Raw genomic sequence first — 72,089 nt, 5'->3', positions numbered from 1 at the left:
TATTAATAAATAATAATGTAATAATATACTATATATGTACAGGCCTTGTTAAAGATTTAAATTAAATCCAAGAGATTCCAAGTCGTTTTCTTTCCAACAACCATTGACCGATAATCTCATCACCGCCGATACGAACATCACAATTATATTCAACGGTCATCACAAGTTATATATTATACCAATATTAAGTCAAAAACACTCAGATATACGTATGTTTATAAAAGTATATTCAAAACAATAAAACGCTCATCTCTCCGAGATGTGACACGATGGCGACCTGATCCATGCCTTCGTTACTAACCTTCAGTATCTTGGTAGCGATGGAAGACCCTTTGGACAGTTGGTTTGGGAATATTAAGCATCCAGGCACATACACTTGACTTCTTCCATCTACCAATAATGCTACGATTATCGCCTAATCATTAAAACCACCATTCAAAACAATTTCAAACTTCATATTCCAACAATCATTATTCAAACCGAATCTGTTTTACTTAAAACCATCACTAAAACAAATTTGAAATGAGATAGCTTAAAAAATTCAAGCCACCGGAACGTTAGAAAGACTCTTTACAGAAAAACCAACAAAGAAGAGATTTTCTATTCGAAGATTTATTTACAAAATCCATTTGTTGAGTTAGACACAGTAAACTTATGATGGAACAACCCTCACCAAGACTGGCAAAATCGCTGCTGCAACTGGAGACGGCTGAACTCAGAGTAGACACTGGCATCGAGAAAATATCTACACAGCATGGGCATATACAACAATGATCCCATCTGCAGATTCTGTAATAAGGAGGAGGAAACATGTCCCCATACCATCTTCGAATGCGAAGCAACAGCTCAATGGATATTTAACCTAACATACGAAAAAACTTAGGGAATCAAATTGTAGCACCGAGAGTTTCCTGATACCTCTAAGACCTGATACTTCTAAGGACAAGGATTGAGTCTATTGCACTGAACTAAGGAACTTAGGAAAAAGCCAGAAGGCTGCAGTGCCTCGGGAGCACAAACCGCTTCGTAGTATCCTTATCGCCAAACCATACCAAATCAAATCCAATAACAGTAAACAAAAGTGGGAGATTTTATATGTTTTTTTACCTCTAATCCTTCCAAATGGACCAAATATTGTTGTTACATACCCAATGGCAGATTGTCTTAGAGATAATTAAAAATATTACGGGTAGTCACTTTTTTGACTCTCGGTGGTGTAATACTGTAACTAGGGAATTAAGGCCGATCCGCCGCAAAACAAGCAAGCCATTTTTCGACGTCCGTGGGTTTTAATTGAAAAAACTTAATTGAATAACCCGGTCTGAATCGAGAGACGTTTCAATCAGGATAATGACACATCTCGGGCCTAAATCACGCCCGTTGTAGTTAAATAAAACTGGTTTTCTTCTCGAGAACAATGGGCGTTTTGATGGGAGGCAATGAAGTTATTACCGGGAGTCGCAGGTGGCCTGATTGAATTTTAAAAACAGACCCCTTCTCAACTAGTCCTTTTTGGATGGGCCCTGCCTAAATTACAGAGGCCTCCGTCCGTAACTACTACAATTAGTTTTACCTGTTCCCCTTCGGAAGAAGTAGACTTGTAAGGAAACGTTCGTATCAACTACATAACAAACACGTAATGTCATTTAAATGAAGTCGACGTAAGAACACAGTATCTTTAATAATTAAAAAAAATATAATTACTGTTTTTAAATTGAAACTAAATCAAGTCCAATAATATCAATCTTCTCATATACATAGCCATGTTTCCCAACTTGGGGCCTACGACCCACAGGGGGCAATTTTGAAAATAACTCGTTTAGATTTTTAGTCAACAATGTGCCGATTCTCATTCATCATTTAGTTGAAAAATCATCGAATATAGAAGTTTTTGTTCGCCTTGAAATAGCTGAATTTACTTGTCGGACCACGGATTATTAAGATCCTCGAGCATTTCGTGCCATTTTTCAATATCCCGTAATAATTACTGTAGGTATCTCATTTTCACGGCGTTTCATGTAAGACTTATCGTCTTCGATGCAGTAATTTAAATTATTGTTCATTAAAATCTTTGTAAAGTCTCGCTTTACCATAATTCAGTGTTTTATTAAAGTGTCAAATATATGAATGTATATTAAATTGTCAAGTTGTATTAATTTAGTTTTTAAAGGTCCTACTTCTAGAATAATGACAAACCATTTTTTTGAATCTTTGGGTAAATTTAGCATTAATATTAATATGCAGGAAGATATGAGTTTTTTATGAAAAGGAAAAAACATAAAACTAAAATTTCAATAAATATTAAATAACACCATAAAAGTAATCATAAAGGATTTATATAATTGTCTTTTGCATATCAACAACTGTACAGTTTACTCCAAATCTATAAAGCAATGAGCTGAAAATAAGATGTGACCTTTCGATTTTTATATACAAGCAATTCTGTACAATTTATAATCCATATCTTTTTATAATAATTTTAATGTTAAATAAAATTTGAGACCGAGTACCATAATTTAAGAAACAAAACTGGATAATCGGGATGAACGCAAGTGGTGATTTTCCTATTAAACAAACATCGCAATATTCACATGAAATAATGTTAACTAGTATTTTCCTATTGAGGACTAATATAACTAACTGATTTATCAGATGAAGTAAAATAAATGGAATGAAATACATTCCGAGAATCGTATTCCTTTCTAACTATATAATTTACACGAGGAAAACTGCATCTTATCTGATATTTTGTTTAATTTGAAAATTTCAACTAATTCTAAGGTATTTTTTTCCCTTTTCGAGAAAATAAGCTTTATCAGATCTACGAATTTCACTGGAATTTTTTATATTTTACTTTAGGTGGATATTAATTAATGTCCGGCAAATATTTTTCAACGATGCGCGTGTTCAAGTGCGGAAAGTCAACTGTTTTGCAATGAAGTATAAATCTAGAAGTACCAGATGGCCTTTTCAAAAGTACTTTGGACTTGAAGCCCAAGTGTCGAAAACAAAAATTCTTCCTGATGCGATTTTACCAAGTTTGATAGCAGTCTCTTTTTATTGGTGCGTTAAAAGAGTATATTATTATAAGTGGGAAATTTTCGGGCCGACAAACGTCATCGCCGGCCCTCTGCGTGTTTTCCTTTTCTTTTCTTTGGTTACTGACTCTCTGATTTCAAATATATACTTCGTTGATATTCTAGAATGCTAGTCTCTCGTTTGTACCTCAGGTTGTCAAATACAGAATAGAAACAAAACTTACAATACATATATATACATCACCACAAATATAGATTTCTGGTCACATTCACTCCCCCAGAGTACTCGATATTCCTCGGGGCGGTGTTATAAGCAACCCCTTCCTTTCACGCTAATAAATTACTTTTACTCTCCAGACGTCATACACTCACTCGAGAGTATTTGATATTCCTCGGGGCGGGGTTATAAGCAACCTCCTTTCACGCAATAAATTACATTCATCACAATAAATTAACACAAACACAACACTCAATAGAAGCATAGAAGTCTAGTCACATTCACTCCCTCAGAGAACTCGATATTCCTCGGGGCGGGGTTGGACCCTCTCCACTCTCGCTAATAACTTACTTTTGCTCTCCAGACGCCATACACTCACCCCAGAGTATTCGATATTCCTCGGGGCGGGGTTAAATCACCCCTTCCTTTCATACTAATAAATTACATTGATTCCAATTAATTAACATAAAGTCAAACACAGACACAACACAAACACATAAAGCTATATATATATATATGTAAAAAAAATATATATATATATGTATGTAAAGTGGAAAGTTTATGGGCCGGCAAACAGCTGAGGTCATCGCCGGCCCTCCGCGTGTATTCCTTCTCTTTCCTGTATTTCTCGCGTATTTTGTATTGAACTGCAGCAATTTGAGCATCTCGATCTGGTTACTGACTCTCTGCTTTTCCTTGTATATTACGTCGTTATTTTAAAATGCTAGCCTCTTGTTAGCATCTCAGCTTGTCAATTTAAGAATAGTAGATGATTCTTCTCCTGAGCTTCTGGACCGCACTGAGCGAGATACTAGTAGAGTATACTAGTAGTAGTAGAGTATACTACAAATGATTCTTGACGCTGACTTTTTATTATGCTCAGTGCGAGGGAAATGGCATATAGTTCCGTCGTGTACACGCTCGCGGCGGGAGGGAGTGACATTTTTTTGTTTCACCCTCCGTGTACACGGCACACCCCACGCTCTATGCCGTTTTTGATCCGTCTGTGAAGACGGGTGTGGCATCTCTATATTCAGGATAGCTCAAGTTCAGAGTTGCACCGTATTTCGTTCGTGTATGTTCGTGTAGAGTTCGTGTAGTTTTGTTAAAATTTGGTCAAAATATCTACAAAACCTTTATAAAACTAAGGAAATATCAAAAGTCTAAAAAAACATTTGAAAAGTATCTTTTTTTTCGATTTTTCGAATTTGAACCACCGGTTGAGTCGAGAGTTGCGAGTTAGCGAATTTGGCCTGTCGACTACTTCAACTTGATTTCGTGTATCAATCTTGTTGAGATTTGGTTAAAATATCTACAAAAACTTTATAAAACTAAGGAAATATCAAAAGTCTAAAAAAACATTTGAAAAGTATCTTTTTTTTTCGATTTTTCGAATTTGAACGATCCCGATCGTGACGGTTTCCATCTCAACCAAAACTTTGGATAAAACGTATTATTAATTGAAATAATTAAATAGGTAAATTATGACCTCTAAACATATATGAATTAATTTACTTCTAACGCCCTAGGCGCGGAACATGGTTTTCGGGGTTTTAAAAGAATTTGCTTACTGTGTTTTAGCAATTATTCTTAGTGATTTTCCCAATAATTTTTAACTTTATTCAGCGAGCATTTTACTATTACAGATTATGTACGTTGGGGTTGAGGTGTGGGGCAGAAGGGATTTGAAAAAGTCTAAGAGGCACTTGGCACAAAAAAGCTTGGGAAACATTGCAGTACAGTATCGAGTACCTTATGAAGTCTTAATATTAATTTGATTGTTTTATTATTAATCCGTTGAGTATAGGATCACCCACAGATTAAAGATTAGAAGAAAATCAGGTATACAATTATACTGCACCTAATTTATTAAGTATCTCCTTTTCATGGTTTGAACTACTGTTGCCGTAATTTTATTATCTCTGATTCCAATTAGCGATGATAAGGTGCTGAATGTGCATGTCTTAATGCCTAAGTAGCCCCAATTATTAGTTTATAATCGCAATGTTTTTATTATTTAACAAACGAATTACATTCTCTGACGTTATCTAAACAAATGTAGTGTCGTCATGTTGAGGACGTAGAGCGGAATTCGAACGGGGAGGGGTCCGTGGGAACCCGTGTGATGGATCCGGATTGAGACGTAACAAGCTTCGATGATGAACGCCCGGTAATTAACCAGCAATTGTTTATTAATAACCGTCTATAAAATATTCATGTGGCAATTTACTCTGCGACCTCCTTCGGCCTCACGGCTCGCCCATCGGCCACCCGCCCCCTCTCTTAAGCGCCCACGTTCAAAAACTGTCGAACAGGCTGACCCTAAGAACGAATTTAGTTTTTCCAAACTCTAAACTGATCACTGAATCTTTGATATCAAAGTGAAATTAGAACTGAGGCCTGTTAACAATACATAATAAAAATAAGTCTCCTTGTTCTTTATTAATACGACACTCATACTACAGACTTTCCTTTTTCTTTTTTGTTATGCCATTGAACATGAAACCATAAAGAATGGAAACATCTATCAACTAGATCTGAGGAAACGTAAAACATATATCACAACAACCACAGTTTTAACACAAAATCAATGAAATTGAAAGAATTAAATATTTTCTATTAGAATCACGCTGAAACGTAGATGAGATTAATTTGAATTGAAGAAAAAAGAAGTATTTTGACAAAGGGTACAAGAAAGCTTATAGAAATCTAAAAGCCAAGATAAATGATTTTGTAGAGTAGTGGTTTCCAATTTTGATCTACCCATCCTCGTTGTTTTTGTCCATCAGACGTATTTTGGCTTTACGACGTTTACAGCCATGCGGTATCTGGAAACGAGTGCGCATATAAATTGGTTTTTATTTCGACAATTTGGAAAATAGAATTACATCTGCTTTTTTGCTTTAGTAAGTACAACTATTTGTCCTTTTATTTTGTTCGGCTATTCTTTGTCTATTTATTTATTGAGTGTGCTAATTTATATATTTGCCAAAATATTTAATATCTTTAATACCGTACAGTATATATATAAATTTTTAGGAAAATTAAAAACGATTAATTAAGGTTTTTAGTTGAGATAAAAAAGTCAATGGCACGAGCGGGATTCGAACCCACGATCTTCGGCTAGATACGCCACGAGGTCACGATAGCTCAAGTGGTAGAGCAGCGGCGTATCTAGCCAAAGATCGTGGGTTCGAATCCCGCTCGTGCCATTGACTTTTTTATCTCAACTAAAAACCTTAATTAATTGTAACATATTAATTGGTCGAGCGGACCACGAAATTAGGGAATTAAAAACTATGTTTTCAATTTTTTTTCTCTCCGCAATCACTAAAAAACATGATAACTTTAAAAAGACAACCCATGGATGGACACGACTTTTCAAAAGCAAGAGATATTAAATAAAACGTTTAAAAACATTTGGTTGATTTCATCCTCTCTCTCTTTTTTTTTTTTTTTTTTTTTTTTAAATTTATAATTACATAAAATGTAGACGTTGTTGACATAATCTGTAAGAAGAAAAATGTCTATCTTTCAACCGATTATAATAACTTTGGATGTGGATAAAATTCAGAAGTGTTATGAATTTTTAAAACAAAAACCGGAAACCGGAGAAAAGAATTACCCTCCGTGAATCCATCCAAAAATGTCTAATTTGGCATTGTTATGAAAATTCGTATTAATTTGCTCTAAAGGATGTTTGAAACAATTTTTTTACTATTTAGCTGGAAGCTTCTTTTATTTTAGTAACTTTTTATATACCTAGTCTTCATTTAATACAATATAATTTATTAAAAAACGCACATTTTATGTTAATTTAACGAAAATCTATTTTATTATCTGAATCCGAACAAAGAATGAATGTAAAAAATTAATTTTTCATTATTATTAATATTATTATAGAATAAAGGTGTATAATAGAAAAAATTGGACATTTCTATAAGGATTTCTCGCCAGCCATTTTACCATTCGGCTGTCAATAGCGATGAAAGATAAACAAATCAGTTTTTTCTTCAGGTTATTCCAAGTATAGATGCAATTTTTACTCTCTCGAGCATAGTACGCCTAAAACTCGTGAACGTCGAGGAATGGTCAATGCTTTTTTTTGTTGACCTGAAGGCTGGATTCAATACAATTTCAGAAAATTATCGAGGGTCGGTATCATGGATACATCGAGTTAACATTGGAATGAAAAGGGTCTGACTCAAATGATAGAGGTGAGCTGAGGAATAAAGCAACACTGCCCACTTAGTCCTCTTCTGTTCTCCCTGTACAACAATGCCTTAGAGGAAGAGCTGCCATGTGGAATCAACGGTGCATGCACTAATATTAAATTGTTAATGTATGCCGATGATACATGAACATGTCACTTTCACCTTTCAGGCAATTAACACTTCCATCTACTGCAACAGTATCCCTCCACCTCCAGCAAATAGCCCTCTATATTGGGCATGGAAATGACAAAAGATTCAAAAGAAGAAAGAACTAAACAGACGCTTCAGACTAAGTAAAAGATTTCCGAACAAACAACCAAACTGACTACAAAACAGATTACTTATTTATATTACCAACTTCAGAACCATTTGGACATCGAACTTGGTGGTTCTACAAAACATTCCAACCTCGAACGTATTTAATCCCTACAATCCAAAATACTTCGAACTATGTTGAATGCTCCTTTGATGTATCCAATATGACCTTTCACAATGGCCTTAATATCCAATTTATCCATGAAGTAGCGAAAAACCGCTTCAAAGTTTCACAAGCAATTATCCAGTGAAACCTTCATTTCAGAAACTTTCATCCCGCACTCTACCAAGTAATCCTCCCGACAGCTGAAGCCTCACTGGCCTCGCGACCTGCTAAGTGACAGTGAACAACGATGAAAGTAATTAATGCTAATGTATAGGAGTATTAATCAGTAATTGCTCTTTTTTCTTATTATGATTTCTAGTAATTACTAATTAATAATTCCTTTATCTTCCTCATTGATTTAACTTTTATAATTTTCGTGTTCATTTTGCTTTGTCTCTATTCTAAAATCTTATCAAATTTACATAAGCGCAGCAATTGGCGCAAGGGTAAATAAATAAATAAATTACAAAAAAAAGTGTTCGTTTGATAAGGTTAAAATAGCTATAAGGAAAAGAACGATTGATATCATGTTTTTTTATTTGTATTATTAACTGAAAAATGTTGATTGCGGATGTCCTTTTATAAAATATACGAGTCTGCAGGTAATTCCGCAATCAACAACTGGCAGAAACAACACCGAAAAACCAGAGAGCCCAACATAAATAAAGCTGGACTCAATTTATTTCCATCTAATATAATTAAGGACAATATCAGAGTCTGGAGTAATTAAGATTTCGTTTCTGAGATCGGACTGATAAATAAATGAAAATCTTAAATCTTTGGATTTATTGCGGAGGCGGTTCGTGTTTCGGCAAATTGCCGATTGAATGATCATAAGCACACCTGGACTGGCTGTCTGGCTTTTTTTTCTCCCCGCGCCTCGCACTCCGGCTCATAAATTTACGGAGCCGGCTCTGATTAGGTAGCGGCCGCGGGGCTAATCTCGTTCCCCGGATGTTTACTACTCCCCCCCACGCAAACAGAAAAGGAGGCGATTTCTTCATAAACCCAGGGCCGGGCTTTATTAATTAGCATAAATCGCATAAATCGTTACGCCCTCGTTTATCAAGGGACGTGGTGTGCGAGTGCGCCGGTTCGTGCTGCGCGACCCCCAGGGAAAAGCGATGTCACGCGAATTTCGTTCCATCTTTTTCATTACTTTCCGATCTAACATGTTTTCTCTAATAGACTGGGACAGCATGAATTATAGCACTTTGTCCGACCGTACAAGTCTGGACGTACGGATTTGTTTTGCAAACAAAACAGTTTTTCTCGCTCTTGGAAGTAAATTCAAAATGCTGTCCTATAAATATGAAAATATGCTCGAAAGGTTTACAATGATAAAAATAAAAAAAATAAAAAATGCAAATAGATAATAATTTTTTAAATAAAAACGGGGTATACAACAGCAAAAGTCATATATTTACATATACAGGATGAAAGACTAATTTACTAAAATACATAACGTACAGATAAATAATCTCTCGGATGATTTTAACCCATGAGGAACGTCTTTTTTATTTTTGTTCTTTACTCAATAATTGTTTTTTAAGTAAAGTACATTTTATTTTTGTCTTATTTTCACAACCAAACCTATTTTTAGTATGGAAAATATGAATAAACCTAAATGCAGTACAATTTAAGGGTGGTACGTTTATTTTGTCCATAGTGTACGCAGGGTGAATGTATCAACTTCTATAGTCCACCCATTCCATTCGGAAACGATTAACTTTAGGTATTATGGTCTTATACAAACCCCAAGTTAATTTTGGCTAGAAAATAAGAATCCCATTATTTTATTGTACAATCGATTATAGAGCTTATTTTATCCCTTTTTACTGAAAGGAAAATTTTGATCGGATCGACCGTTTCTGAGTTATGACCGATGTAAGAAGCGTGAAGGAGTTATGCTTTTGGTAACAACAAAATGGCCTACCCCGTTTATTTCGAAAACGATTAATTTTAGCAAAGAATGGTCTTATACAAACCCCAAGTTAATTTTTTGTTACTAAAAGCATAACCATCTCACGCGTCTTCCGTCGTGCATAACTCAGAAATGGTCGATCCTATCAAAATTTTCTTTTCAATAAAAAAGGCATAAAATAAGTTCTAGAAACGAAATATGGAATTTTTATTACTTATTTTAAAATAAAAGTAAAATAAAGTTAGTGTCATTTCCCAGCTAGATGAGTAAGTGATGTTAAATCGATTACCACTAAGCTTTGCTAGCCAAAATTTAATTGGGGTTTGTATAAGACCATACTTTGCTTATGTTAATCGTTTCCGAATTAAATGGATGGACTATAGAAGTTGATACACCCTGTATAAACAGAGGCAAATTAATTTACAATATTATAATCCATTTTTTAGTGTCTTAAACATTTTAACTTTTTTGATGATGATAATAAATTGATAACGATAAATTACGAATTTGTATTTAGGGACATTGAACCCTAGGAATGTAACTCTAGGAAACTGTGGAATCAATTATTGGAATAAACAATACAAGAACCTTCTAGCAAATTTTGAAAGGAAAGAAACTACAGAAGCAGGACAAGAAAGGTACATATGTGGGGATTCCACGTCAAGCGTTGGCGATATACAGACTTAGATTCACCACCTTTTCCGCAGTTGGGGCAGGGATATTATTGAAATTCACTCGCACAGGGGATTTTTTAAGAAGTTATGTGGGAGGATTTTCACGACTTTTCATACTAAGACTCCAGTAGGGTGAGATGTTGAAGGTTTCGAGTTGAAATGACTGGATCAGAGTTACTTGAGAGGATCGCTGTATCTTTTGCAAAGGAAAGGATGAGAGGTCAGTTTTATACGCCTACAATGTAGGCCAGAACACTGTCTGAGCTACAACAGCAAGAATCAGGTTTTTTGACTTTGACGCTGACCCTTCCATGACTCGGAAGTACCAGTCAGTGAGGGAGCTGTAAAGGTTTTTTTTTTAATAAGAATGTTATTGAGAAAAAAAAAGCTTATCCGGGTGCCAAATACGATCGAAGCCTGGGCAACATTGAGATAGGCCCACATGCAATACTGGATATTGCATTACATTTTAATAATGGTCTAATGTTATTCAATTATCTAAGTTTACACTTGGGCATGAGATTTAATTAAATTGAAGATAAAACCGTACATTATTTTTTTTATTTTCATGTGTAAGAAAAATTAATACTAAAATGGGACTTTAATTGGTAGATCTATTATTATGTGGATGAACACTTTTTTTAAATGTTAGTATGTGTGATCATGACGAATAGTATAATGGACATCTTAATTTAACAGATAACGGAAATGACTGCCATTAATATAGATTTATCTATACTTCCTTTTTTTATTTTAAAATTAAAAGCTAAAGCTAATTTAAAATTTAAAACAGGAAAATTTCCAGTCCATTGTCATCAAAAGGATGCAATCTGTTTTTTAACACTTCTAAACAGTGCTTTTAAAAGGTCTTTCGTTATAATTCGTGTATAAACTAAATTAGCCGGTAATCATATACAATTTGTTAACATTATAGTAGCGGGTTAAGTGAATGCGGCGAGGTGTGCCTCCGGGGCGCTGTCCTAGACGAAATAATGTTCCATCCTAGTCTCTAATCGGCCAGGATGTCCGATTTTTTTACATCACACTGGGCTTTTGTGTCAGCCCACGGTGTTTTTTTTTTTTTTTCAAAAAGCAGAATCACAACGGCTCTGCCTTCGGAAAACGGCACCCGAGACCGCGACGGTCGCTCTCATTTTTGATTTATCGCTCCTAATTATAGTTGCGAGGATAACAAATGGACTTCTCGCCCCGACGCTAACAGGGATGTCGATAAATAATCCGTGCCAAGCCAACAATACCAATTCTCTTTTATCACACCCGAGGATAAGGCCATTGAAACGACAAAGATTATGCGTTCTCCGGCTGGGTGTGAATTGAATTAATTGAGAGATGGGATCCTTCGATAAACGCCGACTGGGCTGCCGGGTTCAGAGGGAATTACCAGGAATGATTTAGTGGAAAGGCGGGTCCGGCCATCTCGATAAGCCCCACTACCAATCTCTTGACTTCTGTTTTCAAACACAGTCTACAACTTCATTAATTGACTCGAACCTCGAGAAGAGCCGAAGAAACTTTTCCTCTAGCTTGTCCACTGAGCGTCTTATAGAATGGACCATGGACACACAAACCACCGTTTCCTCCAACGGAACCATTCCAAACAGATATAAATCATACATTCAGATAAAATATCAGGTCTAAATTAATGCGGAATTATGTAAGTTTCCAGGTTCATTGTTAACTCTTCCAACGTTGCCTCAGGGTTCCAAATATAGCGAATTTACTAAAGCTTAGTTAATACCATGAGTTTAGTGATTCTTCAGGCCCTTTTATTAGCAACACTGATTTTTTCTTCTTTTTTTTTACGCCAATCCAAACTCCCAATTTCCGGCTACAATTTAACAAAATTGCTAAACTTTGACTTTTCCTAAGATGGCATTAGGTCAAAAGGGATAATTACTAACATTAGCATTAAATTAATCCAAAGTTTACTACTCTAAACATCAAGGACGAATCAGACTCGTTGTGGTTGTACTCTTAATATCTCTGATTGATGTTTATGTGTGGCCTTTCAAATTTACTTCAAGTACTAACTGTTAAAATTCAATAAAAAAGAAGGAATGATAACATACAGAAGTGGTAATAAAAATATGGTTTCAAATTTTTCTGTATAAATTTCCATATCTCAGCAGCTTCTAAACTATCTTTCCAAAATCGAGGTATATTTTAAATAAAGTTGGACCTAGGCTGCAACATTGTCTCAACCCTTTTGTCACCGCAACGCTTTCACAGTACAACTTTCATCCATCTTTTGTAATGGAGCTATTTTCGGTATACTTTTCGAATTAGTTTTATAGGATTTCAAAAAAGTATTTGCTAATAATAATACCCTTTACTTTAGGCCGTCCACACCGTTTCTTGATTCATATACATTTAAGAGTACAAAGTTAATGATTATTTCTTGTATTATATATATATATATANATATATATATACGAGTAAAAACATTGCAATGTTTAATAAATAATGTGGTGACAATGCTAGGATGCAGGTGTTGCTACTAGAATTGTCATCAGCACTCTCTCCCACTCTAGAAATTTTATAATGATTTTCATTTAACAAACAAGTTAGTCTTAGGTTAGATTTCCCGAAAGCATATCGACGAGATTTGATTTAGATTCATAAAGTTCTGAATGTATATCAGTACTTATTTGTAATTTTTTTAAATAAAAGTTTTAAAAACACATTCGACAAAAGAAATTATTTAACTTATATATACATACGTTTTTTGTTACAAATAATCTGTGCCTGTTAATACATAAATCAGGAAATGAGAGAAAATATAAATTAAAAAAACGCTATGATTTCAATTAACAAATAAGAGTCTTTCTTTGTACTTTTTAATAATTGCTTATTTTTAATTTTTACTTCACAAAAATGTAAGGTGAGGTTTATGTATACATAATTTTAAAAATCAAATGTATTTTAATTTATTTGAACAAATGTGTCTACGCAGTATTCCGCAATTGTAAAAAAAAAATTTATTCAAAATATTATAAAAAGGCTTATTACCAAATACCTCGTGGACTAACAAGTACTTCAAGTAGTTACTCTATCCTAGAGTACTCGATATTCCTCGAGTCATTTAGGAATGCGCCCCTTCATCCGTAATTAATAAAGAACATTCACTCTTTATTAGCAAGAAGGGGCTCATTCCTAAACACGCGAGGAATATCGAGTAAATTGGAGTAGTGTGAATGAAATCTGGTGTGTGAATGTAATTTATTAGCGCGAATGTGGGGCTTGCGTCCAATTATCCCGAGGAATATCGAGTACTCTGGACCAGAGTGAAGACTAACCAGACTATTACGTTTTATTTATTATATGTTGATGTCTTATATGTGTAGTTGTTTTTTGTGTTATTTTATCCGCAATTACCCCACTGAGGTACAGAGAGGCAAGCAATAGTATAAACAAAAGTAAGAGTCGGTTACCGATGTATCAGATAACATTACAAATTGACTTCAGAAATATTAAAAGAAATCGGAAAGCTTAATAGGGAAAAAAGGCATGAAAAGAATTGAGGGCTGGCAAAAAAAAATTAATTTTTAGTTTATATTTGATAACAAGATCAAAATTGACAAGCGGAGCTCATATTATCGATTAATATAGAATTATTGAATTTGTACAGCACGCGTGTTAATAAATCTCCATAACTCTTTGTCAGAAAGGAATTGGATTAAATTAGTTGAACTGAAAACAGGTTTATGGTATTATCAATTTATTTTAAATAAATTAAAACGTCACTTCACCGGGGAACAGATTGTGAAACATGTAAAAACGTGAATACGGGAGTAATATCATTTTTGAAAAAGCCAGGAAAATCGGTCTGGACTTGTTCGTGAATAAATTGTCTTAGGATCGGGTTTATAACTTCATTACCTTTTGATTAATATCTACCAGACTTAATTTATCTTCATAATCAAACGGTCGACCCGCCCTTTCTTCCTTCGGGCCAATTAGCCCCAATGAGAAAATTGTGAAAAAGGGAAAATAAAACATTTAATTTAATTTCTAAGACGGATAATGAGAGTCTAATGATGGCAGATGTTCCTTGCTGCTCTGCGTCTCCATTAGAGTCAGTTTCCCTGAGAATAATAACAGCTTTGCAGCCCCGGGCGATCTTTTTATCTTCGCGTTTCGATCTTCCTAACATTAAAAAAAAGTCAGTATAATGGCTGGCGACTGGAATTTTTCTCCTTTTGTCGCGTGATGTTAATTCGTTTTTAAAAACACTCTCTTGTTTTTATTTGTTGCACGTTGTCACCATTTGTTTAAAATTCTTGACATTATAATTTCCGTTGGGCTAGCCCTTATTGAATAGCAGTGCCACATAGACGCCATAAATCTCTCCCTAGTTGAACGTCATTCTATATCTAGAGGGAGAGAATTGTTTAAAAATCGCCCGCTGTGTATACACGAATTAAGTAAACACGCAAGAGTGAAATTTGCAGTTTAATCATTGTAATTTGAAAATTACTTATTTTGCCTTTCTTTAAATTATTAAAGTAATACAAGTTCTTGCTGTGCAAAAGCTTTACTCGCTTGTCAACATAACAGAAGATAAAAAGAATTATCGACCTTCAAGAAAATGTAATGAACTTATGAGAAATATGCTTCCAAAAACAACAAAAGTTCATACATAAAATAACAGAGCATTCCTCGATTAAGAATGAGTAGAAAAGATATAGTATGAGGTCACCAAAAAACAATAATAAAACATTTAAATCTAGATTAATTTTGAATATATCGTTTTCATAACCAAAACAAGTGCCAAAAATGATCGTAGAAATTAGAATAAAATAAAAGGAAATAATAAAAGTTTAATATATTTTTTTTCAATTTGAATATTTGATTAAAATCCGCTATTTTTAGTTACAATATGCAATTTGCTGATATGTAGATTTTACAACTATTTATTATAATATTATTTCATTGAGGAAGGCAAATAATCAATATTATTCTCCCACTTCAACTGCCTACTCTTCAGACAGGAGGTCCTATTTCCTCTTGAGTCATAGGATTGTAGGACCATATTTGTCGGGCAATCTTGGCCGAGAGTATTACAGTGATGGGAGAGATTAATGTGGAAATAATTTTTGGATAATTTGAATTTTTAGGCCGTTGTGGAGGGTAGTACTGAAGGCATAATATGGTGCAGTTTTCTGAGGGCTTTAGACTGAAAGGATTGGGGACTTTGGATATTGGAAGGTTTTGTAAACTGTAAGTTTGTGTTCGACGATAGCATTGAGAGAGTAAACCGTAGCGTCTGTTTAGCTGTTGTCGTTTCGGTCGTGTATGTTGATTCCACGTTAAGCGTGAGTCTAGGTGGAACCAAAGGTAACGAGAGTAGAGAAAATTTGCACCTGAGTACAAATATGACAAAGACTACCAATCTGCCAAACAAGTGATATGTCTCAGCAGATCTTCCGAAGCAACTACTGTGTCAACAGCAGATCTTTAGAGGATTTTTACGGGCATGTAAAACAATAAACAAGAAGAATAAGAATTTCAAGGAGTACTACAGCCGCTCAACTTGTTTGGTAGTAGAAGAGACTCGTGAGTTGGGCAACATTTTCGGAAACAAAATCCAAATTGACTCGGAGTGTGACCTTTGTGCTATAGGCCACATCATATTATTTTAATTTATTATTATTTATTTCTATTTCGAAATTATATTTAAGTTTCAATACATTTCAACCTCTCAGTTACATAACTTCCAACATATAAGCCTACTGGTCATATCCTAAACCCACGAAAGATTTTATTAAAACGCTAAATCGCCCTTTCTAGTTTTACATAAAATCTCTCTACTGGACAAATAACAATAAGATGTAGTTGTCGATTAGAGAGGGGAAAACTGCTCTTTTTAAGGATCCGCTCTACACGGCTCACTCCGTGAAATAAATCAGCTCTTTTTCGTGGCTCACCGCCCGCGCTCACGTATTTTGTCTTACCCATAAAAATCCATGGGTCCATCTGTAAACATTGTAATTTCTTGTAACTGAGTATAACTTATAAACATGAGCTAGAATAATGCTCAAAGCTGGGAAGTGGGATCGAGGAGCGTTGAAAATTAAACGGGCGAGAACACCGGAGAAAGGTAAATCAGGAAAGCGGAGACGGGCGGACTCCAGGAGGCCTGGAGAAGGGAATCAAGATAGGAAGACAGCTGGAGCGGAAAATAGCTGAAGGGACAACAGGGCGAAGTCACTTGTAAAGTTACTGAGTGGTGGTGAAGGCAAATTCAAAATTCAGCGGCAATCACTGAAGGGTCTGCTTTTAATCACTTGCTCAATAAAATGAGTTAACTCTTTTGATCAGCTCGGGACCGAAGCCCCATCTCTACAGCTAGATGTCAAAGAGATGAAAGAACCTGGGGGCGTTATTTCCAACATAAGTACTTACAAATTGGCTTTCTTCGAAAATAGGGGGACCACGGGGGTTGATATGACCTCTGCTGTTACGAACCTACGATTTTTTTGTCTTAGGAGCTTTCAGTAATTAACGGTAGCACTGGTTTAGTTTTCTAAAGACAAAATTATAGCTTTTTGTTTCTAAGTAACAAAATATACATTGTTCTTCCTTTCACACAGATTTTCTGTTTATTTCGTAATATTTAATGATCATACCAGAGTCTGAAGAGCTGATAATTTCTCAATCGTCTCTAGAAAACCCGAATTTACAGTTTAAGAAAGACATTAAAAACTGGCCACGATCGAGGTCCGTGCGGCCACGCAGCTTTGGCTCCTGGGCTGTCGTGACGGCCGACCGGACAAATCACCGTTTTCACTAACCGGGCCCCGGCTGGCCCTGGCGTGTCAACCTGGCAGCATATTTTATTTAATTACACCGATTATTTATTTATTCCCGGCCGACGAGCGAGATCCCATCGGCCAACAATTGATTACAGAACCAGACCACTTCTCGCCTCTGGCCCGACGCTTTTCATTATGAAAAACACACGTTGGGCCATTTATAATTTATGTACTTCCCTCTTTCCTCTCCCTCTCACTCGTTCTCTCTCTCTCTCTCTCTCTCTCTCTCTCTCTCTCTCTCTCTCTTTCACTCTCACCAAGTTTTCACCAAGAAAAGAAATATAGAAATACAAGGATTACGTTTCTATAACAAAATGCTGCAACTAAAAAATGTGGTCAAATACCTAGGAATAATCTTTCATAAGAAATTAACCTGGAATCCTCACCTGCAACATTCTATAGCAAAAAGTAAAATATCGCTAATGACCACAAGAAGGACCTTAGGCAAATCTTGGCGATTAAAACTGAAAATGGCCTATTGGCTATACACCACAGTAATAAGATATAGAATAATCTATGGATCACTAATCTGGTGGAACAAAGCTCAACAAAAAGTAGCTCCCCAAATATTTGGCAGCATACAAAGACTAGCAAACCTATGTATCACAGGGGGGCAATGAGAACAACCCCTACAAATGCATTAGAAACTTCGCTAAACCTACCTCCACTGGAAATATTCATACAAGGAGAGGCTAGGAAAAGCTCACTTAAGTTTCAGAAACAATTAAATTGGAAAGGAACTAAACAATTCGGGCATATAACCATAATCAACAAAATCAGACACCCATTATTAGAAATGGGGACTAATTATATGATCCCGGAAACAATCTTCACAACTTCCTATAAAGTCTCAACGGACTATAAAAGAGAGGAAGAACACAGGAGAGCATCAGATACAATGATATGGTACACAGATGGCTCCAAAACAAACGAATGAACCGGATCAGGCGTTTTCTGTGCAAAACATGAGCAATCAAACTCATTACAAGTAGGAAGTATACTTCGGTCTTTCAAGCAGAAATACATGCCATCAATGCTTGTCCCCTGGAAAATCTTAAAAGAGGTTACATTGACAAAAAATCCTCATAAGATCAGATAGCCAAGCAGCCATTAAACCATTAGCATGTAAAAGAATCACATCAAAATTCGTCAGTGAATGCGTCCAAAATCTTCAAAACCTGGGGAAACACAACAACCTGATGATATCTTGGGTGCCAGGGCACAGGGGAATTTTAGGTAACGAGAAAGCAGACAGACAGGCCATAGGAGGATCTGCAAGACCATACAAAGGCCCCGAACCTATTCTTGGGATAACAAAAACAAATATAACATCCTCCATCGCAGAATGGATCCAAACAAAACAAAAGGAGAAGTGGATAAACTCTAGCGGTGCTAGACATAGTAAACTTATGATGAAACAACCCTCACCAAGACTGGCAAAAGCACTGCTGCATTTGGAGGGCCAAACTCAGAGGAGTGGTAGGACTACTAACCGGTCACTGGCATCTGAGAAAACATCTACACAACATGGGTATATACAGCGATGATCCCATTTGCAGATTATGTAATGATGAGGAGGAAACAGCCACTCATATCATCTTCGAATGCGAAGCAACAGCTCAATGGAAATTTAACCTTACTACGGAAAAAAACTTAGGGAATCAAATTACAGCAGCGACAGTCAATGACCTGATACTTCTAAGAAGAAGAATTGAGTCTATTGCACTGAACTAAGGAACTAGGAAGGTACAATAAGATAGAAGGCTTCAGTATCTGGGGAATGCAAACCCCGCTTCCTAGTATCCTTCTTCACCATACCATACCATACCAAGAAAGGTCATGACTTAAATCTGCGAGTATTACAAATAAAGCGTTTCAATTCAAATCTCTTTCTTTTTTCCTGCTTCTATTTGTGTGAGTCTGTTTATCCATATCTAACTCACCCTTGCCTCTCTCTTTCTTCCTACCTATCTTTATGACAGTCTGTCTTTCTGTCGTCTCTCACCCATTCTCTGCCTCTCTGTCTGTTTCCCTCTCCGTTGTCCCATAAATAATTTATTAAGGGCTGTAATAATAGGTCGATCCAATTTAAATTGGAAATTTCATTTTCATTTTTTACCAATTCTTTTTCGGTTTCACTTGTACCATATTGTTTTCCAATAATTAATAATAAAATAATTATATCAATTAAAATATGTCAGTGAATTTGTCTGACGATTTAAAAACGCTTGCAATACTAAAAGGATGTCTGCCATCTGCTAAATGATTCAGTTTAAATATCGTTTGACAGCGATCGATAAAGAATGTTACCACATACAAATACCATTGGAAAGTGTTGAATGATAGGTACGATAAAAGGAATAATTTATTTAAACTAAATTTTAAAACGCAACATGTCGATTCTTTAAGAAAATCGATGCTTTTTTATACATGAGCTGGGCGGGGAAAATTGATGGAATTAATTAAATGTGGAAAAGTGACGGTTGGCGGTGTGAATCACTTTGCCCTGGCCGGGTTCCCGCCTTCTCTTCAATGTATGATATTAACAAGGGAAACCTGGTCACGCTAACTTAATGACTCAATTCGGCTCGGCGGCAAACACAAAACACCGCCTCGACCGATTCAATTTTATTCACCCCCAGCCTAAAGAAAGAGAAAAAAAGACCCATTTTCCCAATTACGTGTAATATTCCTGTATAAGAAGAATTTTCAGTGACATTTTTTCCCTTTGTTTGAGGTGAAAAAAATAATTCAACGTTATCTATAGTAAATTTAAAAAAATATATTTCCTGTACGAAAAAAAAGGTCCTAGATATTATAATGGTGTATTTACTAAAGCTAATGCATGATTGGAGTTGTCCAATGTCAAAACCATGTCAAAAACCAACAAATGAGTATAAAAACAAAACCAGCTATAAAGAAAAAAAAAGTGTGAGAAAGCGAGAACAGAGAAAAATATAATTAAACTTGAAGAAGGAAGGTAAAAGTAAATAGGAATAAAGATTGAGAATAAACCAACAACCACTTATTGGGGATTTTATGAGATTATAACCGATAGATGGATGTATAGAGATTTTTTTATATGTATGTATGTGTAGGTTTTAAAGGAGAGGGGTAAGGTAAAAGGATAATACTTCCATGGACTGAGCATCTTTCAAACAAATGAAAATTAAAGTGACGACATCAATTTCTGCCAAATTCCCATTGATGCAAAATGAAATTTTAAAAAACACCTATTTACATTCGGGGTACAAGAGTTGGACTAGAGAGCCGGCAGTTAATATTCAATAAAGGTACAGCTTTGTTTTACAGGCACACATTCACACACTCGGACAGATGTACAATGGAATAAGAGCGTGATCTCAGGCACTTAAGCCGTCAGCGGACACACACAGACGTACACACAGAACCACGGCGGCTACTTGTGAGCAGTAATTACAGGTGAACATGAGACTTAACTGCTTCAAAACACGACACCCACACACACTTGAATAATGAGTCCCTACAAACATTTAACATGAACATTCAAATCCATCATTTGATTTCTTAATAGTTTTATTCAATATTTTGCAAAACGAAGTTGAAGCATGTTCAATATTAATCCTGGGTCATATATCAGATAATTGTTTTGTTTTTTTCTAATTTTACATCGTAAAATTGACTTCATCTGTCAAAACTTTGGGTTTTACGCAAGGAAGTGTAGGATTTTCCGAAAAAGAGAAAAAGTTTAAGCCTTCAACGAGAACACGCGATTGTGCTTTGATTCCTTTTTCCCCCTCTTGCCCACTCAAAAACTCATCCAATTATTTGTCCGGGGCGTTTCGATTTTCCGCCCCAAACAGTGCTATGTAATGAATGGGTTTCCATCGGGTCAGCACTTTTTTCCTCGCTTCACCTGTCTCCATCCATTTTCTTCATTCAACGGCAAACATGCCATCCCTTTAACCGGTTGATGTGTTAATCATTTACTGATCTTTTTTCCTTTACCAGTTCAGTAAACCACAAAAAATCGGATTCATCGCTTAGGTTATTAGTATTAATAGTTAAAACCATTTGAATACTACTATTGAAAATTTTCATATCGATTTTTTTTATACAATCCATCTTTCTTTAAACAATTATTGACTTTTTTAACCTGTATTATTCCAAAATGTTCAAAAATAAATCATCTATATATTCTATATTTCATTTTAATTTATCTTTAGGTCTTATGAAGTAGGCATTGCCTAGTGGACATGCAGATGGAAAAACACGTTTTATACTAATTATAACAGATTAAAATCATCATTTCGAATCAAATGAAACCCTGGTTTCAAACATATCTACAAACGTTATTCAAAAGTTCAATAAAGTGATCCACAACTTCGAGACGTTTGTCTGATCTGTACCGACTCGGTCAGGGCGGTTACTGCTGTCTGTGACATGTGTCGTCGCGCTTGCTGTGCTCTTGTTGGGTACCCGAATAGACTGGTCTTGAGGGTTACGAAAAATGGGACAAGGTGGTTAAAGCCGGTACTTCTCCGGATCCTGGCCTCTGACTATAAAAATACAATTTAAAAAATTATTAAAAGAAATTGGAAGCGTGGGTGAGCCGGATCGGCAGAGAAGCTCTCGTGTATCAAGAGCACAGTCGATAGGTGGCCCTCATCTCCCTCAGCCGATTACTTATTTTTGGGCCGAAACCCGTATATATAGAAAAAGGTGGCTCGATGTGTCCCATTTAATTGGAGGATGCAATTCCTTGGGTCCACATATCGAGCGCGTAGGGATGTCATCCGACATGAGAATTACGACATGGGCAGTGTAGCGAGTATCTTGGATCTCCTGTTCCTATTCTTAGAGGGAACAGGGTTGTTTTATTGTATATAGTATTAGTAGTATTTATTGGCATGAATGTGTAATAAAAGAGGGCCGATGGTGACAATACTGAGTATACCATCGCCCTTCAGTTAGGACGAGTAATAGGTGTAGTAATAGGTGTAAAGGGTGATAGAGGAATATCGGTACCTCACTATCCCAAGGGAGTAACTGGTATGTAAATAAATAAGAATGTATTTCAGAGTGAGTGAAAGGGGGCTGAAATGACCTGCTGTTGATAGCTCCTGCAAAGCAACCTCGGTGAGGGTACGGATAAGACCGAGGTCTGACCTTGGAATGCCAACACCTGATTGGGTGATTTTCGTGGGCTTAACGACAACAGCTATGCAATGTGCATGCCAATGTAATTTGGTCGTTGGGATGGGTTTCATTATTTCATCAGACACAAACAAGGCGAAATTCCTTCCCTCTTAAGCAAGCAACATAAATGTGTATGGGAGGTATGAAGACCGTGCCTAGCCCGAGGGTCACATTGGACTATCAAAGTTTATAGAGAAGGGCTTCCACCTCCACAAGCGATAGGCTTCTGACCCCTCACCTGGGCGATTAACACACTGTATTACACCTATACCTTGCGAATGAACTACTCAGGGTGTATACTTATTGCTGATTCAACCAGCGAAGGTAACAGGCCAGAATGATTGGGAACGACCAAAATACAGATTCATCATCACTTGGACAAAGCTAAAAAACATTAATTCGCCAAAAAATTTAATTTATTATTTGAGATGCCCGTCGTTATTATGTCATTTATGGCAATGTTGTACTCAAGAGCTTTAATTTGTCAGGAAAAACACGGTTTTTGAATGTTTTTGCGCTTACCGTCCTTCTTTTACATTGTGCGGACTTAATCGTTGCAAATGTGGACTCAAGAAATTTGTCTCCATCAAAAAAATAATAATTAGAAACTAGAAGCGAATTTCCTCGTTAAGTTAGTATAGGTTTTGAACAGTAGTATATGTTTGAACAACGCGTAGACTTACAACCTAATACATTTACATAATTTTTAGGTCCTACCTACAAAATTCTACCATGTTCAAAAGCTAATTTTAAATATTCTTTGATATTTTATTACTTTACCCCAGTTGCAACGGCTTTAATCTTCTATGGCCGCATAAATATGCTATTAAATTAATGAGGGTTTTAAGAGATTCTTTGAAGAGTCTATTCATTCTTCGTTGATTGAGTCTTATGTTTTAAAGATGCTCATTGCGATTGCAATGTACCATTTAGAACCCAGTTAATAAGTACAATTTCTTCCTGTTTTTAAATGTGCAATTTTTCGTTTAGTACTTCTTGCTTAAATTCCCGTTCTAAAATCTCTCGAATATTGAATTTTACACGGTTTTGAATGTCCTGAAACCCAGTAGTGCGTGCCCTTAACTGTAAAACAAGTTTAACGCTCTGGTGGCTGTTTGAAAACATATTTCACACGATATAATTATGTTTCTATCTTCTGTGTAAATAAAACTAAGTATACATTAATTTCATGAACTTCGCTCAAAATGAAATTAAATATTAAAGACATATCGTACAAGGTCGAACATGTCCATTTATTGCAAAAATTTGTATTAGTTTTCATCCCTTATTTTTTTTAATGTGTTTTTTCGATCAACGGCTGGATTAAATGGTTTGTCTGCTTTATAAAATTACAAACCGGAACATAAGGTATTTTTTATTTAGTGTTGAATAACGGTATATATCGATTTCATAAATTATTCCATGTTCAAAACGCCTCCCATTGTAAACATTTACCGGGAATTTGAATGCGAAAGACAATGAACATGCTGTTTTTTTAAACAGGTCACGGTTCCGAAGAGGCATTTTCTATCGGCCGTATTTGTGAAAGGAATCATCTGGAAATAATTTGATGATACGGAGGCGGCGGGACGTCCACTCAGACCCCTTCACATCCTACAACGCACCCCCAACCCCGTCCCGCAAGGAGCCCTAATTAGCATACAATGCCCTCCGACCCATGGGAACGGGACAACTTGCACAACGGGCCAGATCTCACGGGACGATAAGCGGGATCGACACGGACTCGGATCGATTGTTGTGTAAACAAAAGGCAAGGTGTTTATTGGGATGGATGTGGGAGGGACATTACCGAACATAATGACTTCATTACACGTCGAGCGTCTTTTGACATTTAACTATAAGAATGATAAACCCGCTTTAAGCCATTTAAGAAGAATAAACTCTCGAATAAACTCCATTCCCATAAAACAGCTTATAAAAATCAAGTTCAAACTCTTAAATACAAATAGGTTTAAAATTCGATACAATCTTTCTTTTGTCATTTTGGTATCTTTTGGATAACAATAATAATATTTAATTTTTTAACGAAATTGCTGTAGTGTGAACACCTTGGAACTCTGTCATTTGGCACGAGCTTCAGAAAATTCGAGATGAGGGCGGCTTTGCCTACTTCATCTGCACCGTTTCTCGGAGTGCGTTTGCGGCTAAACCAGAATATTCCTTTTTTTATGGAACATACTCTTCTTCGGAACTATCCTAGCTGGCTAGGTACTATCACATGGGTTTTAATGTAAGAAAGCCTACTGGCACGGTTTTGTTTGATATCCAAAAGGCTTTTGTGATTGTTTGGAATAAACTTACGATCAGCAGATAATGGAATATAGCTTCCCTCCTTACAAAATAAAAATAGTCACCTCCTATCTCTTAAGCCTGACAATTCCGAGTTTTCTTTCGATCATCCCTTGTGGTGTTGTTTTGGTTTTGGTTTGGAAGGTTCCATATAGTTCCCACTAGGTCTTTCTTTCTTCTTGTCCTGCCCCTTGGCCCTTGAAGAGCTTTGCAGGTAACTTTCACTGCCTAGTGGTCGAAGCTCAATTCCCCCGCCGGAACTTCGCGGCTCCGGGCTGGCGCCTCCAGGATGGGCCTCGCGGAGGCGTCCGGTTGGGAACTGCGGAAAGAGCATCGTAGTGGCAGCCTGATTAATGCATACTTATCTTACTTTTCGGCTTACACATCGGGGCACTGGCCTAAGTTAGGCCGGCCAGCCTTTTTGCCTCATAATGGCCTTCCACAGCCTCTGTGTGGCCTTGTACCTGGCCGGGCTGGATATGGCACGACGCACGGTGTCCATGGAAGCCTCATCGACATCGGCTTCATACATTCATCGGGTTCGGAGGACTGTGTATATTTCGCACACAAGGCCTACGTGCTCCGGCATTCCACACTCACACAATGGGCTATCCTTCAGTTCGAAGCCGTGCAGCTTCGCCGAGAAGTCCCCCCCCCTTATAGTATAGGGTAAGCCGGCTACAACAGGGAGTCGGCCGGTTCCCTGAGGGCTCCGCCGTTTAAGACACTAATTTTTATCACCCCAGTGTTATCATCCTTCGTCGCGGTTCGTATTATAACTTGGATTAGGGTCGCCAGGCCCCCTTTTAGCCTGCCTCGATGCGCCGGTCCTTGTGGGGTACCGGCAATATCGAGGCGTTTCCCTGGAGGCACTGTGTGGAAGTCGGAGTTGGTCTTGTGCTCCCAGTACAGTAGTAAATAAACATTTATTCAAAAAGATTTATAAAAAAAGAGAGAGAGAGAGAGCGAGAAAGAGAAAAAGAAAGAAAGAGAGAGTTCAAATTAACATAATTAACGTCTGTTTGGTAAAAATATTACTGTTAATGAATTACTTAATGTCGACTAATATGCTTAAATGAGTACTTTTACAAAGAAACGTTAGAATATGCAATAAATCTAATTTGTTCGTCAAAATTAGCTTAATGAGGGCAATTTAGTTATACTGCGCCGAAAAAATTCAATCAATTCCCACCGGTTATAACCTTACTTTAATTTACTTAATTTAATCTGCAACTTCCGTCATTAGTGGATTCAATTATTATTTTTACAACTACTGAATAATCAATCCGTTATGCCGGCGTAGAGGTCAATCGATTGATTCCTTTATATACCACAATTTTAACATTTATGTTTTAATTTCACTAATTTCGTGGTCCGCTTGACCAATTAATACATTACAATTAATTAAGGTTGAGGTCACGATAGCTCAAGTGGTAGAGCAGCGGCGAATCTAGCCGAAGATCGCGGGTTCGAATCCCGCTCGTGCCATTAACTTTTTTTCATCTCAACTAAAAACCTTAATTAATTTATGTTTTAAAAAAAAGGTTCTCACCTAAGTATAAAGATCAAATTTCCCCATTGTACCTTCTGGATCAGTAAGCAAATATGAACCTCGCAAAAAAAAATTGGAGATTCAAGGGGCATGAATAACTATTAAATTTCACTCTGTAAAATTTCTAGTTTCTAATACTTGCCTGTAAAATAGGAGTAACTGCAGACAATTTGAACAATACCTAACTTACTTCCCCCAGGTACAAGTAAACTTTGCTCTGTCTCTGCTTTCAGCTTTTGGAGCAGAGTGGCAAGCAGCATAAATATCTATGAAATCTCTATGAAATATTTAATTATAAATCATGTATGTCAGTATTTTTTTTTATTATTAATGGATTATCCCGTTTTTTATGCCTGATGCTACAATCATTTTAATTTTAAAATCACCTCAAAATTTCTACTACTCTTCTAAAATAGTTATTTGTCATCATATTCGCCACCATTTAACCACATCAAATCCTCCACCGTAAATGTGCTAGGCTTCGCATCTCATTTCTCTACTGACCTCAACCATACGGCTTTGACTATTCTTTACATATCGCTTGTAAGATCAATATTGACTACTGCTTTCCTGTCTGGAATCCCAAATCTATTCACTTAATCCTCCTCTATAAAACACGGAGTAACTATTACTGACTATAGGCTATTTGAACAGTACTAAAATTACTTCATCTAAAGACATGTAGACTTCGATATGATTTGTTTACGCTCTCTCTCTTTTAAACATTTTATTTGACGGTGTTTTTCTTAGTCGAATCACCTTGTATGTAACGAGTCACTTGACCAGGGAAATACTTTCTTTTTTTTATATTCTATTAAATATAATTAAAATACTCCTGTTGACAGAATTATGCATTGCACCAACAACTGTCCTCAACATCCTATTTTTAATTGTTCACTTTCTACATCCCACAACTCGTTTGCACAACAGATTAAATTTGAATTAGCATGTATACTTTAAATAACATTCTCTTTAATAATTTTTTTATTATTTATTATCTATTATAATGTAATTTTTTACATATGAATTACCGAACTTGTAATTTTTTGATTCTACTTTTTTTAAATTCCTGATTCTAACTCAATTTGTTAATATCAGTATTTGTTGTTTTGTAATTTGTTATATGTGAACTGTACATGTATTAACTGTATAATGTGAAAAGAGCATATTCACCCGACTAACCATGCAAGGTTGGCTCAAGGGCACTTAATATATGAGCCAAAGCTCGTAAAGTCTTAGTAATTTTTTCTTCTATTTTTTAATAACTGTTTCTAAGTCAATTTGTTAATATCAGTATTTGTTATTTTGCAATTTGAAATATCGGTCTGAACTATACATGTTTTAACTGTATAATGTAAAAAGATCATATTCTAAAACTAGGTCATGTGTTAATGTGTGGGCCAAAGCTCGTGTATGAGTCTTACTTTGATTATCACTCATGTAAGTTCGTAATTAAATATTTCCAAAATGGAGTGTCTTGTTTTTAGGCATTCCGTTATATTTATTTATTATTTTAAAATTACCTTTACGCTGTAAAACCTTGAAATTTTGCCTACACAACAGTGTTTCCATCCTAAAACCCATTTCAGCTGTTGCTCCCCCATTGATCACTATTTTTTCCGATTATGTTCAGCTTTTATTTAACGTCAAAATTCAGACGTTTTTCTCACAGTAATTTACAACACGACATATTACACAATATAAAGATAAATGCCAAACAAAATTTCTTACACAAAGATCTCACATCTAAACTTGAATAACTATTTCCAAAATAATTAACCATTATATTGACAGCCCTTTACTTAGTGAATCAGCTTCTATGTTGATGGATAGGAAAGATAGAAAAATATATATAAATATGAAAAAAGTGGGAAAATCAGATTATATAATTTGTTACAGTTATAAATAAAAAAATACGCGTAAAAGTAGAATGGACTAGTAAAGATTGATTTTGTAGTTTTTGTCCGAAAAGTCATTTTTATGTTGAAACGAGGTCGGATCCTTAAACCATAGATATTTATGTTGCCCGTTTCCGGGCTGAGGTCACCGATCTGCAGATCCACCAGTTTTATGCCCATTAAATTATTTCTCCCTCCTCACAATAAAATAAAACATTCCAACTCGATCCCCCGTTGGTGGTAGACCAATTAGAGCGATCGAACGGAAACGACTGTGCGACGACGCCTGGGGCTCGTAATAAACCAATTTCATTTTATTACTTCCAATACAAATATTTTATGGGGAGAAATCATTTCAATCTGGGTAGTAGATCCTTAATGGCCCTTACCCGATTTGTCACCGGCCTCGCGTGACTGTGTCAAACATCGTTTGGGGAAGTGACGTATCAATCAGGATCTTCCACGATTTTTCAACTGTCATGCTCACAATGATCGTGATATTACCGATGCTTTTTTTCCAAGACTTGGCGTGGCTGGCGGGTATTAGAAGCATTTGACCAAAATATAACTGGCGATTGATTGAAATTTGTATAAATTATCTCCAAACAAAAACTTTCGGGCCGTTCTTATGTGTTGATATTTTTAATATGTTACGTATTACCCAAATAAGTGATTAAATTTAAATGTTAAATATAAAGAAAAAGTTAAAAAACTAATTTGCAGATATGAAGAGGAAATTAATATGTATTAGAAAACTTGGTATTATACTATGAAAATACAAGGATACTTCTGGAAATTAGAGATTAGGGAAGTGTGAGAGCGAGAGCGAGAAAGAGGGGAGATATATATACATCGAAAGTAAGATTGAAAAGTGACAAAAATAACATAACTTTAATTAATTATTTAACCTGTCCTGCGTGGCCCGTGTCTTTTTTAATCATAACAGATCATGATATAAAAAAAGGATTGTATTTGATCCCTCGTTCGCGACTCTTAACGGGTAATTCGACTGAAGTCCTCCTGCATGAGACGTGATTACATTACTTTTACTTTACACTTCTTGTAATTTTTGTAATATTGACGGTACTTTGACTCAATTTGACCCACCTTTTATACTCTTGTAACAGGGTATTCGGTATGAAATTAAACGTAAATTTACAATTATTTTACACAAGGGATTTTTTCAGATTTTCTGGTTCGCGTCGTTGGGCCTACACCTCTCCTGGTTCGTATTGGTCATACTCACAAGAGAAATTGTAAGATTGGGAAAATACCATCAGGATAAAGCCGTAAAGTAAATCCCAATGTCTATATTATCCTCCACGTCATAAAAGATTCAACTGACTATAAAAGAGAATGAGAAATCAGAATAAAATCAAATATGTGATTGGGTAACAGATGGCTCCAAAACAAGTGAAGGATGCGGCGTAGGCATATTTTGAGGTAGGCAAGCCAAAAACACGAGCAATCAAATTCATTAGGGGAGCACTCCTCGATCATTCAAGATGAAATCTAAGCTATTAATGCCATAGAAACTTTTTAAAAGCGGTTAAACTGTCAAAAAATCCTCATAAGGTCAGACAGCTAAGCAGCCCGAAATGTATAAAAAGGTCATATCCAAAATAGTCCGTAAATGCAAACAAAATCTCCAAAACTTGGGAAAGCATAACTATTTGACAATATCTTGGATGCCAGGGCACAAAGGAGTTCTGGGTAATGAACAAGTAGACAAACTAACCTGAGGAGTAAATTCAAGATTAAAGAACCATCACTAAACACGTTGCTACCCGTACACATACACACCGGTCACTGCTATCCGAGAAAACAGCAATAATGTGTAGGTAACATTGTAGGTTATGCAATCAGGATGACGAAACAGTTACCCATTCATCTTCAACCGCTCAATGATAACATAACCCAAAAAAGACCCGGAAAAAAGAATTGCAGCAATGGCATTTAATCACCAGGTTGTTCTTAAGAGTCAGATAGAGTCAATTGAACTGAACCATGGACCTAGGAAAAGAACAATATGCTAGAAGGTTGGAGTGCTTGTGGAATTGCCCAGCACTTCATTCCATTATCACCGTCAAGCGATAAATACGAAGTGTTTATAATTTTGTTCATGACTGTTGAACCAGTTTTGACTGTCTCTTTTAACCAAACGGATTTATGAATTGAATGGATACAAATTCATTCAGTAAATAAAACAAAAGTAAGATGGATTTTCAGTGCATTTCTTTTAAACGATATTTAAATGAGAAAACTTCTATTTGTTCAGAAGAAATTCACTGATATATTTTTTAAAGGAAATGCAGGACATCCGTTTGACAGATTAAACGCAGTTTTCAATGAATCATTTTGTCACTCACCATTCTTAAATTATCTGAGATAATTTGGCATAAGTTGCAAGTATTGTATTGTATATTGTACAGTACATTTTATTTTTCGTGTTACTTCATCCTTTTAAAAACATTTTCCTTGAAAGCCTGCTTATGTATAAAAATTAATCTTATTAATCCTTAAGCAGTCAAAGTACAAAATCAGTTATAACATAAACTTTAACTTAAAAGAGCATATCTAATGTTCAAGTTCCAACCTCCAAAGAACCCAGTTGTTTCAGTACAAAACGTTTTTAAAACTTTCCTAAGCCTACTATCCACCAATAATCTTCAAATTTGTTCGTGAAACCAGACGTAGTTCAATCTAATGTTTGTTTTCATAATGATAGCCCTGTCCTAATTAGGAATGAACTGGCTAATTTATAAATTTTAATTGACTACATATACAATAAGTATCTAACTGTAACTTGAATGTGAGGGTCCACCCTGGATTTTTTTTCTATGAAAAGGATCCGTTGGCTAAAAGGTATGGGACGCCCTAATATAGACATAACATAAGATTTAAAAAAATATATGTCGTATAAGAAAAAGTCTGAAAATCATATTGGCCAAATATTATATCCCATGTTCTTTTTTCTCAACTGACAACCGCTGGCAGCAGGTTCGCCAAAAATTGAAAAAGTCAAGGATCGGCTTGATTATGTTATGAGGCGTGGAGAATTTGTTGGAAGATGAAAGGCGAGCGGGACGAGAGGGAGAGAAGACGGATGGAAAAAAGGTGAGCCGAGTGAGATGTAGAGGTGGTGTTTATAATTAAAACATAATTGATGGTAGGGGCGAGGGTAATAAATTCTCCCACCTGGGAAAAAGATGTTCCGTACTTAGGCCCTCTTCGGAGATTCATCATCTCCAGTCGGCTTGTGCCCTGGAGTCACGCCCGCCGCCCCAATACTGGACAATTCACCATTCCTTCGCCATCTAGCGATCAACTATCAAAACATATAAAATGCACAAAGTATGTATCATCAATCTATAGTTTTTCACGCTCAAGAACAATTAAAATGTTAGGGAACGACCAAATTACAATAAGGAAGTTAATAATAAAAAATTAATGCACGATAAATTGCCTTTTAATATTTATATTTTACGTTCAGATTCATTCCAGACCATGGAAAGAAACGGTGTCTCTTATTATCCATAAACTTTAATGTGTTGATAGGTAACTGTATAAAGTAAAAAGATAAACTGTATCAGTGTTTAGTGAAGCCATGTTGACAGTTACGTAAGAACTGTTGGAAATTATGTATGTTATAAGTAATGATTTTTTTTAATCTTATGAACATGAGAAACATACTAACAAGCATAGGCTAGAATGTTTTCAGATTTGTGCACCCCATGCTATCTAGTGGTGTGTAAATAAACTTGCTTGAATTTCTACATTTTTTAATAAAACTAATTAAAACACACCAATTTCAAACCTACATTGGGTATTAACAATTCTTAAGAATTGATAAAACAGTTATAGAGCATAAATATACCTAACAATTGTGTTTTAGTGTTGATATTACTAATTTATTCACAAATATACCCGTTAAAGAATGTATAAACTAATAAAACAAAAACCTATGGAGAATTCTATTAACGAATTTGTAAAAAATGATATAGTAGACCTCTTAAATGTTTGCCTACTACGTAATTATAATAATAAATTTTATGAAACAAAAGTGTTACCAATGAAGTTTCCAGTATCCCCACTTTGTGCAGAAATATTCATGGTAATCCATATTTACTTAGTGGTCATTATTGACCATATTAATTATTCCAGTTAATTATTCCTTTTATTTATGGTTTTTGGTTGAGATGAAAAATTAGCATTCATGGTAAGTTTGAAAAAAGGTCTTTTCAAATCAAATAACAAAATAATTAAATCAGTCTTTTTTTGGAAACGCTTTGGAGACGATATTTTATGTATATGTTCCAGAACACTATAGAATCAAAAGAATTCCTCCAACTAATTATTTCATTTCACCATAATATAAATTTTACGTTGGAAATTAAGAGATGGTTGTTTACACTTTTCATTGTTAAAACATTCCATAATAAACAACCAAATTGAAATAGAAGTACATAGAAAACCCACAATTACACTATGATACCAGCGGATTGTTCTCACCCATGGACCCAGAAATCTGCTGATTTCATTTGGCTCATAGATCATATGCTGAAACTCCCACCAATACCTGCTAATTATAAAAAATATTTCAAACTATTAAAACCTTAAAAAAATGGATATCAAGAAATATTTATTCATGTGTTGCTACAAAAAAAAGAATAAATAAATAAAATAAACTGTAAAAAAGGCAACAATTGGACTCAGCCACCCTACCAAAACTGAATCATTAGATTTAACTATTGTATTTAACTATTGGTTTAACTATTCATTTTAATCATGAAATTTCTCCTCTCCCAGTTGTTTCGGTCATTTCTAATCCTCCAGGTATGATTTTCCTAGCCTTATAAGTGAAATGTTAAAACATGTAAGTCCCAACAGATACCACCTGATGTATTTATTTTTGTTATTAGTTCAGGTTTAAGAAAATACATTTTTATCAAGAACATGAATCAATTGGACCTGAACAATAAAAAAAAAACTGTTTACATGTAGGTCTGTGTTCAACAAAGCTGGTACTGATTTTTAAATAACTCAACAAGTAGAACATTTTTAAACACTTTCGTTTTTAAAATAGAACAACATCGAAAAACTACGATTTCCATTGGATAAAAGTTCGAAACTAGCAAAAATTTTAACACAATATAATTGATACTTTTTTAAAGAAACTTTTCATAAATTGCGGAAGTCGTGCGAAAGAAATTTAAAAGCCAAAGTTTTCCTCTTCTCATCAGCTATTACCTACTGTATTAGTAATTACCTGCCGAGAAAGAATACAAGACGACGGAAGAAGAAAGTTCTTAAATGGTTTTACGTTTCTCATGAATATTCATACCAGGAGTTTCCATAGTAGAACATTTAACAGGTTGTACTTTGTTGTAAATCTATATTGAAAAGTTTTAAAGGTTTCCATGAACCTAGTTTAGTAATATTTCATTAACCTATAAAAACAAGAAGGGTATTTACCTAACAATAAAATATTTAAAAACAAACAATTCCGTAGTGTCTTTATCAACATATGTTTTTGTACGTTGGCACTTCGACTCTAAAACCAAGAGAGGACAAAATCTCTGGAAAATCGATTCTATTGTTAGCTATCTTCCAAAACAAAGCCGAAGCCAAATTTTTTCCCAGAAATTCAAACCCACCAAAGGTAACCTTTCAGTATATGAGAGATTACCACTATATCTCGTTTCTGTATTGCGAATAATAAGTATTTTGACGCCCTCCGTTGTCCTTTCTATCATGAGCGATCCAGGCTACCAATTGTATTTGCATACTCCAAGTGGCTACGATTTTTTTTTCTGTTTATAGCAAATCTGATGACCTTATACTTTTGTTTAATTTTAAGTCATTATACCTTGATCCATTGAGAAAATCTGACGAAAAAGGTTCATGTCATCGGCTTGTTATCGAAACAAAGAGATGCGTTATAAAACCGACCCTACGTCATTGAAAAATATAACAAACAGTGATGGTCCCGAATGATGTATGACCTCAAAAGAAAATTATCTACTCCTAAACTTTCTACTTTTTAATACATAAGAGCCTATCTAAAGGTGTCAAAGGTCTACAAATCTTGGTAAGCTGAATGATTTTCCAAATGATTCATATTGATTTATTCATAAATAACAAAGTTAAATGTACTGGAGCTCCTTTCGTAAAACCATCCAGTTATAGGATAACTTGTGTAAACGAAAGGTTCAATATATCTACAATTATTGATTTTCCATATTTTTTTTAGGGTACCATTCTCTCGTCTTTGATTCAGAAAACTATTAAAATTCTACTAGTAAAATATCGGAGCGTCAGAAAAATAAGCTGATTAAGGCAAGTTCAAAATCAATACCATTAGAACACCCTCAAAATACATTACACTTTCTCTGTTTTACAAAAAAAAATCGCATTAAACCTCTATTTGAGCTAATTTTCGTTTTAGCAGGTATCAACTGGTAGCAGTAGAAATATTTTTTTAAAAATTTAATTCCATTTGGGGAGGTCCGTAGCTTCTTTGTGTATCATCGTGATGGTCGTAAAATAATTGGCATAAAATAGGGATAGGGATAAAAGAGGCTGCCACAAAGCCTTCCGCACCTCAACCTGATAGGTATAATGTGCTTCTTTAATTTTTATAACTCATTGGCCAGCTTCAGGTTATTAGTTAACCTCCATAGCCTTGCCAGCGGCTCTTTAGTGTAGTACCATGCTTGGGTATGGTACTCTTCTAGTTGCAAGAATCTACACCTACATACACGTTCTCGAAAACAGTATATGCACAGACGGTACATGAACTGTACTTCTTTCAGTATTCTTATCATGTGCATACGCCTCATTAGGCTGCAATGTCAAGATTCCAACCAGAATACCGTTGTGGTAACCTTCTATAATCCTTTTCCGGGTGCCCTTCTATGAATCGCGTGCGCTCATGTCTGAGGTGTTGCTCCACGAAGTTTTGGACTCATTAAGGATCTTTTGTGGCAAGATACTATGCCAGACTTCGGGGCATAGAGAATTCATATTGGCACCTAATCACAACAAAAACAGAAGTTATTTCTAGCCAACCGCTTTAAACCACAAGTGAAATCGAGAGAAATGTTATTGTTTTTCCATTGTGGGTATCTTGTGGCTTTTCAGTTCGACCGCAGGTCAGTGAAAATGTTTTAATGCACGGGTCCGAAATAAATTTTTATTGTATCTCTATTGATAATTTATACGGTGATATCCAGAATACGGTTCCGGTGTTTTGGAAAAAAACGCCCATTTCGAAATAATTCAGAGCCGGTGACTTTCGTCCGTACAGCGATGAGTAGATGTGTCAACGCTGTAACCAGTGCATCAAACCCCGGAGGAGTGCGTGTAGTTGCGAATCCCCGTAAAAATAAGGAAAACTTAGATAAGGTCACGATTTTTGTTGATAGGAATCATATGTCTATTTGAATCGACGTTTTTCGATAGAAACTTTGATATTTTAAATGCTCCATGTCAATACCGCAATTTTGTCCTTTAACTCGAATGCTATCCAAGCTTCCTCTTACATTTAAGAACACTTTGACCTCATGGAAGACTGGTGGAAAATGTGGAGGACAAGACTGATGTAGAAAAATGTACTCAGCGTACATTACAAATTAGTTACAATACAAAATTAGTCTTGCCTTTCATAGTACTTCAACAACAAAGAAATACCGATTTCCACACCTATAGAGCCTGCAATGTGACAGAGGATTGGACAAGATTTCTAGACGTGTTGACTTTTACTGCGACCACTGTGGACAAATGAAGAGGAACGATGGGGTTCTGTCAAGCCATCCAATATCCACCACATGTAATTCTCCCAGCCAAAACTCCTCAGATTATCAAATTGTCAAAGCAGCTTACTTTGTCACGAACCTCACTATCCACACGACCTCAACATTCCTTTTGTCAACGAACTAATCCCTTCCCGATTTCAAAAGTTTCACACTAAACTCTCGATCTTGTCTTACCCTCTGTGCGAGCCCTATTGATGCATTCCTATCCCGAGAACATGCCACGTCGCCTAAATCGAGGGTGTACTCGAGATCTCCTTAAACTCTCACACTGAGTGCTCGCTTTGAAGCATTGGCTGATTTCTCATGGCATGTGTCCTCCACACGGCTGCAATTAGTGTATGTTGTGACCGTGTGAAAAAACGTGACCTGTATTCCAATATGTACTACTATCTACAAATAAAATATATAAAAAAATTAAATGCCCCATACATTTTAAAACTGCTGGGCCTCATGGAAGTGACGATTCTCGATTAAACCTAACGGTTTTTTCCCTTTTTTTAAATTTATAACTCGAACTAACCATAACTCCTCTGGCCTGTTGGCCAAGATAGAGGCATTAAAAGTTTTTTCACTTTCAATTTCATATTTCTTATGCCCTTTGAGGAAAGTAAAATGGATAGCTACCTTATAAAAAATGCAATGGGAAGACAGGCGACTACTAGGTAATTGATACTGATGTTTTTAACCATAAAATAAAAATAATAAAAGAAATTAAATTAATTACTAATTACATAATTTAAACTAAATGACTGTATTTCTTGTAAAGGTTTTCCTGAAGATGGGCAAAAAAAAAGGAAAAACAGTCCGAAACGTAGATGTGAAATAAAATACCTAAATCAAAACCACGAGTCTCTCGGACTAACCTTGCCTAAAAATACCCTTTTTAGAAAAATAAAAAGGTAAAAATGTATTTAAGAATTTTTTTAAAATGCTCATTATGAAAACGAATCTACAAATTACATTATATTATTTTATTACCATTAAGTGAGAAAATACGGTAAAAAAATGAACTCAGATTAAAGAAACAGTTTTTATCTTTAACATTAAATATCTATCATTTTTTATTTGTGCTTTAAATTTTCCATATCTTTTTTTCTCTGTCTGAACTCAAACTTCAACCAAACCAAATCTGTGTGTCCTAGAGGTAATGGCATTTATACAGAGAATGACAACAGACGTCACCAGAACATTAATTTCTCAGTTGTTTTGAAAAGTATCTTATCCTGTTTGACTGAATGATCCTTGAATTCATAAATGATATTTAGAGAATAGAAGTTTTAAAGAAATATTTCCAAATTTAAATCGCCTTTATCAAGTTAATTAATTTTATATAAAATTCATGTTATTAATTGGGTATGATGATGCCGGATATACTCTTTGCATTCGTCCGTTACATCTCGATTGACCATTACTTTCGTTTTCCTTTTTGGAAACAACCGAACTGTAAAAACAAAGGAATGAATCGATATTAAAAACGAGACGACTAATTTTACCGGGCGTTCTCCCGGAAGGATAAGGGAATTGATGAATGCCATCCAAGTTATCGGAATTGCGTTTGGTTCAACGGCCATAGAAAATTTTGATAAACAAGTTGTTTGCCCTCTTGAATATTTCTTTCTACGTTGAGAGACAAAACGTGGAATATGTCTATTTTTTTTTCTGCCTATTTTGTACAATTGTGATGCGGAGATTCCCTATTACATATCATGGATTGAACAACTGGAACTAGCAGTCACTATTAACAAAGACACAGCAAACAACTATTAATAAAATTACGCATTCATATAAATTTTCTTGAATAAATGAAGTATACATTTTGAATACAAATGATTTAAACTTTTTAACGTAAGGCTTTGCAATTTGTTACTGGAGAGAATCGTCTTCTACAATATTAAATGAGAAAATCAGATGTGTGTACTTAAAAGAAACAATGCATTTAAGAGGGAGTGGGAGTGTGAGTGTGTTTAGATGTAAAAACTGGTGCGCTGGGGGGTGAAATAACCTACGTGAAAAACATGACAGGTCATCTTGTACGAGATAAAGTTGAGTCACAAATACTGACACGAAAACGACGGACTTGTGTTCGATGTTTCCGCCATCGATAAAGATTTTTCCCATAAAATTGGATGGGTGCGTAGGCAGTATAGTGGTAATTCTCACCGGGTTACCAAAGCATCGGTATAATGACGTGCGTGTATATCTATCCAATAACGGGTCAATACTGGATCTTAGACTAGCGTATATCCTTTCCGGACGGGGATGGAAAAGGAAGACACGTAGGCTGTTGACAGGCCCTAAAACCTTACTTCGGAGATTGAGAAATTAAGCAATAAGTAGAGATAAGGGAGGCAAAAAGATGGTACAGAGAGAGAAAGAGTGAAAAAGCGATGTAGGTAGAAAGTCAGCGAGAGAGGGAGAGAGGGGGAGGAGAACGAACGAGAGAGAGAGAGATGGGGAGAGAGGGGAGAGAGAGAGAGAGAGAGAGAGAGAGAGAAGAACTGAGATAAATGTGGAGAAAGAGAGAGAGAGAGAGAGAGAGAGAGAGAGAGAGAGAGAGAGAAACTGAGATATTTGTGGAGAAAGAAAAACTGAGATAAATGTGGAGAAAGAGAGAGAGAGAAATTTTGTTTTGGAAATTAAATTACAATTTTTTGAAAATTAAATTACAAATTTGTGTGTGTGTGTGTGTGTGTGTGAATGTTTAGTGTTCAGTGATATCTCACCCAATATCTCACTGGTACCGTCAACACGACACACAAGAATGACACATCTACACGCAAAACAAACACTGAGCCCTGAATATGATCTCAATAAAGATCGAAACGTGGCATGATAAAGAAAATGTTTTTCTAAAACCTACGTCACAACAGACCGCACCTCACGATTTCCAAATAATCATTATAAATTAGTGTTGTAAATTAAATTTTAAAATTTCAATAAAAGAGCGCAAGCGTAGAAAAAAAAGCGATAAATGGAAAGTAAAATTAGGTAAGACATTATTCAAGATACGCCAAAATACCAGGGGCTACCCGACGATAATCATCGCCTCTGAACAATGCCAGTTCACGGTCGATCGATTGCACTTTTCATCGAGCGCTCCTTTTTGTCAAAATAGGAATAGAAATTTATTTAATTGTGACTGGCCTGGCGTTAAAAAAAAAAGAAAAAACTGTCGTGGAACAACAGAAGGTGCACTGACCCAGAACCAGACCTCCGGACGGAGTCTCCCCCTGGCGGGCCTCACTACGCCACGCCACCACATCGCCTTCAGTTTCAGTCGGTGCGGGGACGCCGTGGTGCAAGTTGAATGCTCTTTACTAAACCAGCCGGCTTACAATTCTCCAACGGCTTATTGAACAAACGTAAGTAAAAATATATACATATCTGTTTTTGTATGAAATGAGTTGGATTTTGGTTCAAATCAAAAATACTCATACTTTTAAAATAAAAATATCGGATTTTCGTTGACAAAGGAATCATTACAAATTTTACCTAAATCGCGCGCGCGTGCGTGTGTGTCTGTAGGAGCGCGTGTGAAAATGATTTTTTAGTTTTGAAATGTATAATATTAGTACAATTATGCTGAAAACTTAGGTTCCGTTTATGTGCTTGTGGTCCCAATGATATACAGTGGTATCAATGATATACACACTTAATATATTTTTTAATTAAGGTATTTCAACTACGAGGTTACGAAATCTGGGGGTGCCAGTGTTTTAGTAAGTTTATTGTTATAAAATAATTCGAAAATAATACTACATTAATTAATAATTTATAATCTTTGTTACTGTCGTTACAAACTTCATGTTTAATGAAAGCAGTTTTATTGAAAAGTTATAAAAAACCACAAGAACCCTATTTTTCAAAATACAAAATAGGCAAACTATTATTTGCCATGACTTTTATCCTGCATTGAGATCCGGCATTTGAATTTTGTTATGGTAGAACATCTTAGATTACAAGGATAAAAACCGATAATAATAATAAATTTAAAAAAAAAAACTTGCGTTCTAATCTCCCATCTGCGTATTTTTTCGAATGGCCTTAATTTCAAAATTTATATTCACCGGAACGACAGTTCTATAATAAATTTGTACAATCGGCACTCGAGCAATTATGAGTATCTAATAATACACCTGGATTTGTAAGATAAGAGTGACATTTTGAAGTCTTGATTGAGGATAATAATGTACCACCGAGTTGGTGAGACCCTGGTCCTCGCACTATTGAATAATTCAGTACAATCATCATAATCGTTCAGATGAAGATGGTCTGTTCGATGCACATCATGAAGGCTGGTATTTCCAGTTGAAACATTTTATTTTTGGCGGGTTTTATTTGAAATTTACAACTGTAGAATTAAATATAACAAATTAATACAATGGCGACCAAGAAATATAATTGTCTTGTAATAAGAGTCATTCAGTTGTGACACTCCGATATAAGTGAACCTAAGCATTCACCTGTCACTTGCTATCACTTAAGATGCGATCATGGGGTTATGCGTTTCAGTCGGCGTTGGGTACTATCAGGAAATTTGGCTGAGGAAAGTCGGATTATTAATGGATTTGGAAGACCAGTGAATGAGGAGTAGAATTTGATGTATCTTTGTTGTCTTGAATGTCACTCTAAAATATGCTGTCCCGGGTCTTACCTCAGGGGTGTTAACCTACCTCGTTATGCTGCTGGGTACCTAGTATCCCCCTAAGCCAGATGCCCAAGAGATCGTCGCTTCCCAACCAAAAGGGTTAGGTGCCAAAAAGCGGAACAGGAGACCTAGAAACTCGCCGACAACCATTTTTAAATTCGGTGGCATGCCAACACTCTGTGAGGAGCCAAGGCATACCAAGCTTATATTAGCGGGCGTCAGTGGCCTCAACGGTTTAGACGTGGACACGGCACTCATCACTGTAATGTAAAGGTCCCGGGTTCGAATGCAGGGCCGCTGGATGACAATACTTTTGGCCCAGGAGGAGGTGCACAAGTGTCAACCGCGTATGACCTATTCTTAATCGAAAGAACGATTCCTCGTTTTCGGCGATGTAGATTATTAAAGTGCGATTCAGCCTAAATGCAAGTTTGCAAATGCCACTTTTCGCAATAAGCAGAATCATCTCTACTATTTCTCGTAATGAACGAGACATTTTCACGATTTACACAGTAAGTCGAATTGGAACTCACAAATGGTTTGAGAAAGACTCAAGCAATTGAGGTATGTGGCAAACTAAATGATTTATAAATCTCTTAAAAAGGAAAGCGAAGGAACTGCTCTCTCAGCAGACGGATTTGAGAAAAATTATAGGCCTCTATCAGAGACAGAACATTTCAGTAAAATTGCTTCGTATATTAAAAAGATTTCAGTAAGATAAAAAATGACTTAACTTACCGAAAGCGAATAATACATTTGAATAATTTTTTTTAAACAAATATTGTGTTGAAGTGGAAATTCTTGGTCGTGATGAAAATTAGAATGTCATCAATACAAGGTTTCGTTTAGGTTTCTGATTGATCTTCAATTATCTAACTGTATCATCAGAAAAACTCACGATCAATGGTTACAGCCAGCCAAAAGAAAACATAAAATCAACTTTTCAGCAAAAAACAATAAAATTCTAAATTACACTTTAAAAAATGGCGAAGAATCGGAACAATCTTCTATTGACTGAAGCACGTTTTGTCCCGGTCTTAATGGAGTTCGATAGTGTTCTAGTTCGCGGACACACACCTAACTGTAAACGGCGTCTCCTACAAACAAAACAACCTAACACTAAGTGCCTGCTAATATTACAACCTGCCCTCAAAAGAAATCGCATTACGCTTTTATACAAAATAGGTTTCATTATAGTTATTATAAAATAACGTTAAACAATTATATGAAATTAATGTGATATAAGTAGTTAAGAAAACTTCTTTCAGTTAGTACTTACTAACTTCTTTAGAAGAAATGAAACATAAAGAAAAACGCGAGAAGAAACTAAAAAAATATAATAAAATAAAAAGATAATATCTTAGTACAAATAAATAAATTAAATAGAGGCAAATTTTGAGTTCAACCAAATATTGGCGTGTTATGATAAAAAATAATTGAATGCTTAGTGCATACAACGATTTTAATATCTGGCTCAGTTTTCTATTTGTTTTCTTGAAAGGTTTTGTACTTCCAGTCCTATGTTTTGCGGATTCGAATATATAGGAAGTAGATATAGGAGTATAGAGGAGCAGCCGGAGAAACAGAGAGAGAGAGAGAGAGAGAGAGAGAGAGAGAGAGAGAGAGAGAAACAGAGAGAGATAGGAAAAAGAGAAAGAGGGAGAGAAGGAGGATCAGTAAATGAAAGAATGAATGAGAGAGAGTGTGTGCAAGTGAAAGTGTGTGTGTGTGTGTGTGTGTGTGTGTCTGTGTCTGTCTGTCTGTCTGTCTGTCTGTCTGTCTGTGTGTGTATGTGTGTCTGTGTGTGTGTGTATGTGTGTGCGTGCGTGCGTGCGAGAGAGAGAGAGAGAGAGAGAGAGAGAGAGAGAGAGAGAGAGAGAGAGAGCGAGAGTGTTAGGAGGTGATAAAAGTATACAGGTAAAAAATGGAAAAAGAGACGTGAAATAGAATGTTACAAAATAAGATAACTTTGATTAACTTTCCGGCTCGTATTTGCTACTCTAGCGGTTCTGGGGTCGAATCCTGACATAGCCCTCGGAATTTCACTAAAAAGTAAAATGGGTTGACCCCTCGGCTCTGTCACATAATTGACACGTTGAACTTTGTGTAGGATGGACAGATAATGTTCACAGACGTATAATTATAATGTTTTTCCTCTCGATTTACTATTTATTTACTTCTAAATAGTAGTAGCTTATTATTAAACATCTTAATAAAAATGACTGATGGTGGGTTAAATTACTTACACAGTTCACCATGTATATTTAAAGCCATTTATTTATAGGCTGGCGAAATAATCATTCGTGTGAACGAATGTCTACCCGGTTAATTTATCTCGATCAACAATCAATAATTAGTCGCACCTGTCAATTTTTAATATTTTTCTCCATTTGAGTTAACGGTTAAACAGTTAAAACAGTAACAAAGAGGCCAATAGCATTTTCCCATCTTTATTTGCTGCTTAAACTACTCGCTTGAAAATTTGTATTTCATACGATCAGATAGCAATTAGCGTAAGAACTGGTTCGCAAACAGGATAAAACTACTACCACTACTACTATGTGTCTTTATTGTTTAATATATATACAAAGTTTACAGATCGGCAGTATGTATTACAGAGCAAGAAAGACGTTCCTCATGGTTTAAAACCGTCTGAGGGAGGACAAATCTAAAGATCTTCATTTTTAAGTCGATATTTCAGCTTAAATGGATTAAATAAATCCGAGTAAACATCTATCATCGACATTTTGCAAATATGTAATTATGCTACTACTAATTATGGAGGTACATCTCATCATCTTACTAGTCCATAAACGCCTATTTTCATAAAAAGAAAACTGTTGATTCAAAATATAAGATCTGAAATAGATCGTTTTTCATCTGATCACGTACCTTTAAAGTCATAACTAACTAGAACAGTTAGACTAGAGGTTTCGTCGAAGTAGAACAGGATGGGTGACCGCAGTTTGATCGCAAATGATGCTTATGAACGATGAAAGTTTGATCATTTCGGAATTTTTAGTGATGTACAACTGATACAATTTTACAAAATAACCTTGGCTTAGTGGTGTATTATCCTATTTAGTACGACTAGTTTGCTTAGTTATGTGTTGTGCTTATAGAAATTGCATGAGACTAATCTTTAGACAGCATTAGTTAGTTGACTTATTCTTTTTATGTAATTTTTCTTTGGATTATATACTCAAACCATCCTAGTTTATCATTTCGTTTTAAACAAAGTAGAATGATAAAATCGAGAATTTAGGAGAAAAAGATAATAAATGCTAATGGAAAAGAGAACATTTATTAAATGGAAGATGCATCATGGGGAAAACAGCATCAAAATTGAGTCCAATTGGCTCAATTACTCCGAAAGTGTTTATTTTATATTACGTACATCAAATGTCAAAGCAGCTATATGAGAAAAAATTTCCAAAAATGGTAAGACAGTGTAGATGGCAGTACCGATTTCCTGATAGAAAAAAATTTATCCTGTCACATATGTAGAACTATGAATTTATCTACTCTATAACTCGACCTTGTGTCAGGTGACAGTACTATTATCCAAAAAACAAAATAACACTAGCAAGTTTCTGGAACATAGTTTCCTTTCATTGAACCTGTATCGTGGTGAAGTTGGAGAAAGATTCAGACTGGCCCACGTGCACATCTTGTAGGTTTGTGCACGGTATAGTTATTTCTCCATTGGCTTCTATTTAGCAAACATCTCCCAGCGGGGTTGGCTTTTCACAAATGAAGAATGAACTATAAAAATCTACGACCAAAAGGTCTTTTGTGCGTCTTTATCTGCTTCTTCTTTCCCTTTATTTCTCTCGCATGCCTTTACCCATGATCTCGCTATAGTGTGAGTATTGTTCATTCTAAACAGAGCTCGTCTTATTCTTTCTGCAGTTTGCGGATGAAAGAGTTTAAGACCATTCTAAAGTTAACACGGCCGTCAATTCAGATGGCAATTTTTACTAATTGGTTCACTGTATTCCAACAATCTGATAATCTGAGAACAAAAACAAACACACAATGATTCTAAAAAGTCAAAAGAAAAATGGATAAACTCTAGAAGTTCTAGATAGAATCCTCACCAAGATTGGCAAACTCGCTGATACAGTAAATGAGGGATAAACTCATTGGAATGAGCCTATGTACTGGTCACTGGTATCTGAGGAAAGAGGTTTTTCCCCATAGTAATTGCAACAGAGCATTTGTTAAGCGTGTAACATGACTTGCTTTTAAATGTTTAATATCAATTAATTTCTATAACATCGGATTACTAGTTGGAGATTATTCTTAAGCTTTTTCCCTTAAAAATTATTTCTGTACATTTGCTAGTTTTTAGATAGTTTTGTGAATAAAATAACAATGTGAAAAAAGGAAAAAAAACTGTAATCAATTTTGTATAATTTCTAAATAAAATAAAGTATGTTTTTAGTTGATCGATTGACCAAAGTAATTATTTGAATTCATTAATTATTATTTTTGCAAAATATGGTTGAGTTGAAAATTTATTGCCACGAGCAGGACTCGAACCCACGACATTCGTACCAGTACCACTTGAGCTATCGTGACTTCTGGTTCCGAACCTATTCTTGGGATAAGAAGAACAAATATAGAATCCTCCATCGCAGAATGGATCCAAGCAAAACAAAAGGAGAAGTGGATAAATCTATTGGTGCTAGAAATAGTAAACTTATCATGAAGCAACCCTCACCGAGATTGGCAAAAACACTGCTGCAATTGGAGAGGGCCAAACTCAGAGGAGTGGTAGGACTACTAACCGGTCACTGGCATCTGAGAAAACATCTACACAACATGGGTACATACAGCGATGATCCCATTTGCAGATTATATAATGAGGAGGAGGAAACAGCCGCTCATATCCTCTTCGAATGCGAAACAACAGCTTAATGGAGGTTTAACCTAACGTACGGAAAAAACTTAGGGAATCAAATTGCAGCAGCAACAGTCAATGACCTGATACTTCTAAGAAGAAGGATTGAGTCTATTGACTGAACTAAGGAACTAGGAAGGAACAATAAGCCAGAAGGCTGCAGTGCCTGGAGAGTGCAAACCCCGCAGCCTAGAATACTTTTCTACCATACCATACCACTTGAGCTATCGTGACTTCTGGTCAGGACGTCGTGGGTTCGAGTCCTGCTCGTGATGTTAATTTTTCAACTTAACCATATTTTGCATTAAAAAAATAATAAATCAATTATTACTATAATGTTGAAATTAAAACCACGCCCTTTTATTTTGTGAGCAAACCGGCTATTACAGAGATAACAGCGGGAAAACTCACCCGGTTTGTTCGCTAAAGCCTATAATAGGTTGTTCTTGTTATTACCGTTAAATTGCTTTAATTAAAGGCCAAGAAAAAAAAAGACTCTCCATTTCGTAACACTTTTGTAGCAGATAAGAAGGTGAACCGAGCCAGATCGGAATTGGAGAATTAACTGCTGAATATCGGTCCGTTACCCGCTGGCACTTAATTACTAGCACTAGTTTATTGCCGTACTAATTGATTTTTTGTCTGATAGCCTAGATCTTCGGTTCGGAACAATCTCCAGAAGTGTTCCAAGTTTAGCGACACTTCTAATTGGCACTGCGTTTCGTTTTCTTGCTACTTGAGCAGATAGCGGTCGTAAGGAGTTTCTCCAGTATAACAATTTCTAAAATATTTAGAATTTTTGAACTGATTTATTATTTTTTAAAGCCACCAAGATATATCAAAACATGGTGAAATGAAAAGAAAAGATAGCACTATTAAAACATGTCTTATTGAACGTTTTCAAATAGTCTCGTACTTCTTTTACGAACATAAACTATTACTTCCCAAGTTTTATCGCTTTTAAACAAAGGCCTCTGACCGCCGCGCCATCCAGTTGGAGGTAACAACCGAGAAACACGAGGTCAAGTTAACATTGAATACTTCCGGTTGTAGAGGTCACAGTTTCCGGATGGTTCTTTACCGGAATCGCCTTAATTAGAACCGTCAAAGTATTCCACGAATTATATGTAATACATAATTAATCATATAACTGTAATTGTTGAATATTTCAATAAGTTTACGAGGTTGCAGGGTACAACAATTACAAACAGAAAATCTCCGACTGCACTGTTTATAATCTACTTTAACCAATTTCACATTTTTTCAAGCCAAATATGTGAACATTGCATAAATAACGTTGCTCTCAGTTATCGGTGGTGGTGGTGTTTGTGACCACAAACCCGTTAAATGAGAGCTTTGATTTAGCTGGTTAATAAACTACATCGCTATAATCGTTAAAATCTAGTTATTTTACATAATTTTCAATTGTAATTTTGAGCCATTGTGTATCATAGTTTACAATAAAAGAGGCTATGCGTCTAACTATATTTGGAGTGAAAAATTGTTAGACCTACTTTGAGAATTGGACATAAAATATAATTTCTATTGACAGAAAGCAAGAATGATAAGAATGAATGTAATTTCTTAGCGTGAAAGTAAGGGTCGTTAAACCCCGCCTCTAGGAATATCACGTACTCTAGGGTGATATCTGGAAAGTAAAAGTAAGTTTTAGGGACAATGGACTGGTTCAACCCATCTCCTAGTATAAGCTAGTACATTGGGAAGTGAATGTGACCAGACTTGTTCATTTGTATCGTGTGGTGATGTATAATATATTATATGTATATTATAATATATCATGTATTATATGTCTAGTGTCTATGCTTTAGTTGACAAATTTAAGTACAAATGAAACGCTAGCATTTTAGGATATCGATTTAGTTTTGATACAAAAGCAGAGAGTAAGTAACAAATCGAGAGGCTCAAATGACTGATGGTTGAAAAAATACGCGTGAAAGACCAGGAAAAGAAGTAGAAACGTGAGAGGGCTAGCGATGGCCTCATCTGTTTGTCGGACCCTAAACGAAAATACGACACCTAAATTGATACCCTTCCATCAATTATCGTTTGTTACATAAAATACATTAAGAGATGATGTTTTTTGGTTTCTTTTCAAAAATGTTATATCTTAAAAGATAGTACAGCACAGGTTAAGCTATAGAATAATGTCGTATAATAAAGCAAAGACTGACAATAAAAAAAGACGACCTAATATATAAGGTTAAAGCAACGCAAAATTTACCAGCTCAAAAAGTTTATATCATGTGATCCATGCAGTCTTTTAAAGGTGTAATAGTAATTAATGATGTGTAACTTTCGTTAGACACAACAACCCTCCTTTATAGAAACTTAGATTCACGGCTGGTCAAACGACAAAAATATTTACATAAAATCTATTGATGATGAGGAGGAGGAGGATAGTAGGAAGCAGGGTTTGTGCTCCCCAGGCATTGCAGCCTTCTGGCTTATTGTACCTTCAAAATTCCCCAGTTCAGTGTAATCGACTTAATCCTTCTTCGCAGAAGTATTAGGTCATTGACTGTTGCTGCTACAACTTCATTCCTCAGGATTTTTCTGTGTGCTTGGTGATGTCTTCTATGAGCCGTTACTTCTCCTTCGAAGATGATATGGGTGGCTGTTTCTTCCTCCTCATTACATAACCGGCAAATGGGATTATTATTATGACCATGTTATGTAGATGTTTTCTCAGATGCCAGGGACCTGTTAATAGTCCTCCTCTTAGTCCCTCTCCAACTGCTGCAGTAAGTTTGCCAGTATTGTTGAAGGTTGTTTTAGTATAAGTTTACCGTATCTAGCGCCGCTAGAGTTTATCCATTTCTCCTTTTTTGTTTTATATGGATCCATTCTCTGATGGAGGATGTATTTGTTTTTGTTATCCCAAGTGTAGGTTCCGGGCTCATGTAGTGGTGGAGGGAGATCAATAATCTTTCTTTTCCTTTTCCGCCGAGTATGAGGTTTCTACGTCGGCATGCCAGGCAATTCGCAGTATCGGAAGAACGGGTTTTCTATTTCGAAACGAAATAGAAAAAGACAATTTTTGGAGGACGATGAGACGTGAAGAGGTTGAGATGTTAGTAATAGCCAGGGAAGGAACAGGTGGCAGGATGTCCGTCGTCCAGAAAAGTCCTTAGATTGTTGGGGAGAACAGAAATGTCAGCAGTGTATAAAGCGAATAGCAATGGAGCTAGGGGTGCCGCTTGGAAAACACCCACATTACTACAACTGGAAAAACCAATTGCCTAAGTGATGATATAACAGTGCTAATCCTTCTGATAAAATTTAGGGATTAATAAGTAATTAAAATGAAAGACGCCTCTGCTGTTCCACAGCAATCGCAAGAATAAGGATTTGAATGTACATGTACTGTTTCTAGTTTCCGTTTTATTCCTTTGAACTTCTTGTACAGACATTTATCGACCCCTGTGTGTTCGTTTTCGATGGGTTTAAGTTACACTCGCGGTTTCGTCCTCGAGGATCGATCAAGCAAGAATGAATCACCGAGTTTACCAGGTGTGCCGGGCTAATTTTCACTCTCACCGTCCTCTCATATCGGGGAATCGGTAATTGCGTAATCCCAAGTCGGCCGCCGGCTTGCGCAACTCGGGGCCGTCCAGAAATATTTTTATGGCCCGAAAAGAAAAGACGGAGCCTAAGAAGGAACGGTAGCCCCTCTTGCGTTCCCACTGATCGGCTTCGGCGGAGGGACAAAAAGCCGAAAGGAAACGCTTCACAGGCAATTTTGACAGTATCCCTAAGAAGAGTTCCGTTCCTTCTTTTGTGTCATTTAGAGGTCGAACGATGTAACCTGCCCAAAATATAGGATGTAAGCGACGCTGATAAACATCTGTAACTACTGCTAGGAGAATATTGAATAACGAATCCAAGAAATTACAGTTAAAATAAGGCAAGTTAAAATATGAAGAACGAAGTTCTAACTTCGCAATAATATTGATAACTTATGACTTAAAAACTTCCGCTGCGAAAGTAATTCAATTTAAAAAAATACAGTAATTAAAGGTAGATATTGCCTTCAGGTTAGGGAATTTAAATCTGACTCCGTTGCTTAAAATATCTCATTTCTAATAGTTTGGTCATTTCCGATCATTTCTTGACTGCCTAGGTTCAATTTTTAGTAATATAATTTAAAGAATCAGGAATTTAACCTCTTAAAAATTACGTATGGTTTGTCAGACCAAACGGAAAACAAGGAGGATAGATGCTCACTCTCAATTTAAGGCAACCACTGTGAAGTCCCAATAATATATTCTGTTTACAAAAATCCGATACTACCAATCTTCTCGCTGGAATATCAAGCAATAATAAGCGAAATCAATTGTCAAGAACTTAATTATACAGGGCTCCCAGCCAATCACGCAGAAATGCATTTCAAGGCAGACAGCTGCGAAAAATTCCCAGATCACCTCCTCATCTTGACAGACGGATCAAAACTTAATGGCTAAACGGGTTGTGCATTTTATGACAGCCTGAACAAGTATAACGAGGAACATCTACTTGCGAATCTGGTTAGCTCTTACACCGCAGAAGGTATAACCATTCTGAAAGCGCTGGAATAGGCCGCGAGGATACCAAATAAAAAAATTGGGATTAAGACGGACAGCCTCAGCACGATATGCCAGCTACGCACTTTCAATTTTCATATTAAGCATGAATACATTATAATCGAAATTGTCAGATTAACCTTCAAATTAAAGAATCAAGGCAAAAACATTGTAATATGCTGGATAAAAGGGCATGCAGGTATAGAACATAATGAGAGAGTCGACCAGTTAGCCAAGGAGGCAACCATTAAAGGTTCTCCCACGCCTGTGCAGCTAACCGTCGGAGACGTGACAAACAATATAAAAAGAGACGTGTGCAGAAAGTGGCAAATCTGGTACGATACGGGCACAGCAGGGAATTTCTACCGGTCATTATTCCCAACATTACAAAAGAAGCCGTGGTTTCAAGAAATAGAGAGAGGAAAAGCTTTCTTCTCAACAATTACACGACTCCGAACTGGCCATGGCATCTGCGGTTCATATTTATACAGGATTAACTGTAGAACATCGCCAAACTGTGCAACGTGCGATGTAGAAGAGAGCCTTGACCATATAATATTACAATGCACCGAATATGAGGCACAGCGAGAACAATTTCAGAAAGAATTGGACGCTCTGGGGCAAGTGAAAAGGCCAATGAACTTAAGCTCGCTGCTGGCAGAGGGTGACACCAAAAAAAAAAAACATGCATTGGCTAAATCTCAGCTCTTTGCCTTAAAAGTTATTTTTAATTTAAGAAAAAACATGTTTTTCTATTATCTCTAAATGTTCAATTGGCCCATTTCATCCACTATAAATGATTTCCTGAGTAAATTTCGTGAACCTTTAATTTACCTTAATATCAATCTTAATCTTAAAATTTGATTGATTTATTCATCATATATTTATATTATTTGGTGAGATTTATTCAAATTATTCAGGGTGTCCATGTTGTTCAGATTGCAAAAGAGTGAGCAATGGCAACATTAACCAAAATAATCTACTTTAAAGTTTCCTTTCTATCGTATTTTCTGTAATTACATAAGTACTATTATTCTTGGTCATTTAGGGTAAAATCGGACACCGTAGCGCATCAAATCAAGTGTAAAAAGAATATTCTTTGCCAAGCGAGTAGACAGACTTGCCGAGCATGAAAACGTTTGTGACTCCTCGGCCTTCCCTGGGGCTTAACGCACTCCTCATTGGATAGAGAAAGTTGTACAAAAATAGCTAAATAACGCATAATTATTACCACAATGGAGATAACACTCTATACTAGTCGTAAAAGGCCACATCACTTTAAAAATCTCAACACATTTGCAAAAGACCTTCTGTAAGGGGAAACTGCTCAGCAAAACAAAAGTATCTCATAATGTAAATCTGAAAAACAAAGGGGTTATGGAAGTAGTACATTGACGCAATTATTGGCCTTGTATTGTATAGTATAACATTATGTTCTTGCGGCTGTAAACACCAAAATCAGCTTTCACTGCAGTAAGAATGGCCTGTCATAAACGTTAAACATTCTGGTTGATCCGCACTTTTTCAACGTTAACCTCAATTTTTTGCAAGAGTTCACTCGCTCTTATCATGCACTATTGTGGCCGCGATATGTCTAGTATTTGAAAAAATGTATAAACCGCTAATAATAGTAATTTTGAAAAGTCGTATGCGAAGAAGTTTTACTTTCTTAAACGTCGTTAATACACTTTGAACTGAAATTGCTGCTAGCCTGAAGATTTATTTGAGTTTTAAATTAATCCAGAAATCTATTTAGTATAAAGATTTATTAACATTTGGGTGAAAGAAAAGTGTGCAATCAACTCGAATCCTTGCTGTCCAGGAGAGGAATATGAGAAACAAAATAAACAAGTAAAGAAGTTGAACTTATTTAATGCCATGTGCGGTAATGCACTCAAAGACAAAAAAATCGGACATTTGTATTTTGGTGTTTATAAAGGAGAACAGACATTGATGAGCTTTAATAAAAATTATTTAATTAAAATTGTTTGAAAGAAATAAACGATCGGATTTCGACATGTGAAACAGAATTCCATCCCAAGAGCGAAGCCAGGAAACGATTCTAACCCGTTTCTTTATGATGTACCATAAGTGTTCTATGGGATTCATGCCAGGAGCCAATCCAGTATAGTAAACCCTACATCCTCCAAGTAATGGTTGATAACTCGAGCTATATGCGGTCGAACATTATTGTGCATTATCAGGAAGTTGTCCCCAATAAATGGGACCACATCAACCAGAACTTCCTCAACGTACCTAAGTGCAGTCAAAGATCCATTCTGTATGATAATCAGTTCGGCACGGGTATGGAGGTAGATTCCACTCATACCATAACGTTTTATGTCAAGTATTAATCTTTATACCTTAGTTATTATGAAAAATAAACTAATAAATACAAGTGTCGGGCTTTTTTGTTTTTTAACGTACACATGCCAAAATTCAAGTTCACGTTACTTTTATATAGCTCAATACTAACCATAGTAATGCTCCCCTGTCTCTATGAACAAATTCGTATTAAAGAAGAAGACGAAGTTTGTAATTATAAACCAATCGCCCAAGAATGTATAAAAATGTCCTATATTATTTTGTGTTCATTTTATAAAATTGTCTGTTGGGGGTTTCTGTTGTTTCAGATGTCCCTCGGTCGGTTCCACAAGGCGGCTCAGGACGGACACATCGAGATCCTGAAGGAGTCGACGAAGAGGGAATGCAACGCGAAAGACGAGGACGGGATGACTCCGACCCTGTGGGCGGCAAACAATGGACACCTAGACGCTCTCCGGCTCCTCGTAGGGAGAGGGTAGGTCATTTTAAAATTTATTAAAAAGATTTATTAAAGTTATTAACAAAACAACAGATGAACATTTAGACCTGAATGTTGCCACTTATTTTATAATCGATTTATTTGTAACAACTTGAATACAAAACAATAGTAAAATTTTGGTTGCCCACTGGTAGACTTTTTAGTTTATTAAAGTATAAAATGAAGCCTGGTAAGCAGGTTCGTAAGGCTTCCTCACGAGATATTTGTATGTTCTTGTAGACGAGATTTATGCTTTTAAGCATATGGGGAACACCTCAGCAAAAAAGATGTTCCACATCCTCAGACACAAGGAGCATAAACCCTGTCCGTTAATACGCAGTTTTAAAATTTTTGTATTGGGTTGTCCGGAAAATAATGCAGGATTTTGGTATTAAACAAAAAAAAAGAAACTAGTTACTTTAAAGCAATGTTCTTTAATCAAAATAATNAATGAGTAATCCTGTAAACGTAAACAGAATATTTTATATAGATTTTTTTTAATGAAAACTTAAAATCCTGCATTATTTTCCGGACAACCCAATAACATCGCTATGTTATCCTCTATAGCACAGTCCGTTAATTGTATGCCCAGATAGGTTCAAGGATTGGTTATGAACGAGAATTTTGATCGGGATTTCCAGTATGGCACCCGATCGATCAGTAATTACTACAAAATTTGATAAAATTACACTGAATAATACCATGTTAAGGTTAAGGTTTATGGGTTCAACTCTTTAGGGATAACGATCACAGAATGGATCCAAAAAATAGAAAAGGCGAAGTGGATAAACTCTAGACTCTAGAGGTACTAGATGCAAGCTTCTGCTAAAACAACTCTCACCGAGATTGGCAAACTTACCGCTACAGTTAGGGAGGGCTAAACTCAGAAGAGTGACAAGGCATTCACATCGGTCACTAGTTAGAAAACATCTACCCAACATGGGTATATTCAATGCTGACACCATTTGTAGGATATACAAGAGGAGGAAGAAACAGCCACCCATATCATCTTCGAATACTAAGCAATCACTCAACGGAAACATATCGAAGGGAAAATAGAAAATTCAGTCAACGCAGTCAATGACATAGTATTTCTGAGGAATCGAATCGAGTTGATTGCACTGAGCTAAGAAACATGGAAAGTTTTAAAGAAAAGGAAAACTAAGAATCCACCATCGCCACATCGTTAGGGTTATAAGAGGGGCGTCGGTGGCCACAACGTTGACACGGCTTTTCAGCACTCTCTCCCGGAACCCAACATGCAATACTTCCATTTCCTTCGAAAAAAAGGAAGCCTTCCTTGTATTTTAACAAGGAACGAAGGGTGCAGTCCTCTCATCATTTTACAATTTTTCTTTTTTGGGCCATAACTCGCTAAGGGTCTGCTTATTTTGACCAAAAGAATGTTGAGTAAAAAAATGGTCCTTATTCACACACAACAAAAGAAATATAAAGAACAATTAAATTAATTAACCTTATATTTTACTCTCAATGAGAACACACTACACTCATTGTGTTCAGAATCTAGTGAAAAAAATCCATTAACCTAATTTGTTAATATTATTAATCATATGAACGACAATCCGTGAACAAATGTCCAGCTAGAAAGACAAGAAAGAATGAAAAATGTTTTCGTGCGTGCGTGTTAGTTCGCGTGTGTGCAATAGTGTATTCGCCCAAAGTACTAATGTCACATCGCTTTACGTTTACCAAACCAAAAACGCAATCAAGATGAGCGACACGATAACTAAAAGACCTATGATGAAATGTACGTCAAACGGGATAGGTATGCACATGCTATGATTTGTTTAATGACATACTATTGATAATTAAAAGTCACCACTTCCTGTGAATTGATATAATTCATCGCTTAAAAATGCAATAAAAAACATGATGTATGGTAGATGAACTGGATCGGCAGAGAAGATCTCTATCAATAAACAATCTTCGGAGGATCTTACTCATAGAAGAATGATCGTCTTCACCCGGATAAGCATAGGTCATCCGAGGTTGACACATGGTCATTCCTTCTGGGCCAAAGCTCGCGTATGTTTCTGGAATGTAGGAAAAGGTAGCTTAATGTGTCCCACTTAATCGAAGGGTGCCACTCCTTGGCTTCTTATAGAGAGCGTTTAGGAGTACTGTCCGATATGAAAATTATGTTTGAGCAGGGCAGCGCGTATCTGGGTCCTCCCTGTTCCGATCTTTAGAAGAAATAGCCCTGTTTTACTATATATAGTACTTATTTATATATCTCGTCTTGTGTTTCTTAGTGTATGTTGAGAATGTAGGTATTTATTAGTGTAAATGTATAGTATTTGGGGGCAGATATTATATAATATTGAATATCCCATCAACAGGTTAGTTATATAATATGTGAAGAAGATGTAGAGGCAAACCAAGCACTCCACCACCCTAACTGAGTGAATGGTATATAATGTCACACAATAATTATATAAGTCAGTAATTAATCACTTACTGATATCTTCTCGCTATTCGTAAAAATTCATGCTTGAAGCTTGCCTTTCACATATAATTACGGTTCTTTTATATGATTTATGTGTTCTTGCATTACTGGCATATTTACCTACAACATCTGAACATAAGATTTAATAACTGAAAGGCAGACAAGTTTTCCCACACGATGCACATGTTGCAAGTTACAAGATTTACATAAAATAATCGCTTGCCATTCAACCACTTCAGTTACGTACATAAGGAAAGTCAATATAATACAAAAAACTTTCAGTGCTGCAAATATTCTACAAGACTTCCAGTTACGGTATTTCGACGGTTGAACTCACAGCACTCTGGACAAGGTATCGGTTGAAACGTGGCCGATCAGGAAGAGGGACGATTCACGCTCCAGTGAGCACTTCCCACACGATCGACAGTGTGTATCGAGTTTATAAAAATTCAATTTGAGCCGCACAATGCTCAGATAAATCAGCGAACTGAAGGAGGATCCGCTGAAACCGCGGATTACACAAGAGTGTACACAAAATGTGTACAACTCTGCCAATAAACATCAAAGCCATTAACGGATCTCCATAAAGGTAGCATTACACTTGCAGGAAATCCTCAATTCGAAAGGATGTAGGATCAGATGGGAGTTGGTGTCCGAGTGGATCGAAGTCACGATAGTGCAAGTGGTTAGAGCAGCGGCGTATTGAAGCGAAGGTCTTGGGTTCGAATCCCCGCTCGTGACACTAGCTTTTTCATTTCAACAAAAGCCTTACATAAAACGATTAATTAATTGAAAGAAGTAATTTGATCAATAGACCTCTAAATATAATGGATTTAATAAAGTAAAATGAAGTATAACTTCACTAACAGCTCCTTGTGGCCATTTCATATGTCGCCGAGAATTGACTCCTGATTACACGGTATTTGAAAAATGGCAAAAAGGAAGGAAAATTCGAAAGGTTGTAGACTGAGATGGAGAATTGGTGTCCGAGTGGATCAAAGTAACAATAGATCAAGTGGTTAGAGCAGCGGCGTATTGAGCCGAAGGTTCGAATCCCGCTCGTGACATTAGCTTTTTCATTTCAACCAAAACCTTACATAAAAAGATTAACTACTTACAATATTACATACATACAATACCAGTGAAATAGCCAATTATCGAGATCAAACAACCGTCCATTCTATTCATAAAGCCTCCACTCGGTTATCCTATACAGTACAACCAATACAAAGTATTAAGTTACTAGGTTAACAATATTGAAGTAGTTACTAGGTAAAATCCAGAGAGAAGTGGCAAGAAGTCCAGATTCTTGCCAGGCAAAGGAATGTCCCGATAAAAAGGTTTTTCCCGTTTTTACTCAGACTGAGGTACATTAAATTACGTGCATGCTCGCCACGTACGAGGACGAAATTGGGAAAATGATTTTTCACGTGTTTTCCAGAGTACGATGGGTAAAAGTAGGCCAGAGGCATCAACGGCGCGGCGACCGGGAAGCGTCCGGCGAGACCCGGAAACTTTCTCAAGTTCCATCCGTACACCAACGGAGATCATTTGCCCCGGTGGGAGTCGCGTTTTTAGTCTCTCCGACCTCACGATCTCTGACGTAACCGAAACTCGTAACATTACAATGCCGTTCCAAAAACGAATTCGAATTCATTTATCAATAATTGAATTTCACTCGTAAAAAGAGCTCATAGTCATTTTGCATAAGAGAGTTGCTGATTCCAACTCTGACAGTACTGCTTTCGTACGCCACAATGAGCCCATAAAAATAAAGACAAAAAGACTCTCTCTCTCTCTGTCTCTCTCTCTCTCTCTCTCTCTCTCTCTCTCTCTCTCTCTCTCTCTCTCTTTCACTCTCTCTCCCCCCCTATGTATATACAACATTAAATACCAACAACAACAAATAAATTTCATGTCTCCATCAGTTCGAGCCATACTATCCCACAGGTTGATTATAGAACTACCTTCTGTATCTGCTCGATAATCCACCAAAAGGTCCCAAGTTTTCGATGTTTCTGGCCAGATTTTTGGGGAAAACACATCGTACAGTATAATCAATCTGATTTCTTCTCAGACCAACTGTAATTGTATCCTAAATAAAGGGAGGGGAAAAGGGGAACATTGCCTCCTCATCGGTTACCCATAAACTCCTAAGCTGATGATAGGTCTTGTCTAGGGTAACCTTCCCTATGGGGGTATTACAAGATACCAACAACACGCGGTTTTCCAAACGTTCACCCATCCAGGTTATTAGCCACGCCCTATGCTGCTTACTACGGTAATCGGACGAGAACGGACGATGAACGTCAATGTTCGAATCCCAAGGAGTCGACCAAAGCCACTTGGCCACAGGGGGTATTATGTCTGTGGTGGACAGGCTGTCGGATGATATTGCCCTGTGCCAAAGAGGCTATCATTTTCAAGAAACCTGCCGGAGAACATTGAAAGTAGAGAGTCCGGTTTTCCTGGCGCTTTCCCAACATTTGATGGGTTATTCCTGCGGCATGGTTATGTCTTTTAAGATGTTCATGTTTTGCGAGGGATGATGATGGTCGGATATCAAGTGTACCGTTTACGGGTGTTCTCCAGGATCGGGTGACTAGGTAATACCTTGTCTCGCACAGCGAATTCCTCGAAGAAGAGCACAACGTTCACTAATCAGGGCATTGAAGCCGTTGCACCTACGGTTGCAGACTACTATTTAGTTAGGAACTGGCCGGACAAAGGATTTTCTTTCATTGTCCTGGGAGGGTCCATCGCCTCTCGTTCTCATTCTCTTCAAGAAGGAGTGTGGAATTGGCCAGTTCTAGTGGTTTGTACTTCGGGGTCTGATGTTAGTTGATTTCTGATCGCAATTTTTACGCAAATACATACTTATTTGAGAGATGTGAGAATTCTTAATATTACACACACGGTATTTCAATATCCTATCCATTGTTTAGTGTTGAAAAGACCAAAGCTAACCAACTGTCAAAGGGGAGTCGCGAGAAATGGTAAAATTTTATACTTTATTAGAATTGATTTTCTTCTTTAAGATGAGGTTTGCTTTCTATCTTGTCTGCTAGTACTTTGATTTTTCGTGCGTTTTATTTCTTAATATTCACTATTTTGTATTACATAGAAGAAATTATTTAGAGCTAAGGCAAAACCCAATCTTTTAATTCAGGCGAAAGTGTACAAGGGTAAATGACAGTTTTTCAGGTTAATCCTGGGCATTACTCTTCACCCCCACGGTGAGAGTGAAACGTGCGATCCTGGATGCCACTGGGCAATTTATAAGTCATATAGAAAACTCTTTTGTTGTAATGAGCTGACACCCAATTCACACGTGGGAACGGGGAAAGTGCGCACAATGAGGGCGGCGCTCCCTCGAAGGACTCATTGTATCACGAGGTTGTCAGTTCACACAGGATATCGCTTTTTTCTATCTCTCCCTACAAACGCACGCCATAGAAAGAAAAACTTTCTAGAGGAAGGTCAATACGATACTCCGAGGACCGGCTGAATTGTTCCTAGCAATTGTCTGCTGTCAAAATAGATAAATTTTGACGTTCATAGGCATTAAAGTAGAACTTTCTGGAGGGTGATTAATAATAATACTTTATTTGCTATATGCATGTACACTGTTAACAAGAATTTTCAGCTTGGGAAATTTCATTTTCCTGAGGACATTGTGTATTGGGTCGTAGATACTGTATTGGGTAGTAGATATAATGATGCAGAAATCAATAGTATTTTATTTTATGTTTTGTTCTATTGTTAACTTACAATACAACTTCAAGTTCAGTTAATACTATTCAATTATGAAGTTTTGTTTGTTGGTCCAAGAACATTTGTCTGTAGATCACCTTGGATCATCATTGTCTTCCAATTTTAGCTGTACTTTTCAATACTTTTGGTACAACACATAATCAACAAAATGGTAAACAAAAGACACAAAAAATATTATCAGGCTGAATAGAGTACATTCTACATAGGAAAAGGAACGTATAAACTGACTCTATTTAACAAATGCAGCAAGGACAACAACCGCAAATGGGAAAACTCTCCAAGCCAAAATGATATTGTATATACACAATGATGGCGAATGTTGAGAAATTTAATCAGACAATTCTGAATTTCGATCATCCCTTTCCCAACGGAGAGACATTGTTGCTGGTGTTCCTCAAGGCTCTATCTTAGGACCCATCCTGTTTCTTGAATATTTTAAGGAAGGTGATGGTCAGGCCGATTCTAAGCCCTTACTGGGGTGTTACATGCAGAACATGTTTCTGACTCTTGACTTATATTGGTACTGAACAATGATGAGTTTTGTAGTCTATATTTTTCTCTAATTTGAAGTAATGTCATGTAATCAATAATAACTGTAATTAATTTAACATAGCCAGCTGGAGTTGCCCCTAGGCAGAAACACCGCTAAACCACATTATTTATTGTATATATTTGTAAATAAAAAATTCTGATCTGTTCATCTGTTTTGAATGTGAAGAAAAATACATAGGATACGTAGAATAGATCATCCCGATGTCCTACTCTGTATTTTTTGTAATTAGTGCATGTTTTCAATTTTATAAATCCTCTACATTAGGAGATTATATGAGTCGTTGAACACCCACTAAGGATTTTTGGGAAATCATCAATCAGCAAAGCTTGTTGCAGCTTTATTTAACCGTGTATTTTTCTGAAATCAAAGGTGTTAGAGAAAAATAAACCCAGTGGTGACATGATGAATGGTGACCATTTGAAATTAAATTTGTTTCAAAAGCTTCACAAAATCGACTTCAAATTACCTTAGACTGTTAGCACGCTACGAATATTTTTGACGAAGGCATACTTTTGAGTGATGATATTATTATTTTATCGTTTTTAGCTACTGACAGTTACTGCATAAATGGTAAAAACTATAGTTTTTTTTTTTTAATCTGCGACAAGTCCAAAAATTTCGTTGGACAGTATGGTCCCTGTCATGAATTACTAAGAGTCGTGTTAATGTTTGACAGAGTGCATAACACACGGAAGTTACATATTGATAGAACGCTTTGAACAACCAGCACGTTACAGTAACTATTATATTTTCTCATAAATTTCTTAGTACTTTCTATTCGATATTATAAAGTGACTTTAAAAGTAAGTAAAAAAACCTGTTTTCTTAACGCATGCGGGTTTACAAGCTACGACTTAGCGGTCTTAGAATTTTTTTGTCACGTACACTCTAATCTGTTTCGAAGAGGGCATGAATTCTGCATCAACTTTCTAGATCTGAGCTAGACGATCGATTATGTTTCGCATAAGATGTTCATAACAAAACACTTAGATAAAAACAAACCAAGGAAAATAATTTATCAAAACCTCTCACACAGGCTTTGTATGGTGCAGATGAATTTTTAGAATGTTTTAAACAATATTATATTATCCTATATCTATTTATACATACATTTATTTATTTATCACTGTGATATAATTTTGTAACCGTTATAATTTCATATCCATATGTATTTTTGGTACTTGTAATACCAATTCATGATTGCTACAAATAAAATATCTCTCTCTCTCTCACTCTCACTCTCTCTCTCTCTCCCTCTCCCTCTCNTCTCTCTCTCTCTCTCTCTCTCTCTCTCTCTCTCTCTCTCTCTCTCTCCCCTCTCTCTCCCTCTCTCTCTCTCCCTCTCCCTCTCGCCCCTGTCACCCCTCTCACCCCCCTTTCTCAGCCCTCGTAGCTTTTAAAACTTTGTTTCAAAGACATTTATACCGTTAACTTCATGGCTCGTCCCTTTTTAATTTTATAAAGAACCTACCAAAGCCGTAAATATAAAAATCAATTTCTCGTTTGTACGGTACTACTAAGTGATACGAGCAAAGATGAAACTCTCTTGAACGTGTGGCACACGTTACGATGTTTTTCCTTACAGTTAAAAGGGACACATTCCATTGTTTGATACATCACTTGGGCAGACGGAATACGCTGCATGAAAGTTGGTTTTCGTGATTTTTCACATGGTCCAAGATTCGCCTACATTCTTTTCCCAGTTGGTTCCTGGCCGATTCCAGACGAAAGCGTGATGAGGAAGAATTCGCGAAGAACGGTCACGTAAAGGCTGTATAAAATGGTCATTTCGCCTTATTGATTTGCTACCATTGAAAAAGATAGTGTTTCCCCAAGACATCCGCTTCTTTGTTGAAACCATTACAAATGTGTATTTCTTTGCATTCGTTCTACTGCCAAATAATTTATTTTACGTAATATATAAGAAAGTTCCCTTTTTTACAAGATGTACTATACAATGTAGAGTTCAAATCTTTGAAGATTTGTCTCTACATTGATTATCTGCAGGTCGATATACAAACATCATTTCTTCGGTGTACTATACATTTTAAAAAAAAGCTAACTTGATCAATTGCCTTGAAACTTCATTTCTAAGGTACCACCATCATATTCCACATTACCTCAATCGTGCTATCTAAAATTATGAAAACAACTAGATTTGGTTGTTTAACTGTTATTATATCATCATTATTATATATTATATACTATGATAATTTTCCATTTTCTTAATTTTACTAATTTCAAATTAATCCGAGATCTCTGATTGACCGAACAGTGTTCTTTTCACGTTCAGGTTTGTTCAATGCTCCCAAGGTTTTCCATTTAAACAGGAATAAAAGGATACAGCTATTTTTGTTTTATATCATATATATTGGGTTGTCCGGAAAATAATGCAGGATTTTAAGTTTTCATTAAAAAAAATCTATATAAAATATTCTGTTTACGTTTACAGGATTACTCATTTGTATGAATGTCAACACTTATTAATCCTCTTCCAAATGATATTGTTTGTTTACCTCTGTAGCATTCCGCTACTTGGAAATAATTCAGTCATCCTTATAATGTCAAAGCGAGAATTTCGTACGATTTTCTTTTACGAGTTTAAACTCGGCCGAAGCGGAGCCCAAACGGCTAGAAACATTAACCAAGTCTGGGGCGAGGGTTGTGTTAATGAGTGCACTGTGCAAAGGTGGTTTAAAAAATTTCGGGAGGGAGATTTCAGCCTTGAAGATGAAGAAGGTCGTGGAAGGCCTTCCTCTCTTAATGATGATGTTCTGCGATCAGTGGTGGAAGAAAACCCCAAAACAACTGTTCGAGAACTTGCAGAGCAACTCAAAGTCAGTAAAACGACCGTCGCTGACCACCTCAAGGCGATTGGAAAAGTGAAAAAACTCGAAAATTGGGTTCCACACTCATTAAACGATCGCCAAAAAAATCAGCGCTTTGATGTTTGTGCATCACTTCTTTGTCGAAACAAAAATGACCCATTTCTGGCCAGAATTGTTACATGTGACGAAAAGTGGATTCTCTACGATAACACTAGACGTTCTGGACAGTGGCTCGACAAAGGAGAAGCTCCAATACATTTTCCAAAGCCCCCAACTCATCAAAAAAAGGTAATGGTTACGGTATGGTGGGCTTCATTTGGTTTAATACACTACAGCTTCTTAAATCCTGGCGAAACCATCAATGCTGAATCATACTGTAACCAAATTAATACCATGCATCAGAAATTGGCAGTAATGAAGCCCTCTTTGGTCAATCGGAAAGGGCCCATTTTGTTGCATGACAACGCTCGACCACATGTGTCACGTGTAACGTCACAAAAATTATTGGAGCTTGGCTATGAAACTTTGCCTCACCCACCCTACTCTCCGGACCTCTCGCCTACTGACTACCATTTTTTTAGACACCTGGACCACTACTTACAACACATAATATTCAAAAATCAAACGGAACTGGAAAATGCATTTATTGACTTTATCAATTCTAAAAATTCTGAATTCTACTCAGACGGAATTAATAAGTTACCAACACGTTGGGAGAAATGTATTGAGAGTATGGGAAATTATTTTGATTAAAGAACATTGCTTTAAAGTAACTAGTTTCTTTTTTTTTGTTTAATACCAAAATCCTGCATTATTTTCCGGACAACCCAATAGTATCACAAAAGCAAACATGATAAGCTGTTGCAACATTGGAGCGTTGTTCAGAAAAACCTACATATATACTGTTAGATTATATTTAAATCCATCATTCTAGTGTGAAATATACAACATCCGATAGATCTTTGTGGTTAGCCACACGAAAAATCCTAAAGTACCACATTCCTTCATCCGATCTTGACAAATCAACGCTTTTGCCCAATTCTCTCAGACATACATCTCCACTCCCACCCCAATAATACTTCTAACAAAATTTAAATCCACGACCTCCTCACATCGTCCACCTACCAATGTCTTTTCACCAGAATTTATCGTGCATTAAATGCCGACCTGGCTTCGACCTTACCACGTCCCTAATCCTCCATGAATTCTAAAAAACCCACCATCCTGCTCAAACATCTATACAATACAGTTGCGCACCAATCACTTCCTTTGCTCTGGAAAAACTCCAATATCACCCTTTTCCAAAAACCAAGAAAACCCATCCGTAAAGCTTCGTCATAATGTCCAAAAAGTTTAATTTCACTCTTCTAAAAATTATTTGAGAAGATCCTTCTCAAACGACTCATCCCCACAATACATTCCCTCAACCTTCTCTTAGATCTCCGATTCGGCTTTCGCCCTCAACATTTTTCTTTTACTTATCATTTTATCCAATTGTTTTTTCTAGTATTAATTATTTTTTTATATTCAGTCTGGAATAAAAATTTAACGTATTTAAGTCGTAAAGGGGACTACATCGGGCATTCAGACACTCGCAAAACTCATGTCAGCAGTTGTCAAAGGCTGTTATTTACCTTAATCAAATCTAACCTTGTAAAGTCCGTGATTAAGAAGAAGTAACTTTTATAAGATTCCATCGAGTACTAGTAGGTAAACAAAAATTATTTCACTACATGCTATATTTACTACCAGGGAATAACAGTTTTCTCTGTGGATCAGTATTGTATTCGCACAATCATAAGTCCCGCCCTGAATGTTATGCAACAGGAAAATGAAAATTAATTTTAAAAAATTGGAATTGAATCTTGAAAAATTCCTGCCCGCTTCGTTAAACCCCTAAGGACAACCGTATTTCTTCCAATTTCTTGGAGAAAGAGTTTAAAATTAGGTCTCGCGGTAGCCGAGTGGTTAGCATGAGAGACTCTCACGCCGCGGTCGTGGGTTCGATTCCCACCGTCGCCTCTGGCCCTTTTTTCCCGATAACCCCCAATTTNATATATACATATATATGTATATATATATATATATTTTTTTTTTCGCCATGTAAACCCTCAGGGTGCTGGTGTTTTTGAAAATAGAGCCCATTTGTATGTCGGGTTCGAATGCAGGGCCGCTGGATTTACCTTACAGTCATGTCAAGGCCTAAACCATTACGGCCACCGACGCCCCGTTCCTTATGCTATAGATGCAAACAGTCCGTAGTTGATGACTTTAGTCTTTTGCTAGCATAAAGGAACCAAGTAAAATCGAGATCGGTACTATTTGTTTAATTTTGGACTAAGTTCGTATCTAAATTCATAAATTGAGTCATCTGATAGTATATTTTCGGTTTTCCATTAGTGGGTATTTTTTATGAGAATGGCTTAGGTTTTAACTTCATCAGGAACCAATTGAAAGTGAATCACTCTTTCGAAATCCCACAAAACACACCATGACGCATCTTGTCATGGCACGCATGGTAGTAACCCTTGAAGCTAAATTAAGTTTGTCCCGAAACGTGCATACTTCTACCGCAAGTTTATAATAGTACGGAAAACCTCTAATTATCCAGTAACTTATCCGGTTCTTTTTCGAGGATTAGTAGGCTGCGCTGAAAATATTTCCAAAAGACAACGACCTGATCAAATTTGATTTTCAAGGCTCATATAATTATCCCGGAATTTTTAAACTAACGATACGCAGCTCGAAATAAAATGGATTCTCGTACCCCACGAGTTGCCGCATTGTTACAAGAAAAAAGGTGCTGATTAATTATTCTGACAAACAAAAGGTCACATTTTTGTTTCAACCTTATTTACTACAAACCCTTGAATAAACAAGAAATGAATTTAAATATATAAAAATGATATATTTTAAAATCAAATATAAATTTAATTAAATTGATTTATAATCAGAGGCGTCGGTGGTCGCAATGGCTGAAGCATTGACACGGCTAATGGTCCCGGGTTCGAACTCGACATACATACAAATTAAAATATAAAAATAAAAATTTTAAAAAAATTAAAAAAGCAATGATGGCCCGACCCTCATTCCCAAAATAGAAAAACAAGGTCTCATAGGTGTTTAATTACTAAAAGTTTTTAGTTTTGTTTGTAGGTAGTTGTAAAATGAGTTGATTCCCAAAGTTAATTTAATAATCTTAACACATTTGTAATATTGCTTATATAACTGAAAAATGTTTAATCTCTTGTTTTTATTGTTGTTTTTTCTTTATAGAGGCGACATTGAAAAGACAAATTACCATTTTGGGCAGACGGCACTTCATCTGGCTGCTGCCAAAGGGCATCTACCTTGTGTTTCTTTTCTCGTGGGATTCGATGCGAACCTGTTTGCCCTAGACCATGACCTCCACACGCCGCTCCAGATCGCCACAAACCGGGAAGTAATAGATTTCTTGGATAAAGCGATGGCGAAACAGCTTATATATAACAAGTAAGTCGTCGATATGACAATTAGAAGATCCTTTGAGCCGATTTCGGCCCTTCTTTGTCATAGGAAAGAAGTCAAAGCCAAAAAAGAAAAGGCCCTGAAGGATGCCGAGAGACGGAGAAAAAAGTACGACGAAAAGATGAAAAAGGAGAGGGACAAAGAAGAAAAACGAATCAAAAAGGAAATCGGTACTAGAATAGAAAAAGACACGCCGATACCAACGATTCCTAATAAGTACGGTTAAAATTGTTTATAATAAGTACAAAAACAACAAAATTGGACCCTTTAAAAAAATTATATTTTCTACTAGTACCATGAGAAAAGCCGTCGTTGCAGTCAATGGCCCCACCTTTACAGAAATTGTAGGAGGCACTTTGTCGAAGAAACCCGTGACCGGAATGAAAAAGATATTGGAGAAGAAACTGAGACATGACGACAAAGTAAGTCTCGCGAAACCTGTGTTTTTGACATATCTTTTAACATTTTTTTTCAGTACGAAAGCGGTACTAAAGGCCATAACAAAAAGGATGCTCAGATAATCTATGTCAATTCTTATGAGAATCCCATTAATGGTGAGTACACTCAAACTCGATTGTATTTTTAACTTGTGTTTATAAGTCTGGTTCTTAAGTCATTTAGCTGTTGTTTTATACAAAGCAATAGTGGTTTTAAATATTATTTAATATGGCAACAACAACAATAATTTGGTCGTTATTGATCATTTTTGTCTGCCTTCCACCCTGTGTTGCCAATCAGATACGTATTGGCGATATTTGGACGTATTTCTCCATTGCAGAGTCTGTCAGACAGACCAAAGCCCAAATTTATTACCTATTTCATAAAAGAAACTTGACTTCACAAAATTCACCCAGAGGAAAGGCAGACCGAAATGATTGGTCCATCACCCCACAGTCTACACCGAGAAATCTCTCAATAGCAATAACATTATTTTAAATTTATCATAACCAACAATGTGTTTGAATTTTTAAGCAATAAAAATTTAAATTGTGCCTAATTTATGAGAATTATACAGAATACATTTTAGATGTCTATGTTAGCCTCTACTGGCATTATAATTCGACATATAAGCATTTCAGCAAAATACAAAAATTAACTAATTAAATACACGCTCGTCGAGTTAAAAAGAAAATTTCGGTGACAGTACATCTAACGTGAGTAAAATGCCTTAAACCTCATGGTTTTATCTCACTTTCTTCAAAAGTTAGGATCTTTTGACTAATTGGACTAATCATAAAGGAAATTCGATTCTCAATGTAAAAATGGTGTCAAAAGTTGGAAAAAGTTACGTTATAGTGGAGAAAATTTCAGGTTTTATGTAAAGTGACGTGTTTTTATGTTTGAAAATATTGAAAGTCATAGCCATGACTGCTACAGTCTGAGATTGACAAATGATAAAATTACATTATAGTTTGCTTATATATTGCAGTTTTGCATTTTGTTATTGACAATTTTCAAATACGCTAAGGTCAAACTTAAACTTTAATGGCACGAGCGGGATTCGAACCCACGATCTTTCGGCTAGATACGCCGCTGCTCTACCACTTGAGCTATCGTGACCTCGATCCACTCGAAGATCGTGTGTTCGAATCCCGCTCGTGCCATTGACTTTTTATCTCAACTAAAAACCTTAATTAATTGTAATATATTAATTGGTCAAGTGGACCACGAAATTAGTGAATTTAAACTTTAATTATTAATACTATTTTTTTTTCTATTATTGTTGAAGGTAAAAGAGGTAAAATATCCGATATCTTCTCAAGTCAGACAGGAATAAACAATCTTCACCAGCAAGCTTCTATTTTTGACAGGCCCGGGTTCGGCAGTGTTGCTTTCAGGCAAAGGTGTAACAAAACATTTGTAAAACCAAATTGTTTATAAATTTTCATAAAAATAATTGTTTTTTCAAAATAGATCGAATCTAGCTGGTACATTGAGTGGAACACCTGGAAGCGATGTAATATTTGAAAAGGACGGCGAAGAGGAGGTAGGCTCAGAGACAAGCATAGGAAGTGCAGGAAGCCTGGCAAACCGGCAGGGCCCACAACATGCATGGAACGTTGACGACATCACAACAAGTGACGGTGTGTCAAAAAGTTATGCTTTATAAGTTAAATTTATTATTAAAGAAATTTTTTCAGAAGAAAATGTTGTGTCAAATGGACAATGGTCACCATTGGAGAGGTTCCTGGTGTCGGCTGGGGTGGAGGAATACACACCTAAGTTGCTGGAACAGCAAGTAGATTTAGAAGCAGTCCTTATGCTCACTGATGAAGATCTCATTCAATTAGGTAGTTTTTCTTTTTATTTAATTTTTTTATTGAATTGTAGGGTGGAGATTCAAGAAAGAATGACAACCTTTTGTCCACTGTATGGAGATCTATTGTGGAACACCTGTGATTATGAGTTTATGACATAACATGAAAGTGTGCTTAAAAACTAAGCTATTTCCTCAGTGCTTCTTTGCTATACCATGGTGGCTGTATAGTATCCGAGCTAGTGCCTCACATACACAAAGTATATGTGCCAATTTCTCTGGTTTTTCTTGAAAGTTGGCATTTTCTCTCTCTACTTTGCCCATTCATTTTAGCCAGTATAGGGGCGTATATTTTCCTCTAATTTCCCAGTTGAGAGAATACCTTCACCTTCTTTCATGCTTTTGTCCAGTGCTTGAAGTTTTCTTTCAGCTCCAACTTTAGTACACTCTTCAGAACGCCTAGTTGTGGTTCTGGTCCCAGGGGACCTCACAAGCACTCTTGGGCTACCTATTCTTCTCCACTTTTCTACTTTCATGTCCCAGAACACACCTTATGTTAACCTTGTTTTCCGAGTGGCATTACACAATTCAGGCCCTCCCATTAGTTTGGAGCTAAAAGCACTCACATTTAGTGCCTTTATAGCTGCCTGACTGCCCAAATGTAAATTTACACATCTTTCATTTTTTTTTATTTATCAACTGTGTACACAGTTGAAGTGCATGGGCCTCAGCTTGGAAGATAGTTGGAGGAGGTTTTTCTTAGGCATAATTCAGCCCTTTTTACCCTATACTTATGCCCAGTTCAACTTTGACTCATCAGTGTACCATATTAGGGCCTTTCTGAACCTTGGGGCTACCGTTCTTCCAACGATCTCTTTTGTCTATGACCACTTGGAAACATTGTCCAAAATTATTTTGACTGTTATTGTTTTAACCATCCATTTATTTATATTCTCTCAAGAATGTTGTGTTTCTTCTATCAGGTTTTATTAAAATTGGGTAGTTTACTTTCCAGTAAACAAAATATATGAAGTTAATATTGTTAATTTTTAAAAGGAGTGCCTATGGGACCAAGACGAAAACTTTTACACGCAGTAGAACAGAGGAAGCAGGCGCTCAAGAATCCTGGTCTCTTACAAGACACCAGACTTTGATCATATACCAACCATAAGTACCTTCACAATGAATTTAGATTGATAGGTTGTATTCGCTAAAATTTTGTTTTCTAAAACCTTAAAGTTTTATTTGTTGTTATTATTTTATCAACTTTTTTGGATCTCTGTTAATTTGTAATTGTACCCAGTATGTTGTGCATTTAAAACACATTGCTAAATACCAAAGAATTTTGTTTAGTTCACATGTATTTATTGTTGTGCGCAATTTGCCACTTACATTGTTTGTATTTGAAACTTGTATGAGTGTTGTGTAACAAATAAAATATCTCATTCAAAGCATATCTCATTCATTTTTAAACTGAAATAAATTAACAGCTAAAGTCTGTATCCTCTACTTGCACATCATCATTAAACTAATTATCATATGAGCATATATTCTCTTAAAACTCACATTAAAAATATTTGGAAGGAGAAGTTAATTGGTGAATTGTTTTAATTGGACTTCTTTTTGCTTACTTGTCAAATTTCAGGGTCATACTGCAGTATGCTACAACAGTATAATTTAAATATACGGTGTAAGTCTCAGAACTTGAACAAAAGAATGTTGCTTTGCATTTTGTAAGTAAATGATTTGTTTCTTCTGTCTCATTTCAGAAACTATATGAAGTAATGTGCTGACTTTTTTTTAGCTTGCCATTGTTTCAACAAATCTGTTACGATCTTAAGTTTCTGTTCCCTTTTATTTATAATCAAATCTTTCTTTTTCCCCCAAAATTAGCAACGAGTCTCAATTACCCGAGCTGTTTTGAGGAAAATATTTGGCCCTGCATAAAAAATGAAACATGTCCAAAAATTTTATTCTTTCACCAAGGGACAGGATACTGTTTTTCCGTTTTGGAAAAGGAGGCATTTTACAACCTAACTTCCACAATATAGTAAAACAAACTGAGAAGAAAGAAGGAACAGTATGTTGAAAGCAGGCCAAAGTTTTTCAGAATTAGACCCTCCATTCCATTTTTTATTTCAAAACAAAAAATAGTTTACACAACTGTTTGTTTTTTCCACAAATGTCAAAACTGTCCTCATTTTTTGATATGTGAGTAGTGAAAACTGCAAATGTCAAAACCTTGTGTGTTAAGATTACTGTATGCGACTATTTCTGCTAGATCTCATATACCGATCACTCCAGAAATTATACCCAAAATGTTTTTTAAAAAATTTTAAAACTAGTGAAACATCTAAGATACATAAAAAATATGAAAAAGTAGATTTTTTAATTGCTAAGTAGGTGTGGGTTCCAACACCCTTGGACAAACAAAACAGAAATTTATAAAGCATACAATAAATTAAAAGTAGTTTACACACAAAAGTTATTTATAAGATCATACAAAAAATTGTATTAAATGATAGTGACCTAAAGTGACCTACAAATTTCGACACTGGGAGGCATCAACAGTGCCTGCCATCTCAACTTCTCATGAAAAATGAGGCCAAGGAAACAAGTTTGTATCAAATAAAGTTCAATAAAAAAATGATAACTTTAGTTGGGAAAACACAAATTTTTGTAAGTTATAACTGTCCGGTGGAGGTGTTAATTGCGAGCTTGAATACTGATGTATCGCACTATTTCTACTTGGCCTCAGATACCAATCACTTCAGAAATCATACCCAAAATGTAAAAAACTTTTTAAAACTAGTGGAACACGTAAAATAACAACATATTAGAAAAAGAAGGTGTTTTAACCAGTATTTAGATTTCCTACTACCCAATACCGATTGCGCCAATAATACTATTTTAAAAAAATGAAAAAACATGTTAAAACAGGTGAAATGAAAAATATGAACAATATTCTAAAAAGTGAGTGTATTAACAGGTTTTTAAATTGCACCTACCAATGGAGGTGTTGGTTGCGAGTTTGAATACCAATGTATTTGGACATTTCTACTACATCTTAGATACCGAGTGCTCCATCAATTTTATCACAAATTTAAAAAACTTTTTAAAACTAGTGAAACATTTAAAATACAAAAAAAATTCTAAAATGTAAGTGTATTAACTAGTTTTTAAATTTTAACCTACCGGCGGAAGTGTTAGTTGCGAGTTTGGGTACTGATGTATTCGACTATTTCTACTATCTCGGATACTGATGGCTCCAGGATTTGTTCCCTAAGTGTAAAAAAACTTTGTTAAACTAGTTAAGTATCATGGATTTTCTCCCACTTTTTTTGCACAAAATTGACCTTTTTTGTATATTTTTTCTTGATATTTGTATGAATTAAAGTTTAATAAGCAAAAAATAAAAACTATCTAGTTGGGAAAACACATTTTTGAAACTTCTAACCATTTTAAGATAGTTCTGTAGATAGTAGATAATGTTTTTGGAACACTACCTGTATTAAAATTTGTATTTCATTGTTACAGGCAGATAGCATTAAACCAAGAGGAATATATTATCTTATTTGCCAATAATAAAATATTAATACTAACATGCTCACTAACCTGACTGCCAGCAGAGAGAGTTGATTTACCATTTGTACATCCCTCCTGTGAAAAGAAAAAATTTAGTTTAAA

At 36.0% G+C, this 72,089-nt stretch overlaps 1 protein-coding gene across 1 annotated transcript; it reads left to right on the top strand.

The window, feature by feature from the left end:
* The first annotated feature begins 39,305 nt into the window (after nucleotides 1–39,305).
* LOC106673960 (Usher syndrome type-1G protein) lies at nucleotides 39,306–69,854 on the top strand. The gene is made up of 10 exons (XM_014406367.2): nucleotides 39,306–39,441; nucleotides 52,847–53,013; nucleotides 65,915–66,130; nucleotides 66,194–66,361; nucleotides 66,438–66,567; nucleotides 66,621–66,699; nucleotides 67,875–67,989; nucleotides 68,060–68,229; nucleotides 68,287–68,436; nucleotides 69,459–69,854. Exons 2-10 carry the CDS (start codon nucleotides 52,847–52,849, stop codon nucleotides 69,554–69,556), a joined length of 1,293 nt encoding a protein of 430 aa, XP_014261853.1. The 5' UTR covers nucleotides 39,306–39,441; the 3' UTR covers nucleotides 69,557–69,854.
* Nucleotides 69,855–72,089: the final 2,235 nt, after the last annotated feature.

The sequence above is a fragment of the Cimex lectularius genome, unplaced genomic scaffold (genome assembly GCF_000648675.2).
Source record: "Cimex lectularius strain Harlan isolate CLEC.00 unplaced genomic scaffold, Clec_2.1 scaffold6, whole genome shotgun sequence".
NCBI lineage: Eukaryota > Metazoa > Arthropoda > Insecta > Hemiptera > Cimicidae > Cimex > Cimex lectularius.
This window is presented reverse-complemented; position numbering and strand designations above follow the sequence as displayed.

Excerpts from the sequence above, each read along its gene's own strand:
- LOC106673960 (XM_014406367.2), top strand. The coding sequence starts at position 52,847 with ATGTCCCTCGGTCGGTTCCACAAGGCGGCTCAGGACGGACACATCGAG. Across the intron at positions 66,568-66,620 it reads AACTGAGACATGACGACAAA|TACGAAAGCGGTACTAAAGG; the intron begins GTAAGTCTCGCG and ends ATTTTTTTTCAG. Across the intron at positions 67,990-68,059 it reads AGTGTTGCTTTCAGGCAAAG|ATCGAATCTAGCTGGTACAT; the intron begins GTGTAACAAAAC and ends TTTTCAAAATAG.